This window comes from Bubalus kerabau, chromosome 4, assembly GCF_029407905.1.
Source record: "Bubalus kerabau isolate K-KA32 ecotype Philippines breed swamp buffalo chromosome 4, PCC_UOA_SB_1v2, whole genome shotgun sequence".
Classification (NCBI taxonomy): domain Eukaryota; kingdom Metazoa; phylum Chordata; class Mammalia; order Artiodactyla; family Bovidae; genus Bubalus; species Bubalus kerabau.
In genome coordinates this window covers 32752306-32814253 of record NC_073627.1, presented here as the reverse complement: position 1 = coordinate 32814253, position 61948 = coordinate 32752306, and the positions used below count along the sequence as shown (strand labels likewise).

The 61948-nt window shown below is 41.5% G+C and overlaps 1 long non-coding RNA gene across 1 annotated transcript; it reads left to right on the top strand.

Annotated features, from left to right (window-relative positions):
* Positions 1-2406: 2406 nt before the first annotated feature.
* LOC129649247 (uncharacterized) lies at positions 2407-49702 on the top strand. The gene is made up of 8 exons (XR_008713034.1): positions 2407-3105; positions 23786-23931; positions 24205-24324; positions 25291-25377; positions 40341-40421; positions 41004-41132; positions 48477-48638; positions 49563-49702. It is a non-coding gene; the product is annotated as an uncharacterized LOC129649247 (long non-coding RNA).
* Positions 49703-61948: the final 12246 nt, after the last annotated feature.

Below are 61948 nucleotides of genomic sequence, written 5' to 3'. Positions count from 1 at the left end.
GCCATAAGTGTGGTGTCATCTGCATATCTGAGGTTATTGATATTTCTCCGGGCAATCTTGATTCCAGCTTGTGCTTCATCCAGTCCAGCATTTCTCGTTATGTACTCTGCATATAAGTTAGATAAGCAGGGTGACAATACAGCCTTGACATACACCTTTTCCTATTTGGAATCAGTCTGTTGTTCCATGTCAAGTTCTAACTGTTGGTTCTTGACCTGCATACAAATTTCTCAGGAGGCAGGTCAGGTGGTCTGGTATTCCCATCTCTTTCAGAATTTTCCACAGTTTGTTCTGATCCACACAGTCAAAGGCTTTGGCATAGTCAATAAAGCAGAAATAGATGCTTTTCTGGAATTTTCTTGCTTTTTCTATGATCTAACGGATGTTGGCAATTTGATCTCTGGTTTCTCTACCTTTTCTAAATCCAGCTTGAACACCTGGAAGTTCATGGTTCATGTACTATTGAAGCCTGGCTTGGAGAATTTTGAGCATTACTTTGCTAGTGTGTGAGATGAGTGCAATTGTGTGGTAGTTTGAGCATTCTTTGGCATTACCTTTCTTTGGGATTGGAATGAAAACTGATCTTTTCCAGGCCTGTGGCATGGAATATTACTCAGCCATAAGAAGGAATGCATTTGAGTCAGTTCTAGTGAGGTGGATGAACCTGGAACCTATTATATAGAGTGAAGTCAGTCGGAAAAAGACAAAGATCATATATTAACACATATGAAGACAGTAATGATGATCCCATTCTCTCTTGAATGTAAAGGTCAAAGGGTTTAGCTCCATCTGGGAGGGCCAGCAGGAGGCCTGATTTAATGGCTTTTTCAATTCTCCAAAGGCCCCTTTGCATTCTGAATTCTATTCAAAAAGATCATTATCCTTTCCTTTCAACTTGCCACCTAGAGGCCTAGCTGTTAGGCCATAATTACAGACCCAGATGCTCAGGACCTGGACACTCCCAGGATACCCCTAGGCTGTCTTCCATTTTTAGGAGGAGTGAGGCTGCAAATGGATTGGTTCCATTCTGGAGTGGCTTCTCCAACTTTTGGTGAGGATGAAGCTGAGGTGGGTCACCCAAGTTTGCTACCCACTGCCAGGTCCACCTTCCCATCTCCCAGCCTGTCTGGGGCCCAGGCTATACCACATAGAATGGTAAGATGCTTCTTCCTGATGGACCCTAATGGGTGACCCTTCAGCTCAGTGGATTCTTGGTTCCCCATCCCTTAGATGCTATATGTTAGATTTGTTTCCAAAGGCCAGGGGGGCCAGTTGGAGTGACCTGTTGTCACACAAATGCCATAAGATTCAACCCAAAGATGATTTCTGGCTTGGGAAATTTGGACCCAGCAGCAAACAGTTAATGGATTCTTCAAAAGACCCAAATAGGAGGTATCCAAATGGTGTGAACTCTGATGTAACTGGGGTCCCCCTATTTGTAATGGTTGGAGCTTGAACTAGTTAGTCCTTCCTCAATCAGAACATCCTGGCCAGAGAGGGTTGGCCTCTATAGTTCCTGACCAGCTTGGTCCCTTAGTGGGTGGCACTGCTCTCAGATGGGGGTGAGGGGCGTAGTTCTTCTCTTTCCTCCCTTAGGTTGAAAAGGAGAAGTTTTCAGACCCCTTACCAGGTGAGAGCTAAAGGTATGGGGTGGGGTGGGGGGGTTCCCCATGGTACTCACCTGATCTCCGGGGCAGTTGCAATCCTCCTGTTCTGATCCTGGGAGGAGAGCCCAGGAACCTTGGCCGATGAGTGTTTCCTGTTCTTGCCAGCAGCTCCCTGGGCTTCCCTCCTGAGCATGGGGTTCCTGGCCTTTTGAGGGGCTCCCAGGAAAATCCCATGGACAGAGGAGCCTGGTGGGCTGCAGTCCATGGGGTCGCTAAGAGTCAGACACGACTGAGCGACTTCACCTTCACTTTTCACTTTCATGCATTGGAGAAGGAAATGGAAACCCACTCCAGTGTTCTTGCCTGGAGAATCCCAGGGAAGGGGGAGCCTGGTGGGCTGCCGTCTATGGGGTCGCACAGAGTCGGACACGACTGAAGCGACTTACCAGCACCAGTACCAGCACCAGGGCCCCCAGGTCACTTCTGAGAAACCAGCACTGCCTGAGTGGGGCTACCTCATGGATCTGTACCCACCTTGGGAGCCTTTGCCCTGGGCATCCCCATGTCTTTTCCTGAACTCAGATAGTGAGTCCTTATTCCGTTTTGTCAGGTGTCCCCATTACCTGGGCCTTTTCCCAGTTTTGCCTCTCAGCTCTCAGGCTATCCCATCCTTTACCAAACCAGAAGTGACCCTGGAGGATGCTACCATTGACCCCTGGAGGTGAGCAAAGAGGACACAACGCACTGGTGTAGCATAGAGAGGTAGAGACTACCACACTCCCAGCGATACTGCAGGCAAGGCTGCCCTGTCTCCCTCTTGCCCTTGGTTCCCTCCGTCCCTGGGGTTGACACCATGGGAAAGCCAGCCAGAGGCAGCCAAATGCAGTCATGTCATTTCAGTCTCCAACCCCAAATATGTCACAATGTGGTCCCCTCAAGGGGGACTACTGGGGTCTTAGGCGTGCTTGCGCCACACCCTAGCACTAGGTACCTGGGCAGAGCTGCTCTGGAATTGGCCCCAGGCAGTCGCATTCCACTCAGTCACAGTGTCCTCCGGGATCAGAGGAAGCTCCCAAAGCCTCCGCTATGTTCCCCGCAGGAGTCAGGGTGGGCCTGGAACCTAGGGAGGAGTGCAGGTGAATAAGGCCAGCCTGTCCCACCTAGGGTGTCAGCATTTTGTTACTGACCTTCCTGAGTCGGTACTCCACAAGGGTCTTTCTGCTTTTAGGCTGGGAGAGTCGACTGGGTTCTCGCGAGGTGGGGCGAGATCTCAGTGCCAGGCAGAGCGTCTCTGCACACGGCCCGTGGCCGCCATCTTGGATGGAGCCTTGTGGGCGGAGCTTCTGCACACGCCCCACCCCTGTAGCTAAGGTGCAGGTGTAGCCTGTTTTGCATCAGTAACTCTGGACTGAAGATCCGGATACAAGGCCTCTGCTGCCCGCTGCCCGCTGCCCGCTGTGAGCCAGAGAGACTAGACTCCGCACAGAGGAAAAGAAAGGTAAGACTTCATTTTATTACCCAGGTTCTATGTTTATTTCCCGTGAATTGTTCATGGGCTTGGCCTGTGATGAGGTCGGAGGAGGAGCACTGATGGTAGAACTCCAGGAGCTAGGAGCTGAGCGTTTCCTAGCAGCCAGGGGCCTGCTGCTGGGAGGTCAGAAATGAGGAGGTTTTTGATGTCCTTTCAGAAATCATGGTGGATTTTGTTACCTTTTTTAAAACTTTTTTTTCCTTTTTAAATTGAAGTATAATCGATTTACAACGTTGGGTTAATTTCTGGTGTTAACAAAGTGATTTCCTGGAGAAAAATCTCCTTTTAAGTATGTTAAACAGTGAATGACATGTGAATAAGTGGTAGCCACTGCAGACTGCAGACAGCTCTCACCAAAGGGTTTTTTTTTTTTTTTCCAATTTTTATTGGGGTATTTGTTGTTTAGTCGCAAAGTCATGTCCGACCCTTCGCGACCCCAGGGACTGTAGCCCGCCAGGCTCCTCTGTCCATGGAATTTCCCAGGCAAGAATACTGGAGTGGGTTGCTGTTTCCTTCTCCGTTATTGGAGTATAGTTGATTTACAATGTTGAGTTAGTTTCAGGTGTACAGCAAAGTGAAGCAGTTATGTGTATACATGTATCTACTCTTTTTTTAGTCTTTTCCCATATAGGCCATTACAGAGTACTGAGCAGAGTTCTCTGGGCTATATAGTAGGTCCTTGTTACCTATCTATTTTATATATAGTAGTGTATATGTCAGTCCCAATCTCCCAATTTATCCCTCTCTCCATCCCCAGGTAACCAAAGTTTGTTTTCTACATCTGAGATTCTACCCCCAAAGGTTTTAACGTGCAAGGAAAGAGAGATATGAGAGTGTGGAGTTTGGGATAATTTACCACCCCCCCATGAAGATAGAAAGTAAATTGTGTTTATTTGCTGATTAAAATAATCCAGGAAAGGGTCAATTATTTATGCTGGAGAGAGGAGCTTATTGCTGGGGGAAAATATTTGAGGATGAAGAAGAGAAAACCTTCATAAATGGTTAGAAAACTTATTCTTAGATAACAGGATCTGTAAATATACTTTGTCATCTCCAAGTGAACCTCTGCAATTAAAAAGTAGTTTTTCATTAAAATGTTATCATTTAAAATGTTGAATTTGACCAAATTGAATGCCTCAGAAGAACTGAGATGGTTTTAAAAAAATAACAGTTACGAGGAGGAAGTTGTTCAATCATATAAAGTTTCTGTAATTTTTTATGATGAGGAATACACAAAGTGGCCAGTGGAGCAGAATACAATATCAGGAGTAAGCCTCCCTGGTGGCTCAGACAGTAAAGAATCTGCTCACTATGTGGGAGACCTGGGTTCGATCTCTGGGGTGGGTAGATCCCCTGGAGAAGGGAATCGTGACCCACTCCAGTATTCTTGCCTGGAGAATTCCACCTGTAGAGGAGCCTGGCGGGCTATAGTCCATAGGGTCACAAAGAGTTGGACATGACTGAGCAACTAACTCACTTTCAGGAGTAAGCCTAGAAACATAAATCAGAAGTTAGTATGTGTCAAACTAGTGGAGAAAGCATCCTTCATTAAAAAGTCATCTCACAACTTGCTGACTCATAACTGCTGAGCCATTTGGGGGAGGGAAGATTAGATCATGCTGCCACATCATATATTAAAATAAAATCTGGGTGCATTAACACTCTTAACAGACCAGACACCATAAAATACTAAAAGAAAGCGTTATGGGCTTCTAAGCATATTTTCAAAGGTAAATAGATGTGTAAATAGACCGATGGAGGGATTATGTAAAAATTAAAATCCTCATGGTAAGATTCAAAGATGAAAAACTCTATGTGGTTATGAAAACATGCTTTGGATGAGAATTTAATGAGAAAGGAAAATAATCACAAAATGTCACATTATTAAGCCGTAAACTAAAAGATTGTAGAAGATCTTACAGTCCTTACTTTGCAATAAAAATATTTATACATGCAAAGAGTGGAGGAAAAATTAATTAACTGTGTATTTCAAGGCAAAGAAATCACCTATAGTGTCAGTTTTTATTTTTTTAGAGCTTTTCTGTAGTTCTCAATACACATGTCATAAAAATAGGGGGGAAATAGTAGTACTTTTTTCAAGTTTGAACCACTACTGGCTGTTTTAGGTAGTTTATATTAAAGTCAAAATCTTAAATATCAAATAGCTTTGTAAGATTATACTTACATTCTATTTGCAAAAAAAATGGGAAAAAATCCTTATAATGTACATCAAGCACTGGGTACTTGTACATATATTTCTTTTCATAGCTGGAATTGAATAGCCTTGCCTTTGAACAAAATACAATTCAGTTCAGTTGCTCAGTCATGTCCAGCTCTTTGTGACCCCATGAACCACAGCACGCCAGGCCTCCCTGCCCATCACCAGCTCCCGGAGTCCACCCAAACCCATGTCCATCAAGTCAATGATGCCATCCAACCATCTCATCCTCTGTCGTCCCCTTCTCCTCCTGCCCTCAGTCTTTCCCAGCATCAGGGTCTTTTCCAATGAATCAGCTCTTCACATCAGGTGGCCAAAGTACTGGAGTTTCAGCTTCAACATCAGTCCTTCCAATGAACACCCAGGACTGATCTCCTTTAGGATAGACTGGTTGAATCTCCTTGCAGTCCAAGGGACTCTCAAAGAGTCTTCTCCAACACCACAGTTCAAAAGCATCAATTCTTCGACACTCAGCTTTCTTTATAGTCCAACTCTCACATCCATACATGACCACTGGAAAAACCATAGCCTTGACTAGACAGACTTTGTTGGTAAAGTAATGTCTCTGCTTTTTAATATGCTGTCTAGGTTGGGTCATAACTTTCCATATATTGGATAATGTTGTGTCTGTTCTGCTGGGTGCTTGGGTAAGGGAAGGCATTTTTCTTGAAGTGGTACATCTTGTTTCTGTTTCAATCACTGTTTTACCTGTATTCACTATATTCAATACATTACCTGCAGTAACATATACCACAAACTTAGTATCTTAAAACAACAGACATTTATATTCTCACTGATTTGGAAGCTGGAAGTCTGAAATCAATATCTCTGGGCTGAAATCAAGATGTCAGAAGGGCCACCCTCCCTCAGGGACTTTAAGGAACAATGTGTTTATCATCTCTTCCGGCTGCTGGTGGTTGGTGGTGGTTATTCCGTGGTTTGTGGAAACATCTCTCCCATCTCTGCTTCTGTCGTCCCATGCATTCCCCTCTTCTGTGCTGTTATCTCTTTCTGCTCCCCTTTTATAGTGCATTTAGGGCCCACCCCTAAATTCTCTTAATCCAGGATAATCTGGTCATATCAAGATCTTTAATAGCATCTGCAAAATGTGTTTTCTTCCATGTTGTTGTTGTTCAGTGGCTAAGTCATGTCCGACTCTCTGCAACCCCATGGACTGTGGCGTGCCAGGCTCCACTGTCCTCCACAATCTCCCAGAATTTTCTCAAATTAATGTCCATTGAGTTGGTGATGCTATCTAATCTCATCCTCTGTTGCCCTCTTCCTCCTTTTGCCTTCAGTCGTTTCCTGCATCAGGGTCTCTTTCAGGGAGTCAGCTCTTCACATCAGGTGGCCAAAGTACTGGAACTTCAGCTTCCAGCTTCAGTCCTTCCAATGAATGTTCAGGGTCGATTTCTTTTAGGATTGACTGGTTTCATCTCCTTGCTGTCCAAGGGACACTCAAGAGTCTTTTTTGCCATATGAGGTGACTTTCCCAGGTTCCAGGGATTAGGGTGGGGTTCTCTTTTCAGGATAGAGGGTAGTGTTCATCAACCCACAGTCACTCAGAGATGTACTTAGTCCTAGGACAAGACCTTCAGTCTGGGACCAGGAGCAGCTTCCTACTCTAGGCAAAGGATGGTAACTGAGTGAGACTCCCATCTTTCACTCTCTGCTAGAAGCCAAGGGAGGGGTGTGACAGTCAACAACTCCCAGGAAGCAGTTTCTGGGCAGCTCTCTCCAGGATCATGAACTCTGACTTCCAGCTGCACTGGTGGGCGGTCTTGCAACTGAAACTCAAGTTTGGACTCAAGGAGACAGTGGGGCCTCCTCCACAGTCTCAGATAGAAGGTCATTGGCTCATCAGAGGGTCATTCTCCTGGGGTGGTCATCAGCCTACGATAAGTAGTGAAGTTAGAAGAAAGTCAAAGTGAAGAAACCTAAATGCAGTGTTTTAAAATCCCTGACAGCAAGAGATCAGAAATAGCTAGGGTTCCATTCGAATGAGGTCAGTTTTACCTCATTGGCTGGCAGGAGCCCATGCCTTCTAATATAATCCCATTTGAGAAAGTTGAGGGTGTAGATTTATTGTTTATCTCTCTTTTCTGATGATTTTATGTTTTTTTTTTTACTTTTCATATAAAAGTGTTTTATTACTTTTAATATAAAATTTTAGTGTCTTAGGCTTGAATCCTGGAACACAAACACTGGATTTTAAGTATTTTAGAAATGAGAGACTGAAACACTTTCTATGTCTACACATCAGCTTTACTAAGAATCAAAAATGATAGGAAGCCAGCCTAGAGAAAGACTATGTCTTGGTGAGCAGGAATCTTCAGTTTCTTCCTTCTGTGCTTCATGGGCATGTGTGCACCCAGGGTAGCTGTGACAGTTGGCTGCCCATTTGAAGCTAGTGGATCTGCAGAGAGTTGAACAAAGGGACTCCCAGATTTTTATTATCTACGCTGCTGGAATAGCCACACCAGGACCTAGAAATAGCTTGTTACCATGGTGATTTTGCCGCTCAGAACATGATGTCACCCAAGCCTCATGTCTGGGTCTCAAGTCATTAAATACTTGGTGATTCATATTTATGGGACTACAGTTTTCTGTGCTGTACCACAAGTTATGATATTTCTCTTTGTGCCTGTTTCAGGACCTAGGAATTTCTCAAGTGTATCACTTGGGGGCTTTCCATGTGCAGGTGTGGCCAGGGGTTTACCAGTATCTGATCCCTAGCCTCAAGCTACATCTAACTCCACTCTCATATTTCCCGACTGCTTGTTTGATATTTATGGCTGATGGTTCTGCCATGACTTCAATCTTGATACATTTTTCCCTAACAAGATTATCTATGCATCTCAATATTTCTACATTCATCAAAACTTTCTACTGTTCATTTTGCAACAAGGCTGAATATCTTGGCATCACATCTGATTATTCTATTTGTTGTTCTTTGTTTCCAAGCAGTTGCCCTTTGCAGTTGTTTGTTTAAAATATCTCCTTCCTTTGACTCCCACTATTTCCTAAAGTTTAGTCTAGAATCTCACAGGGCCTCCAAAAGTAGCATTAACATACTTTGTGCCTCTGTTTTTCCTATTCCCCTAAATAGGGCTGTGTACTCAGGTAGACACATTTTTAAGGATACAGAGGAAGATCCCAGACTCCCCAGCTCAGTTGGCTACAAAGGTTATCACTGAGGGTCTATTCCATTGATACTTGTCTGTAAAATCATTTCTGTAATCAACATTAACTTAAAAAGATATGAGGCAACTAGGTATTCGGCAAGCTCAGCATGAAAAAAATACTCAAATACAAAAAAACTGGATGAATTGAGGGACTGAGAACTTCACCTTACATGGTCTGGGAATGTCATGGTCTGAAAATCACTGATTTCATACTTTGTTCCAACTTCAAAGGCCTTAACACATTTATCAGTCATTTACATTTTAGAGTAAATGGATGCCTTAGCTTCTTTGAAGAAGCCAGTCATAATAAGGTGGAGGATAAAAGTAATTAAAAATTACTGTTGGAGAGGAGGAATCATACATCAAAAAAAGAATTCAAAGAAGGAAGGAGTGTAAAAAAACAGGCTTTTCCTTCTTAACTATTTTGAATGCCTATGATAAATTTAAAATACCGTATCCTGTTCATTCAATAAGGATCTGATGAGAACACAGATACTATGTGTCCATCTCTGTAGTAGAAACTGGACACAGAGAAGTAAGCAAAATGGACAAATTTTTACTTGCCTATATCCTAGTAAGAGAGAAAAGCAATAGACATGTAAACAAACAGAATTCACGAACAAGTCAATAAAGTGATGCTTGCTATGATGGAATTAAAACAGGGTGCTCTGATAGTGACTGAAAGTGGCTGCCACTCAGATTGGATGGCCAAGGAAGACCTCTTGGTGGAGTTTATCATCGACCTGAGACCCAAATGATAAGAAGATACCAGCCAACAGAAGATTCGAGAGAAAAGTGTTCCAAAGAGAGAGAAGATAGCCTGTAGAGACCCAACTATAAGAAGCTCATTGTGTTCAAGGAATGGCTAGTGTGACCGGAAGACAGCAAAGAACCATGCAAGATGAAATCTAAGGTGGTCAAGCCTTTCAAAGTTTTGGGGGTGACAGTGGCAGTTTGTACATTATTTTAAAGGAGTTGGGAGCTTCCACTGAAGGGCTTTAAGCACAGGTATAACATGATATGATTTATACCCTATAGAGATCACTCAGGCTGCTGTGCAGAGGATAAATGGGTTGTGAAGGGAAAGAAGGCACCTCCTGAGCGTCTCTCTAAATGAGAGATGATGATGACTTGGCTTGGATTGTGGCAGTGGGATTGGCTTATTATGGTTGAATTTAGGAAAAATTTTGAATTAGGGGTGTCACTGCTTCTGGATTAGATAGATGTTGGTTGAGAGGATGGCTTGGTATCTTTGCTTGAGCAGCTGGATCACTCATGGCACCATATGGAGATGAGAGATGCATAGGACAAGTTCTCTTGAGATGTCTATTTGACATCCCAGTGGAAGTTTTAGATCAGCTCTAGGTGGAGTTCAAGTCTAGACATGTCAGTTAGAGCCCTGCCAACTTATTTAACAACAAGAGACTGAGAGACTACACCTGATTTCCTGGGAAGAGAGTGGAAAGAGAGAGACGGAAAAGCGGAGCTCATTATCACTTTAATCTTCTAAAAATACTCTTTTACTGACTGTTTTCCTGCTTTCTTGCTCAATGATTCTAATTTTTTCCCATTTTTCCATGCTAAATTATTAGCATGTAATTCACTTTAATGTTTAAAGTACTGAATGAAATTTCTATATCCTTTCTAATTACTCCAGTCTACCCTGATCTTTCCATAGTTGAGTTTCTGTACCTTTCTGGTTAAGGAAGAATCAACCTTATCTAAAGGGGTGTCTGGCCTTTGTCCTCAACTATTGCAAAGTGATTAATATCCTGCCTCAGGGAAGTATCTTTGTTTGCCTGGGGGCTCTGGCCACTGGACAGTCTTAATAATGTGATTCATGTTGAGGCCTTATGTGGCATCAGTTCTGGCCCCTGGAGGGGCTGGATACCAAAGGGAGTGACCCCACCTCAGGGAGAAGCTGGGTAGTAAAGGTCAGTCATGTAGGTGGCATGGGATTGAGTCACAGTAGAAACTCTGGACACCAAAGGCTGAGGTGAGCATACTAGGTTGGTTGTACACCTGGCATATTATCACACACAGCAACTGGGAAGATTTGACTCCATCCACAAGTGCACAGGGACAGGATAACCAGAAGCTTTGCATTTGGAAATTTCCTGGACTCTACCCTTGGTGTCCCTTCCCTTGGCTGATTTTAATCTGTGTTCTTTCCCTATAATTAACTATAACTGAGTATAACAGCTTTCTGTGAGTTATCAGACCTAAGCATGATTTTGAAGAACTGATGCTTTCAAATTGTGGTGCTCAATAAGACTTTTGAGAGTCCCTTGGACTGTGAGGAGATCAACCCAGTCAACCCTAAAGGAAATCAACCTTGAATACTCATTGGAAGGACTGATGCTGAAGCTCCAATACTTTGGCCACCCGATGCAAAGAGCTGACTTGTTGAGAAAGATTGAGGGCAGGAGGAGAAGGGGGTGGCAGAAGTTGAGATGGTTAGATAGTGTCATCAACTCAATGGACATGAATCTGAGTAAACTCTGGGAGATGGTGAATGGCAGAGGAGCCTGGCATGCTGCAGTCCATGGGGTTGCAAAGACTCAGACACAACTTAGTGACTGAACAACAACAAAGCATGATTTTGGAACCCCCCTGTTATAGACTGAATGTTTTTAACCCTTCCCAATCCATAAGTTGAGATCCTAATCCCCAAAGTGATGGCATTTGGAGGTTGGGCATTTGGAGATGAAGTCATAAGGGTGGAGTCCTCATGAATGGGATGAGTGTCCTTAGAAAAGGGACCCCAGGGACCACCTCTTCTGCCATATGAGGACATAGTGAGAAGACAGCTGTCTATGAACCAGGAAGTGGGTTCTCACTAAACACTCAATCTGCTGGTGCCTTGACCTTTCAGCCTCCAGAACTGTGAGAAATAAATGTTTGTGGTTTAAATTTACCCAGTCTGTGGCATTTTTATTATAGCAGCCTGAACTATGATATGCTCTGAATTTGAAGTTGGTGTCCAACTGCATGGTCTGTTTGGTCTGTTTGTTCTAACTTGGTCATTGGCTCTACTCTTCCCATCTTCATTTTGGCGGCTAATCACATACTTATTTCCTTGTTATTCAACTTTTTTTCTGTTTCTGTGTCCGCCTCAACCAAGAGTGGATCTCCTAGAGAGCTTTTGTATCCTTAACACTTAGCATAATCTGGGGGCTCTTAAGTTCTCAGGGCTTCCCTGGTGGCTCAGCAATAAAGAATCTACCTGTTAATGCTGAAGACATGAGTTTGATCCCTGAATCAGAACGATTCCCTGGAGATGGGAATGGCAACTCACTCCAGTATTCTTGCCTGGAGAATCCCACGGACAGAGGAGCCTGGCGGGACACAGTCCATGGGGTCACAAAGGGTCATACACAACTTAGTGATTAAACAATGACAACAAGTTCTCAATATATGTGTTCAATTTCATCATTATGTCAAGTCACTAAAAGTTTGGGAATCACAGCAATACCTTAGAATAACCAGCTGAGAACTTACCTTCAACACATCAACTATTCCAATACTTAATAAAGATGGAAACTTCAAAAGTGTTGAATTTTTTCCTTTGTAAATTTTTCTTTCTTTCTTTCTTTTTTTTTTTTTTTTTCAGAGCCAAGCATAGATTGTGTGTGCCAAGATTTGGTGAAAAGAACTTTATTGCAAAGTTACCAGCTTTGAGAATTTGGTCCTCATAAAGAGTCTCTATAACCTTCCATGAAACATCAGGAAGGGGCCAGTTTAATAATGACCCTACCTGTGTTCTAGGGCACAACTAATGAGAATCTCTTTAACGGAGGGGATGAAAATTGAGAATTTAAGCTAGATCTTCAGGTATTAATGTATGAATTGTTTTAATGACTTCTTTACAGTCTGGCTCCTCGTTTTGTCCGAAACTTTAAACGGTTGCCAGTTTCATAAAGGGAAGTAGCTATTTTATTTTCTGAAGGTATTAGAAAATGTAGAGACAGGGCCATGTTTTCTTCGTAACCACGATGACTTTGTGCCAAAGTCTAAAATCCATTACCAGATAACCAGAAGATGGTACACTGGACCCGGGCAGGCTTGGATGCTCTGCACAGATCTCTCGTGCTGTGCAGGTCATTACTTATTTTTGGGTGGTTATCAAGGGTGAGAGGTCCTCACCCTATCAAACACAGCTAGTTTAATAATGTCCCCTTTGAAAAGCAGTTTAGTCTCTCAAAATAGATTTTTAAAGACTTCCAATGAAAGGCATCAAAAGAAAGAAAGATGTATTTTAACCATAATTTAGTAATTCTCCAACCTTGATTTTTGGCTTTCCTTGCTGCCTAAGTGGTCATATATTTTATAAGCCTTGCTAATTTGCTGTTAAATTTGCTATTTATATGATCCTAGATGATTTGCTGGACTTCATTGAACAGAAAAGAATTTTATTAGCAGCCAGTGCTTTAAGAGAGGTTTTTTTTTCTTTTTTTTTTTTTTTAACACCATCAAGGCCACTTTCTCAACTTATTGACAGCTTTATGAGTGTAGCTGGATAAAGAACAGTTTCCTGTGTCCAAAGCGGTCTTGCATTCCATGGGGCAAAAGCTCGGACTTTTAATTAGGATGTAAGAGCCTTCCTTTCTCTCCCCGCATTCTCTGGGGGCATGGAGCAGTTACACTTGCATTTAGATAGTTAATCACTTTTCCAGACTTCAGTCCACCGAAATTAGGGAGGTCTTCAGGGCCCATGTTTACCTGGATCTGGGCCAGCCCAAGATGGTATTTATTTCTGCACATCTGCAGTTTGTATATGTGCACACATGGTTTTGCCTTTCTAATTAATTGAAGGTATTTTGCCTACTGCAAAAATTGTCAAACGAGTTCTGTTTAGAATCTTCTCTGAGCGAGCCCTCTGTTGGATATTTTTCACAAGAGAATGAAATACGCCGTAGACTTTTCCTGGATGTGTTTCGTCTCTGCATCGAGTACCTGGCAAATTCTCCTCATTCCTTTCTCTCTTTTGTCCTGACCTTAGTATCCAGCAGATTTATAGGAGTTTTAAGGTTTTATGTTCCTGTTAAAATTTTCCTTATTGTTATAATTCTATCCAGCAAATTCTCTTTTCAACATGGTGTTAAGGCTTTGATTATGAAAATGGGACACCAAAGAGGGAACGAATATTTGGGGGCTCACAGTGGTAGCCGGGTTGATATATTTTGCTAGTGTTTGATGTCTTTTGAAGAAAGCGTTTGCTTTCAGAGTATTCCAGCTGGCTGTCTTTGGTCCCTTGCTCTGTCTTCACAGACACACACTGTCAGCAGTCACTGTGAATGGACTTCTGCCAAGGGTGTGGAGAAACTTGGTCTCCAGGGTCTTGCTTGATGGTGTGACTCCAATAACAGCAATACCAGGACCACCTGAAACCTATTCACTTATTTAAGTAACCGGCAGGCTGTGGATAGGAAGATGCTCTTCAGGGAATGTTTCTGAATTGCACCCCCCTCCCCCGGCTTTTTTTTTTTTTTTTTTTGTAACCATGTCAAGAAGACCTATTTCTTCTTTTTTTAACCACAGGCTCTTTTTATTCAATTTTGCTTGTTTTTAGTTGTGCAGGGTCTTCGTTGGTGTCCGTGGGCTTTCCTCTAGTTGCGCTGAGCAGGGACTGCTCTCCAGTTGCGCTGTGCAGCCTTCTCATTGCAGTGTCTTTTCTTGTTGTGGAGTGCAGGCTTCAGTAGTTACGCATGTGGGCTCAGTGGTTGTGGGTCCCTGGCTCTAGGGCGCAGTTGCCATAGTTGGCAGCACATGGGCTTAGCTGCTCCGCGTCATATGGGATCTTCCCGGACCAGGGATTGAACCTGTGTCTCCTGCATTGGCAGGAGGATTCTTTACCACTGAGCCCCCAGGGAGGCCCAAGAAGAAAGTTAAGAGTTTTGTTTTATTCAGCAGGAATTCTTAGAACTTCAAGCCCAGGAGGCAGCAACTCAGGTAGCCCTAAGAAATTGCTCTGAGGAGATGGGGGAAGAAGTCGGGTTATATAGAAGTTTGCAGCAAGGGGCAGGTAATGTGAATATCAAAAGACTACTGTTAATTAAAGAAAACCAGATATCTCAAAGCATTTAGCCCTCTTCTGTGTGAGGGAAAATGCAAGCCTCTGGGTTTATTAATCACTTCTTTCTTATGCATCTCAGCTATTTGGGGCCAGCATCCTGTGTTTTTACACCCCCTCCCCACCCCCACCTGTCTGTTAAGAGTGTCTGTAGGGACTGTAGCTTGCCAGTAGGTTCTTCTTGAATTCCCTTAGGACTCACCGGCTTACACGTGGAGGGCCAGAATCTCAGATAGCTGTGACATCCTTGTTTATCGATATGGCAGGAGGTATTCCATTTCACAGTTTCATAAGAAGACCTATTTCTTGACTCAAAAATGAACATAAGCAAACAAACAAAAGTATAGATTTTGATCCATGGCTTAGAAATCTGGCAGCTTAGCAATGCTGTTGGTAAACTTCAACCAAATCTCATTGTTTGGGACTGCAACATCGAGGGCTATTGTAATAATCTCAAATTCAAGGTCTGCCTGCATCCATTGGTAAGTTTCCCCATTCTTTTTCATTTCCATCTTGTCCTTGAGGAACTCATACGCATATCAGCATTTGCAAACATCTACACAATCTACGAACTGTGAAGAACTGACTCATTTGAAAAGCCCCTGATGCTGGGAAAGATTGAAGGTGAGAGGAGAAGGGAACGACAGAGGATGACATGGTTGCATGGCATCACCGACTCAGTGGACATGAGTTTAAGTAAACTCTGGGAGTTGGTGATGGACAGGGAGACCTGGTGTGCTGCAGTCCATGGGGTTGCAAGGAGTCGGATGTGACTGAGCGGCTGAACTGACTGACTGACACAATTTACACCTAGCAACCTAACCCTGATAAATCCTGAATGTGCTGCCCTATGAGCCATTTGCTTAGAACATGCTGACAACTTCCTTGAAGTCATAACCAAGTTACAGAATGCATTAAGCACCCAGGACGCATTCCAGTCTGGGGCTTTGCCGTGTCAATCATTTGCATTGTTTCCAGAATATCAGTACTTGTAGCTGAGGGCAGCTAGTGCTAAAATGTCATCTTTTTTCCTTAACAGATTGCAGTGAAAATCAGTTCTCTTTGAACTTGTGCAAAATGAGCATTTATGTTATGGGCTACTTTCTACTAGTAATTCCATAGCCTGAGCTCTAGCATCTCTGGGCAAACCTATCCTGCTGCTATATTCTTGCTTAAATCAATAGAATAGTAAAATTGAGTTTTAATAACTTCCCTTTCCATCTGGTGATTCTGGCAACTATGTTTCTTTTCCTAGTCTAGACAGTCACTCTGCTTGCTCATTTTTAGCAAGTGGTCTCCTGATGTTCCTTTTGCTGCTCAAGATTTCTTTCTTTTTTTCTTTCTTTTCTTTTTTTTTTTTTAAACAAATCAGTGATCCTGATCTAGAGATTCTGTGCAGAGTAAGTCAGCCTGGGAGCTGGGGAGCCTCTATTTAGCTCTTACCCCTGGGCCTCTCTGGTGGTTCAGACAGTAAAAAATCTGCCTGCAGTACAGGAGACTTGGGTTTGATCCTTGGGTTGGGAAGATCTTTTGGAGAAGGGGAGGGCAACCCACTCCAGTATTCTTGCCTGGAGAATTTTCTAGACGGGGGAGCCAGGTGAGCTACAGGCCCTGGGGTCACAAAGAGTCAGCGACTAACACTCTCTAGCTCTGAGAACTTGGCTATATCATTTCACCTCTCTGAATCTTTGCTCACCCAATGAACAGGACCAAATGCTCCCCTGAGGCACTTCCCAGTTTGATTTTGCTGTCTCCAAAAGGCAGCTTTATCTAAGGGCATTCTCAGTGCAGAAATAGGCTTCAAGGAGCAAAACATGTAGTCTCGTTTCAATGCTTCCCTTTCTACCTTTTAGCTGACAGTGCCTAGGAGATTGCGATACCAATTCAGTGTATGTGATGTATAGAATATTTCAGAAAATATGTCTTAAACTTTCATCTATGCATTTTAGGTCAGATCTTGAGTGCTGTGATCTTCATTATCAAACAGTGTACGGTTTTCTTTCTTCCTTCTCTCCTCCCCGTTTTTTCTCCCTCCCTTATCCTGTGGCAGGACAAACAGGAGACAAAGCTCCTTCAGAAAGATGTCCCTTGACTCATTGTCCACTGCCCACACTCATACACTCAGCCATGTTCTCCAACTGATCTGCATGCCCTATGGATAAACGGACAGGCAAGGCCAATGGATTTTCCTAAAGGCTCCAGAGTGAATGATAGAATCAAACAGGAAACTTGAATGTATTCAATAGATGAGAGTATGCTTCTTATGGGCTTCCCAGTGGTTCTGGTGGTAAAGAACCCTCTTCCTGATGTAAGAGATGGGGGTTCGATCCCTGGGTCAGAAAGATCCCCTGCAGGAGGGAATGGTGACCCACTCCAGTATTCTTGCCTGGAGAATCCCATTGACAGAGAAGTCTGGTGGGTTACAGTCCCTGGGGTCATAAAAGAGTTGGACATGACTGAAGTGACTGAGCATGCAGACATGCATGATGCTTATGTGGATCCATTTGTCCCATATTTTCTTCTCTTTGATGTTTTATATTAACCACACCCATTTTTAGTTAAGAAATAAGTACTTTTTTTGAGAAGCTATTTAAGTTTTCTTATTTTTTATAATGATGTTTAATTCCTTCCATCTTCCCTTCTTTTCACTTTTTCTTTTTCTCACTTCTCTTCCTCCCTCCCTCCCTCCCTGTTTCTTTTCTTTTTCTCCCTTCCTATGCCTAAGCTCTTCTCTCCAGTTTATCACTTGAAGCTTTGGCATTTCTTTTTTTTTTTAATTAATTAATTTATTTTAATTCAGTTCAGTTCAGATCAGTTGCTCAGTCATGTCCGACTCTTTGTGACCCCGTGAATCTCAGCACACCAGGCCTCCCTGTCCATCACCAACTCCCGGAGTTCACCCAAACTCATGTCAGTGATGGCATCCAGCCATCTCATCCTCTGTTGTCCCCTTCTTCTCCTGCCCCCTATCCCTCCCAGCATCAGGGTCTGTTCCAGTAAGTCAACTCTCTGCATGAGGTGGCCAAAGTATTGGAGTTTCAGCCTCAGCATCAGTCCTTCCAATGAACATCCAGGACTGATCTCCTTTAGGATGGGCTGGTTGGATCTCATTGCACTCCAAGGGACTCGCAAGAATCTTCTCCAGCACCACAGTTCAAAAGCATCAATTCTTCAGTGCTCAGCTTTCTTCACAGTCCAACTCTCACATCCACACATGATCATTGGAAAAACCATAGCCTTGACTAGACGGATCTTTGTTGAAGTAATATCTCTGCTTTTTAATATGCTATCTAGGTTGGTCATAACTTTCCTTCCAAGGAGTAAGAGTCTTTTAATTTCATGGCTGCAATCACCATCTGCGTTGATTTTGGAGCCCCAAAAAATAAAGTCTGACACTGTTTCCACTGTTTCCCCATCTATTTGCCATGAAGTGATGGGAACAGATGCCATGATCTTAGTTTTCTGAATGTTGAACTTTAAGCCAACTTTTATCACTCTTCTCTTTCACTTTATTTTAATTGGAGGATAATTATTTTACAATATTGTGGTGGTTTTTTGCCATACATTTACATGACTCAGCCAAGGATATACATGTGTCCCCCTGTCTTGAACCCCCTCTTCCACCTCCCTCCCCATCCCATCCCTCTGAGTTGTCCCAGTGCACCGGCTTTGAGTGCCCTGCTTCATAATCGAACTTGGACTGATCATCTGTTTCACATATGGTAATATACATGTTTCAGTGCTATCCTCTCAATTCATCCCACCCTCGCCTTCTCCCACAGAGTACAAAAGTCTGTTCTTTATATCTGTGTCTCTTTTGCTGTCTTGTGTATAGGGTCATCGTTCTATCGTTCTAAATTCCATATATATGCATTGCTGCTGCTGCTGCTGCTAAGTTGCTTCAGTCGTGTCCGACTCTGTACGACCCCAGAGACGGCAGCCCACCAGGCTCCCCCGTCCCTGGGATTCTCCAGGCAAGAACACTGGAGCGGGTTGCCATTTCCTTCTCCAATGCATGAAAGTGAAAAGTGAAAGAGAAGTCGCTTGTTTTTCTTTCTGACTTACTTCACTCTGTATAATAGGCTCCAGTTTCATCCACCTCATTAGAACGGATTCAAATGTGTTCTTTTTAACAGCTGAGTAATATTCCATTGTGTATATATACCAAAGCTTTCTTATCCATTTGTCTGCTGATGGACATCTAGGTTGCTTCTATTTCTTGGCTATTGTAAACAGTGCTGCGATGAACACTGGGGTACACATGTCTCTTTCAATTCTGGTTTCCTCAGTGTATATGCCCAGCAGTGGGATTGCTGGGTCATAGGGCATTTCTATTTCCAGTTTTTTAAGGAATCTCCACACTATTCTCCATAGTGGCTATACTAGTTTGCATTCCCACCAACTGTGTAAGAGGGTTCCCTTTTCTCCACACCCTCTTCAGCATTTATTGTTTGTAGACTTTTTGATAGCAGCCATTCTGACTGGTGTGAGATGGTACCTCATTGTGGTTTTGATTTGCATTTCTCTGATAATGAGTGATGTTGAACATCTTTTCATGTGTTTGTTAGCCATCTGTATGTCTTCTTTGGAGAAATGTCTCTTTAGTTCTTTGGCCCATTTTTTGATTGGGTCATTTATTTTCATGATATTGAGCTGCTTGTATATTTTTGGGGATTAATTCTTTGTCAGTTGCTTCGTTTGCTATTATTTTCTCCCATTCTGATGGCTGTCTTTTCACCTTGCTTATATTTTCCTTTGTTGTGCAAAAGCTTTTAAGTTTAATTAGGTTCCTTTTTTTTTTTTTTTTTTTGGCTTTTATTTCCATTACTCTGGGAGGTGGGTCATACAGGATCTTGTTGTGATTTATGTCAGAGTGTTTTGCCTATGTTTTCCTCTAGCAGTTTTATAGTTTCTGGTGTTACATTTAGATCTTTAATCCATTTTGAGTTTATTTTTGTGTATGGTGTTAGAAAGTGTTCTAATTTCATTCTTTTACAGGTGGGTGACCAGGTTTCCCAGTACCACTTGTTAAAGAGATTGTCTTTTCCCCATTGTATATTTTTGCCTCCTTTGTCAAAGATAAGGTGTCCATAGGTGTGTAGATTTATCTCTGGGCTTTCTATTTTGTTCCATTGGTCTATATTTCTGTCTTTGTGCCAGTAACATACTGCCTTGATGACTGTAGCTTTGTAGTATAGTCTGAAGTCAGGCAGATTAATTCCTCCAGTTCCATTTTTCTTTCTCAAGGTTGCTGTGGGTATTCAAGGTTTTTTGTATTTCCATACAAATTATGAAATTATCTGTTGCTAGTTCTGTGAAAAATACCGTTGATAGCTTGATAGGGATTGCATTGAATCTATAGATTGCTTTGGGTAGTATACTCATTTTCAATATATTGATTCCTTTGATTCATGAATGTGGTATATTTTTCCATCTACTTGTGTCATCTGATTTCTTTCATCAGTGTTTTCTAGTTTTCTATATATAGGTCTTCTGTTTCTTTAGGCAGATTTATTCCTAAGTATTTTATTCTTTTCATCACAATGGTGAATGGGATTGTTTCCTTAATTTCTCGTTCTGTTTTCTCATAGTGTATAGGAATGTAAGGGATTTCTGTGTATTAATTTTATATCCTGAAACTTTGCTATATTCATTGATTAGCTCTAGTAGCGTTCTGGTTGTGTCTTTAGGGTTTTCTATGTACAGGATCATGTCATCTGCAAACAGTGAGAGTTTTACTTTTTCTTTTCCAATCTGGATTCCTTTTATTTCTTTTTATTTTCTTATTGCTGTAGCTAAAACTTCCAAAAGTATGTTGAATGGTGGGAGTGGGAGTGGGCACCCTTGTCTTGTTCCTGACTTTAGGGGAAATGCTTTCAATTTTTCACCATTGAGGATAATGTTTGCTATGAGTTTATCATATATGGCCTTTATTATGTTGAGGTATGTTCCTTCTATGCCTGCTTTCTGGAGAGTTTTTTAATCATAAATCGGTGTTGAATTTTCTCAAAGGCTTTCTCTGCATTGATTGAGATAATCATATGGCTTTTATCTTTCAATTTGTTAACGTGGTGTATCACATTGATTGATTTGTGAATATTGAAGAATCCTTGCATCCCTGAGATAAAGCCCACTTGGTCATGATGTATGATCTTTTTAATATGTTATTGGATTCTGTTTGCTAGAATTTTGTTGAGAATTTTTGCCTCTATGTTCATCAATGGTATTTGGCATTTCTATTCATTAGTGTGTTATTTCCCCAGGCATTTCTTTAAGAATTTCTTTACAGTGTGGGAGACCTGGGTTCGATCCCTGGGTCGGGAAGATCCCCTGGAGAAGGAAACAGCAACCCACTCCATTATTCTTGTCTGGAGAATCCCATGGACAGCGGAGCCTGGTGGGCTACAGTCAATGAGGTCACAAAGAGTTGGACATGACTGAGTGACTTCACTTTTTCTTTAAGAATAGAACATTGGTGGGGGGTGGTGAGGTGGTGGTGGAGAGTATAGTAAAATCACAACTACTTGGCTCACTAGTTATTCAGGCTATTTATCCTCACGTCCTGCTCAGAAACTCCTCCTGAAATGAACCTTGTTTAGTTCTACTTCATCTTACACTATCTTTTCACACCCGCAGCCCTGTACTTCATTCATCCATAAATATTTATGAAGCACCTGCTGTATGCTAGATACCAACACTGAGACAGTTCTGAGCTCTGCTCCTAGGGAGTTTGGAATCTACTGAGGAAAACATGAAAATCAAAGTAAAAACAAATATAATGTTGATGAATGTGATAAATGATTGACACCTGAGAGAAATGTGTTGTGGGGAAGAACCAGAGGAAGGTAGTGCATATAGATAGGTTAAGTGGGGAAGGTCCTCATAGCTCAGTTGGTAAAGAATCTACCTGCGATGCAGGAGACCCCAGTTTGATTCCTAGGTTGGGAAGATCCACTGGAGAAGGAATAGGCTACCCATTACAGCATTCTTGGGCTTTCCTTGTGGCTCAGCTTGTAAAGAATCTGCCTGCAATGTGGGAGACCTGGGTTGGATCCCTGGGTTGGGAAGATTCCCTGGAGAAGGAAAAGGCTACCCACTCTGGTATTCTGGCCTGGAGAATTCCATGGACTAAGTCCATTGGGTCGCAAAGAGTTGGACACAACTGAGTGTGAGTTGGACACACACTTCACTTCACTGCACTTCCATGAAGATACAAGGGTGAGGGAGGGAAAGCCAAGCTGAGCAGGTCACATGCACAACCAGGTGCCAGGCTCCAAAGATGTGCTTTGATAATGATGTTCAGCTGCTAAGTAGTGTCCAAATCTTTGAGATCCCATGGATTGCAACATGTCAGGGTCCCCTGTCCTTCACTATCTCCTGAAGTTTGCTCAAATTCATGTCCAATGAGTTGGTGATGCCATCCAACCATCTCATCCTCTGTTGCTCCCTTCTCCTCCTGCCCTCAATCTTTCCCAGTATCAGAGTCTTTTCCAATGAGTGGGCTCTTAGCATCAGGTGGCCAAAGTATTGGAGCTTCAGCTTCAGCAACAGTCCTTCCATTGAATATTCAGGACTGATTTCCTTTAGGATGGACTGGTTGGATCTTCTTGCAGTCCAAGGGACTCTTTAGAGTTTTCTTCAGCACCACAGTTCAAAAGCATCAATTCTTTGGTGCTCAGCCTTCTTTATGGACCAACTCTCAAATCCATACATGATTACTAGAAAAAGCATAGCTTGGTATATGGAGTCTATTTAAGATGAAGACATTTCACTTAATAAAAACAAAAATACTGAACACATAACCTTTTTTAAAAACATCTTAATTTTATATTGGAGTAGAGTTGACTAACAATGCTGTGATAGTTTCAGGTGTACAGAAACTGATTCAGTTATATGTATGTCCATTCTTTTACAAATTATTTTCCCATTTTGGTTGTTATTACATAATATTGAGCAATTTCCTGCACTATACTTCCCTTGTGGCTCAGCTGGTAAAGAATCCACCTGCAATGAGGGAGACCTGGGTTCAATCCCTGGGTTGGGAAGCTCCCCTGGAGAAAGGAAAAGTTACCCACTCCAGTATTCTGGTCTAGAGAATTCCATGGACTGTATAGTCCATGGGGTCGCAAAGAGTCAGACACAACTGAGCAACTTTCACTTCACTCCCTGTGCTATACAGTAGGTCGTTGTCAGTTATCGATTTTAAATATAGCAGCGTGTACATGTCAGTTGCAAACTCTCGAACTTTCCACCCCCAGTCTTTCCCCTATCCTTGATAATCAAAAGTTCATTCTGTAATGGGGAAGGTTCTCTTTTAAAGAAAAAAAAAAATTAAAAAATACAAAATTAGATGTAAAAGTGAATATGTGTTTAGAATGAGAAAGAAAGCACAACAAATCATACATTTTAAAATGCTGAGAAAAATAATGAAAACTGGGAAAATAACATATTTTATTAATTTACTGCCAACATACTTCTATAAAAGATTTCCCCTGATGTTAGCAGAATTCAACCTTTGGTTCACCTCTTCACATGACAGTAATTTTGTTATATCACTTCCTATCGACAGAATAGAAAGATAATTTAGTTTATCCTCCAGCGTGGTTAATGGAAATTTTATTTATTATTAAGAGTTTAAAAGTTTCTTTCATCTTTATAATTTACTGGTGGTCTTATATAGGTTTCTAGGTTTGTTTATCAAATCTGAGAAGACCTCTCAAGGTTATGTCATGCATTTTGAGCCATATGATTTTGACACGGCATATCAGATTTTCTTGTGTGGTTACTAATATAAATACTCTTTGAATGGATGACTAATTATTCAGCTTTTCTTTGATGGCTTTATGTCATGATGCTAGAGATGGCACAGAGATGGTAGTAGTATTGATATTTCTGGAAGTCATTCTTATTTGGGAGCCATAAATAATAACTTACCTCTATGTGGAAGTGACTACAAACCATGTACATGTATCTAACTAGACTCCAAGTGTAGTCCCAGCTTAACTTCTCCTTGGCTCAATGCCCAGATCCACCTGAAACAAAAGGAAGTGTGATGGAGGAGAAGCAGGCAGAGTGTCAACAGTCTTAACCAATTGTGGTTACAGCACCTTACTTTTGCAAAATTTTACAAAGCACATGGCCAATGCGCATACTATCAGGGCTCTTTCCAAGTCTTGGCAGAGGCTGGTGCAAATGAGGGACCACAAGACACATCTTATCGGCCTCAGAGGACATCTGCTGCAAGATGGCCAAGGTGAAGACGGGCTGAAGGGATCCTGCCTGGAGACACAGACACCTCAGTGGGGCTCTGACCTAAGGTGGGTCCCTGAGAATGAAAACAAAGGCATATCTGATTTTTATATCTCTTTTTTAATTAAAATATTTTTATTGAATTATAGTAGATATACAATATTCTGTTTCAGGTGTATAGCATAGCAATTCAGATATATATTAATAATATATAGTTAATCATTAATATATTTGTTGATAATATAATTAATTATTAATACAATATGTTAATTGATAATTATTAATTGTTGCTGTTTAGTCACTAAGTCCTGTCACCTTCTTTGCGACCCCATGGACTGTAGCCCTCCAGGTTCCTCTGTCCATGGAATTCTCAAGGGAGGAATACTGGAGAGGATGGCCATTTCCTTCTCCAGGGAATCTTCCTGACCCAGTGATCAAATGCAAATCGCTTGCATTGACAGGTGGGTTCTTTACTACTGAGCTACCAGGGAAGCCCAATAATTGTTAATTAGTATATTAATTATTAATTAATATATCAATTATTATATTAGACACATATATATAATTCTTTTTAAGATTCTTTTCCCTTATAGGTTATTACAAGATGTTGAGTATAGTTCTCTGTGCTATTTATAGTAGGTCCTTGTTGGTTATCTATTTTATGTATTGTACTAAGGAGTTTGGAATTAACATATATACAGTACTTTATAGCTCTCCTTTAAGGGGGAACATAATTGATAGGTTTTGGTGATTTCTATTTAGGGGAGGGGGAAAAGTAGGAAAGATGGATCATTCAACTTTCTGACTTGAGTAACTGGAGGAGATTGTCATTGAGATGGAAATCTATCTCTTGATTAGGAGATAGACTTGTGAATGTGATTGAGTTGAGAAAGGCCCAGTGATAACTGAGTTGGCAACAGTGGTCGGAAGAGAAACCTGGGAGATGGTGGGGGCAGTGATGGGACTGGGAGGTTGGTGGTGCTGACCATCAGTGGAATGTTGGAGCTGGAGCCAGGCAGTGGCCACTGCTGCAGCCAGAACAGCCCTCGAGTAGGGTCGAAAACCAGGTTAACGACCTTGCAGGTTACTGCAAGCTTGGCTTGAACCAAACCCTTCTCTTCCATGTGTACCAGCTTAGGTGCCTCACTCACAGTTTTCACCAAGCCTTCCATTCAGCTTAATTTGGCATGTTTTGTGATAAAAGTTCCTGGGCCAAACTTTATAGGTCTTTAGTAGACTAGCTCTCTCAGTTCACAACCAAGTAACAAATCAGGACTTCTCCCCTGACCCCAACACACTTATGTAAGTTTTAGTCGCTGAGTTGTGTCCAACACTTGTAAGACTCCATAGACTGTAGCCTACCAGACTCCTCTGTCCATGGGATTTCCTGGACAAGAAATGTAGTGGGTTGCCATTTCCTTCTCCAGGGGATCGTCCTGATCCAGGGATTGAACCTGCATCTTCTGCACTGGAAGGCAGATTCTTTACTGCTGAGCCACCAGGGAAGTCCGTATGTAAGTCCTAGCTGTTTCTTCTCATTATCTTTCTTCTGGTCATTGTTGTTAACCTTTTCTTCCTTACTTATACTTTTTTTTTATTCCAATTTTATTTCTATAATCATTTAAAATATTCTTATTTATATCTAATAAAAACAACCTCTGAAGTAATTTTTTAAAATAATTTGCATTAAATAGAATTTATTTTAACCACATCTTGAATTTGAAAATATTTTATAATGCAATCATAATTTTTTATTTATGCTATTTTCTTCCAGTTTTACTGAGGTATATTTGACATACAATGCTGTATATGTTTAAGGTGTACAGCCTAATAACTTGACATACATACATTTTGTAAAATGATCACAATAGGTTTAGCTAATATTGTCATCTCACATAGTTACCATTTTTTTTCTTATGATGAGAGCTTTTAGGATTTACTCTCCTAGCAATTTTCAGATGTACCATGCGGCATGGTCAGCCATAGTCATCATATTGTCCATTACATCCCCTGCTGCTGCTGCTGCTGCTGCTAAGTCGCTTTAATCGTGTCCGACTTTGTGCGACCCCATAGACGGCAGCCCACCAGGCTCCCCCGTCCCTGGGATTCTCCAGGCAAGAACACTGGAGTGGGTTGCCATTTCCTTCTCCAATGCATGAAAGTGAAAAGTGAAAGTGAAGTCGCTCAGTCGTGTCCAATTCCTAGCGACCCCATGGACTGCAGCCTACCAGGCTCCTCTGTCCATGGGATTTTCCAGGCAAGAGTATTGGAGTGGGGTGCCATTGCCTTCTCCGATTACATCCCCAGTAGTTATTTATCTTACAACTGGAAATTTGTCCTTTGTGGCCGCCTTCATCCAACTCTCCTATCTGAAGTCTTTTCAGATATAATTCTATTCTTTATTATATTGATTTATTCTCACTCATGGTGTCTTTTTCTTTGTATGGTTTGTCATTATATATTATTTTGTTTTTTATTCTGGACAATATTGTAAAGTAATTAATCTCCAATTAAAATAAATAAATTTATATTTTAAAAAAAGAAAATTTATCAGTAGGACAGTGAGAATTCTTTGAGGTCTAAGTTAAAGACAATATCTTTGAAAAAAATTGCGCTTAATCCTGCCCACAGGCATTATAAATTCGTGGAATCATTTTAAACTAACTTCTTAGCTTGTTATTTACTTTGCCTGTTTTTATAATAATCCTACAACATAAATGTGGACCTCAAATCCATATAAAAGCCAGGTCATAGTTGCAAATTATGAAGAAAGATTTTTGTTTTCATTTCACCCAGAGATAAGGACATGCTAGGAAATTTTCTTTGGTATCTGCTTTAGCGGGTGTATTTCAGTATTCCTGCTCACCCCCCACACCAGTTCTCTCTCTCACTGAAGGTGTCCTCTAGTCACAGGAATTTTTGTATGTAATTCTTTACTTTGTCTGGCAAGGGACATTTTCTGGGAGGGAACATTCCTAGACGCTGTCTCCTTTCCCTGGGCAGTTGTTAAAAGCAAGTATTTTGGTAACAGAGTAATATGGGTGCCCTTTGGGTAGTCAACAGCTTCAAAGCTCACGTTGCCAGACGTTGCCGGTTTCGTGCATTTGCTCTGTAATTGGCCTCTGAGGATTTTCCTTGTTTTCTTGCCAGCTCAGGCACACATGTTAAATAGTCATTTTTTGATATTTTGTTGCTAGATGGTTGTTCAGGTTATTGTTGGAACTGGAAGCCAACCATGACTTTCTTAAACAGTTCCCAGCCCTGCAACACAGTTTCTAATTTGCCTTTCTTTTCTCTTGTTGACAAGAGAATGGTGTGTCTTTACTATATTCTCAAATTATGCAGCCTATCTATATGGAATCTACTTCCTTCATAGCAATTCCCTAGAGATTCCCCAAACCTCCTGCTTCTCTACAGATCACAGATTCATCAGCTGTCATCCTGAGATCGCCCATCTCTGCTTGCTAGAGTAAACCTACTATTACTCAGATCCAATGGCTTCCAATTTTTTATTTCTGTACTTTGTCCTCTCATGAAAGAACTCCTCAGTTATTGGACATTTCTCAGTTGATTCACATCTAAAAAGGTCTTTATTTAATTCTCAAACTTGACTGACTGTTTGCTTCGGTTCAGTTCAGTTCAGTTGCTCAGTTGTGTTTGGCTCTGCGATCTCATGGAGTACAGCACTCCAGGCTTCCCTGTCCATCACCAACTCCCAGCGCTTGCTCAAACTCATGTCCACTGAGTCGGTGATTCCATCCAACCATCTCATTCTCTGTAGTCCCCTTTTCTTCCTGCCTTTTCCAGCATCAGTATCTTTTCTAATGAGTCAGTTCTTCGTATCAAGTGGCCAAAGAATTGGAGCTTCAGCTTCAGCATAAGACCTTCCAATAAATATTCAGGACTGATTTCTTTTAAGATTGACTGGTTTGATCTCCTTGCAGTCTAAGGGACTCTCAAGAGTCTTCTCCAACACCACAGTTCAAAAGCATTAATTCTTCAGTGTTCAGCTTTCTTTATGGTCCAACTCTCACATCCATACATGACTACTGGAAAAACCATAGCTTTGACTATATGGACCTTTGTTGGCAAAGTGATGTCTTTGCTTTTTATTATGCTGTCTAGGTTTGTCATAGCTTTTCTTCCAAGGAGCAAGCGTCTTTTAATTTCATGGCTCCAGTCACCATTTGGTTTGCTTAGGTATGAATATAGCTTCAGAATAAATGATCCAGACTTCTGGTTTCAGTTCCAAAATTTAAAGAGCTTGGAGGTCATCATTCGTATCCTTATAACAGGAAAAGAGCTGAAACACTGAAAATCATGCTTTTCTCAGACCCATTAGAGAATTGAGGTCTCAGGGCAGATTGCTACTCATGAATCTGGAAGGAATGGTGAATCTAGAGCTAACATCTGTTTCCATAGAGCAGGAGTCACTGGAGCCTTAAATTGGTAGAGACAATGACATGGTAATTTTGATGATTTGCTGGAGACAATGTAGAATAGCATGAAGTGGAAACCTCCTAGAGCCTGCAGTCCGGCATGTCCTCTTCCACAGTCATGGATTTTACTTCTAGGGACCTCACCAGGTGCTCATCATGAAGAGCTAAGAAAGATCCCTTGGTGACGAGAAGAGGAAGGGAAAAGCAAACATTGGAAGATGCCCAAAGCAAACTTTGGAAGATGCTCAAAGCTGTCTCTATAACAAAGACCTACTATCCAAGGGGAAAGATGTCACCAGAACCTTATAAAACCTAGGTTAAAGGCATTTACACACTCCCAACCCCACTAGGAAAGATATAACCATCTGAATGCAGAGTTCCAAAGAATAGCAAGAAGAGATAAGAAAGCCTTTCTCAGCAACCAATGCAAAGAAATAGAGGGAAACAACAGAATGGGAAAGACTAGAGATCTCTTCAAGAAAATTAGAGATACCAAGGGAACATTTCATGCAAAGATGGGCTCGATAAAGGACAGAAATGGTATGGACCTAACAGAAGCAGAAGATATTAAGAAGAGGTGGCAAGAATACACAGAAGAACTGTACAAAAAAGATCTTCACAACCAAGATAATCACGATGGTGTGATCACTGACCTAGAGCCAGACATCCTGGAATGTGAACTCAAGTGGGCCTTAGAAAGCATCACTACAAACAAAGCTAGTGGAGGAGATAGAATTCCAGTTGAGCTGTTTCAAATCCTGGAAGATGATGCTGTGAAAGTGCTGCACTCAATATGCCAGCAAATTTGGAAAACTCAGCAGTGGCCACAGGACTGGAAAAGGTCAGTTTTCCAATCCCAAAGAAAGGCAATGCCAAAGAATGCTCAAACTACTGCACAATTGCCCTCATCTCACATGCTACTAAAGTAATGCTCAACATTCTCCAAGCCAGGCTTCAGCAATACGTGAACTGTGAACTTCCAGATGTTCAAGCTGGTTTTAGAAATGGCAGAGGAACCAGAGATCAAATTGCTAACATCCACTGGATCATAGAAAAAGCAAGAGAGTTCCAGAAAAACATCTATTTCTGCTTTATTGACTATGCCAAAGCCTTTGACTGTGTGGATCACAATAAACTGTGGAAAATTCTGAAAGAGATGGGAATACCAGACCACCTGACTTGCCTCTAGAGAAACCTGTATGCAGGTCAGGAAGCAACAGTTAGAACTGGCCATGGAACAACAGACTGGTTCCAGATAGGAAAAGGAGTACGTCAAGGCTGTATATTGTCACCCTGCTTATTTAACTTATATGCAGAGTATATCATGAGAAACGCTGGGTTGGAAGAAGCACAAGCTGGAATCAAGATTGCCGGGAGAAATATCAATAACTTCAGATATGCAGATGACAGCACCCTTATGGCAGAAAGTGAAGAGGAACTAAAAAGCCTCTTGATGAAAGTGAAGGTGGAGAGTGGAAAAAGTTGGCTTAAAGCTCAACATTCAGAAAATGAAGATCATGGCATCTGGTCCTATCACTTCATGGGAAATAGATGGGGAAACAGTGTCAGACTTTATTTTTTGGGGCTCCAAAATCACTGCAGATGGTGACTGCAGCCATGAAATTAAAAGACGCTTACTCCTTGGAAGGAAAGTTATGACCAGCCTAGACAGCATATTAAAAAGCAGAGTCATTATTTTGCCAACAAAGGTCTGTCTAGTCAAGGCTGTGGTTTTTCCAGTGGTCATGTATGGATGTGAGAGTTGGATGGTGAAGAAAGCTGAGTGCTGAAGAATTAATGCCTTGGAACTGTGGTGTTGGAGAAGACTCTTGAGAGTCCCTTGGACTGCAAGGAGATCCAACCAGTCCATTCTGAAGGAGATCGGCCCTGGGATTTCTTTGGAAGGAATGATGCTAAAGCTGAAACTCCAGTACTTTGGCCACCTCAAGAGTTGACTCGTTGGAAAAGACTCTGATGCTGGGAGAGATTAGGGGTAGGAGGAGAAGGGGACGACAGAGGATGAGATGGCTGGATGGCATCACTGAATCGATGGACGTGAGTCGGAGTGAACTCCGGGAGATGGTAATGGACAGGGAGGCCTGGTGTGCTGCGATTCATGGGGTCACAAAGAGTCGGACACTACTGAGCGACTGAACTGAACTGAACTGACCCCCACAAGTCTTTCTGTTTCACTGAAGAGGGAAAGGAGAATACTAAGAAACATTTGTGAAAGTCACAACCCAGGGACAGGCCACTGAAAGACAGATTTAATTGTAAGAGTAAAGAATGCTTTTGTTCCCCCACATCTGACCACCACATCAGTAGTGGCTGTAGTCTAACAATGTATTAAAACTGAAAGAGCTGCAAGATACAAACTTTATTTAAGGAGGAGTGCTTAAGGAAACCTTAGGACAACAGGGGGGTATTCATCTAATAGAATGACTAAAGTCCAAAGCACTGACAATACTGAATTCTGGAAAGGACACCGAGAAACTGGAAATGTAGAATGATGCAGGCTACTTTGGAAGACAGTTTGGCAGTTTCTTACAAAGTTAGTTTTACCATATAATCCAGCACTGCATGAAAATCTTTATGGTGGTTTTTTTTTTTTTTTAATAATATATAAAAACTAGAAGCAATTAAGATGTTCTTCAGTATGGATAAAGAAACTGTGGGTCATCCATACAGCAAAATGTTATTTAGTGTATTTACTGAATAATTAAACAAATGATCTATCATTTTCTATTTTCCCCATTACATAGAAATGCCTTATTTAGCTGTAAGAACACATCGAGGACTCTTAATGATACATTGCTGTGTGGAAACAAGTCAGTCTGGAAAGATTACATATTGTATGATTTTTAGCTACATGTCACACTAGAAAATGAAAAGCTACAGAGTGTTTGCCAGATGTTTAGGGGGAAGTGAGGAAGGTTGAATAGGTGAATCACAAGAAATATTTTTTTTAGGGTGTGAACTATTTTGAATGATCCTGTAATGGGGAACACAAGACATTATGGATTTGTCAAAACCATAGACTGTTATAGTACAGAATGAATATTCATGTATGCAAATGAAAGAACAATTCAGCCAGAGGAAAAGTGTTGATTTAAGTAACTCTGGAAGTGAGTGGAGTCTGCAAACATCAAGGCAAAAGGAACTCCACGTAAGGACTATGTCCTAACTGTTAAAGTTCTTTCCCATGAAGGTATGATGGAACAATCCTGGTACTGTATACTTATGCATATACTGGAATTGAACAATTAAGTGGATGAATGGAAGGTAGGAGGAGTGAAGTTTCTTACTGTGAGAGTCATATTTTACAGATAAACAAGGGAAGGGGGCTAGAATAATCCATATGGTAATGGGTTATGTTTGGAGACATCGGTATGAACTCATGTTCAGTCTAACCTAGACCCAGATATTTACATATAGAAATATTTATAAATATATGTATACATATGTGTTAGTAAAGACACTCATATTTACTTGAGTGAAAGTCGCTCAGTCATGTCTGACTCTTTGTGACCCCATGGACTATACTGTCCATGGAATTCTCTATGCCAGAATACTGGCATGGGTAGCCTTTCCCTTCTCCAGGGGATCTTCCCAATCCAGGGATTGAACTGGGGTCTCCTGCATTGCAGGCACATTTTTTTTTTTACTAACTGAGTTATCAGGGAAGCCCTGTTTATAAATATGTGTATACATATGTGTTAGTAAACACACTCATATTTCCTTGACTTGTCAGCTCAAAGAGCCAAGAAGCAGTGACATCTCAGTTGTATGAATACACTTCTCACTCAGATTTTGGTTTCTAATACCATTTCCAAAAAAGGGGGCGTTGGAGAAATAGTGGATTCTAGGGCTTGGGTAGAAGATATACAAAGATGGGCCTGGAGCATCTTATAGTGACACAAAGTTAGGAAGAACTCAAGAAATACAAAAATAAAACCACAGCCCATCCACATTATGTTAAAGGACACAGTAGTTAAGTGAAAGAGCTGCTGTGCCCCAAACTGGAACAATGCAAGCCACAAAATAAAGTGAATCATAACCCAAAGTACAAAATAAGTATCCATCTTGACAGGTACACACTGTTATATTTAAACTGGATAAGCAACCAGGACCTACTATATAGCACAGGGAACTCTGCTCAGTGTCATGTGGCAGCCTGAATGGGAGAGGAGTTTGGGGTAGAGTGGATACATGTGTATGTATGACAGTCTCTTTGCTGTATACCTGAAACTATCACAATGTTGTTAATTGGCTATATTCCAGTATAAAACAAAAGGTTAAAAAAAAGCAGCCACAAATCCATAGTGATGTAAAGAAATGATTGATTGATGGAGAGGAAGAGACAAACCCCAACGCAGAGATATTCCAAAAAATAGTACAGATATTCTGCTTTCATAAGCCCCCAGGCCTGAAATATGGGTTGTGCACAGGCAGTATGGAAAGCAGGGAGACCAACTTTATGCTAGAAAAGTGTGGCAAGCATGACCTCAGCACACGATGAAAGCCAGCATCAGTGGTGATAGGTCATGCTGATGGCATTTACCCTTGCTGTGATGAGACTGGCCCTTCATTCTGTGATCTTCCTCCCTGGAACACCTAACTGCAGTCTAGTAGAGTAACAGCTCTGATAAAGGGACATTCTACAAAATACCAATCAGATCAGATTAGTCACTCAGTCGTGTCCGACTCTTTGCGACCCCATGAATCGCAGCACGCCAGGCCTCCCTGTCCATCACCAACTCCCGGAGTTCACTCAGACTCACGTCCATCGAGTCAGTGATCCCATCCAGCCATCTCATCCTCTGTCGTCCCCTTCTCCTCTTGCCCCCAATCCCTCCCAGCATCAGAGTCTTTTCCAATGAGTCAACTCTTCGCATGAGGTGGCCAAAGTACTGGAGTTTCAGCTTTAGCATCATTCCTTCCAAAGAAATCCCAGGGCTGATCTCCTTCAGAATGGACTGGTTGGATCTCCTTGCAGTCCAAGGGAAATACCAATCAGAGCTCCTCAAAACTGTTCCCATCATCAGAAACAAGAGAAGCCTGAGAAACCATCACAGTCAAAAATTACCTAAAGAGGAACTTCCCTGGTGGTCCAGTGGTTAAGACTTTGCCTTCCAATGCAAGGGGTGCAGGTTCGATCCCTAGTTGGGGAACTGAGATACCACATGCCTCCAGTCCAAAAAGCCAAAAACATAAAACAGAGGCAATATTGTAACAAATTCAATAAAGACTTTAAAAAGGGTCCACATCAAAAAAAAAAAAAAAAAAAAGTTGTCTAAAGAGACAGGACAGCTACAGGTGATGTCATACCCTGAGTGGAATCCCAGAAAAGGACATTAGATAGAGACTGCTGCTGCTGCTAAGTCACTTCAGTCGTGTCTGACTCTGTGCAACCCCATAGACGGCAGCCCAACAGGCTCCACCGTCCCTGGGATCCCCCAGGCAAGAACACTGGAGTGGGTTGCCATTTCCTTCTCCAATGCATGAAAGTGAAAAGTGAAAGTGAAGTTGCTCAGTCGTGTCCGACTCTTAGGGACCCCATGGACTGCAGCCTACCAGGCTCCTCCGTCTATGGGATTTTCCAGGCAAGAGTATTGGAGTGGGTTGCCATTGCCTTCTCCGTAGCTAGAGACTAAGCCAATCTAAATAAGAATGCATAAAGACTGGTTGATTAATTCTAACAATGTACCATATTGATGTAAGATGATTTATGGGAACTGCCTATACTATTTTCTCAGTTCTGTATATCTACAAGAACTCTGAAATATACAGTGTATTTTTTTTTTTAATTACTCCCAGAAGCTGGAAGGCAGTATCTTATAACCAGTCATCTTCATGAAAAAATCAGATTGTTGCTCCTTTGAGGAGATAAGATTTTTTTCCCCTCCTCTGGAAGCTTTCAGGCTTTATTTATTTTGTTAAATCCAGACTGTTCTTAAGTTTCGTGACAATCTTTTAGATGTGGTCTTCTGTCATTTATCTTGATTATCACACTATAGCCTTTTTATTCTGAAGAATGTTGTGTTTTTTCGTGTCTGAGTTTTTTTCACTTTGTATTTGTTACTTTTCTCCACATTCTCTGATTTCCTTTTTAGTGACTTCCATCAGTAAGATGCTGGACCGCACGGAACCTACTTGTGACTGTTTTCTTCATTCTGTCTACCTTTATCAGGTGGCTCAGATGGTAAAGGGTCTGCCTACAATGTGGGAGCCTGGGGTTCAATCCCTGGGTCGGGAGGATCTCCTGGAGAAGGAAATGGCAACCCACTCCAGTATTCTTGCCTGGAAAATCCCGTGGACAGAGGAGCCTGGTAGACTACAGTCCATGGGGTCTGAAAGAGTCAGACACGACTGAGTGACTTCACTTTCACTTTGACTTTATCCTGCTCTATCTTCCAGTCCTGCTATTAACGCTTTTTATTTTGGCGTTGTTATGTTAATAACATATAATGTTATTCTTAATTTCTAAGAACTCATATTTTCTGATTACTTTACTTCTCAACATCCTATTTCCTAATAGATAATTTTCCTCTCAAATTTGAGGTTAAAATAATGTCTATCTTATTTGTTATCTTTTTACTCATCTGATTCACTGGTTGCTATTTTTTCTTGCTGATTTTTTTTTTATCATATCTCTTGTACTTCTTGGTTGTCTCTTTATATTTAAGAACATGTTGATGATTGTTAGAGTTGATGTGAGATTCTTGTGTACTTTTGCAGGCTCTGAGAAGAAGCAGGCTGGCTTCCCTTCAAGGTGCCTTAGAAGGGCGATGACTACCTATGAGATTAAGGTCATTCAAACACAGCATCAGAAGGGTTATACTCTGTACCAGGAACACCCAGTAATGCAAACTCTTTCTTGGTAATTTGCTTTATTTATTTGCAGGAGAGACTTGTGTATTTTTTACTGCAGGAGGAAAGGAGGTTTCCTAGGTTCAGGGTGAGGGTAGAGCAAGTGGCACTGCCAATCTTGCTTAAACCTCCCAGTCATCCCCGTCTTTCCTTGTGTCCGACTCCAGCATCCGTACCTGCCCCCTCCACACTGGGAGCCTGCTATGCATCTCTCTATCGATTGGACTCTCCCTTACCTCAAAGCTTTCTCCTTAGCACAGTCTCATCTGTTTCCGACATCTGAAACCATCCTGGACATCGCTTGATAACTGCCATTTCCCTTCTCTCTCTGGTTGAGAATTTATTGTCTTGGAGTATAATTCTACCCAGATTTCCCTGAGCTTTGAGAGAGAACAGGAAGAAGAGGCATGTAACAGATCTGCTCCTCTGAAATGAAAGCATCAAGTCACTTTTTAAATAGGAAGACTTTTTAAATAACATCACATCACGTTTATAAATAACGCTCACATCACAAAATAGTACATCTGCTAGTTTACGTCATCTTCATTATTTGATTCATAAATAGATGGGAAATCATTTGAGGACTGCATTTGTAATTCTTAGTCACCTCATTGTAGAAATCACTTCGTGTAATTGTTCTTCTCTATAAATACACAAGAAGACCAGGGCCCTGAGCGGAGAGCCCTTAACTGACTCAGGTCTTTGGATTTTGGAATGAGCTGGGTCCCGTTTGGGTTCTGGAATTCTCACAGGCTGGGAGGTTCTGAGCAGGTACTGAATTTCTCTAAGACCCCGTTCTCTCATCTATGAAATGAGAAAACAGAACGTGCGTCGTGGAGTTGATGTGAGGATAGAATCAGATTATACAGCACTCAGCACAGGGCTATAAGTGATCTAGCTTAATAAATATTGCTGTTTTCACTGATTATGATTATCGTCTAGGTTGACACTACTTGCATACCCAGTAAACATTTGTTTTTGTGGTTAATAATGATCGTGTAATTTAACATCCTTTCTTTTTTGCCAAAATTGATTATTTTATTAACAATATCTTTTTTTAAATTGGACTATTGTTGCCTTACAATGTTGTGTTAGTTTCTGCTATACAGCAAAGTGAACCAGCCATACCTATGCATATTAATTTGATATCCTTTCACTTTGTCACATGATAAGTGATGCAAATTGTAAAAGGGAAGGGAGAAAGGAGTTTAACTTTGTTAGGAAGAAAGCTCAAGAGGGAAAATAAGTGCAGCAATGAGAAAAAAAAATATATATATATATAAAAACCCAAAATATGAGAAATAGAGGGCCCATCAGCAGCACTTGTGATCCACATATGTTTTACCTCAGAAGTTGGTTTGTAAATGACTTTTGTCAATGACGGTTATAAAGAATAACATTGAAATGTTTGACTCCAGCAGAATCTGGGATTAGACCTAGAAGGGACCAGACTGAAGCGGATACACTGGTTTTTGAAGTTGTTGGATAGGAGGGAGAGAAATATCAGGAGGCATTGTACTTTTCATTATGGGTTTCAATAATAGCGCAATTATACACACAGTCTTCTGAGCACAGAAAACAAAACACACACAACTTCCGTGTGGGAAACAAAAGGAGCTTTTGAAAGCGTCCAAGGGGATGGGAGCTGAAGCCATCAGAGTCGGGGTAGAGAATGGGGTCTTGGGAAAGGTTGTATTTAACTCCAGTATCCAAACCCAAAGATTAATTCCATGGTTCTGATTCAGGGGAGTGGGAGTGGTGTGGGAAAGAGACAGCAGGTTCCCCTTCCTCAGCGCGGTATCAATTTTAGAGGCTGTCTCCGTTGAGTGCGCACTTTTCTCATTTGTTTGACCAGCGCTGTCAGGGAGCAAGGAGACTCCTCCTGGCATATATTTTCCCATTTACCGGGGTCCCTGTTTACCCTGATCACACACTGTCCTGCATGAGCTGCTCTGTCTGTTAACCCCACATGGCTGCTAATTAGCAGGTCACTTGCAGGTTAGAGGTGTGCTTGTGTTGTGCTTCTCGGCTTGCTGTTGTGTTATTATAACAACTGCAAATGCCATATGCAGCTGCCATACGGGGTGTGCTCAGCAGGCTGCTTGTATAATTACAGGCATTAGCCAGAGATGGAGCCTGCCAGCTGACATTCAAGAGGCAATAATAACTTAATTTCCCTCACAACAAATTGGCTCTCTAATAGGGAATTTAGTTACACTCCGAACTCAGGGATGGCTTTAGAATTCCAGCAAGCACATTTCTGTCCAGTTATTAGCACCAGGGGTGGGGTAGGTGCAGATATACCAAACTCCGTCTCCTTGGCTGCCTAAAGATAAACCAAAGGTTGTTATTATTCCACACTTTTAATATTTCCGAAGAAAGGATGTATTATCAGAGAAGCCAACTGGCCTCAATGAAGGATTTGTCAGTACATACAGTCTTAAGTGCGTCGTGAAAGGCTTTTGCACTTTTTGCCCACCTGGTGTCTCTTACTGAGCACTGTTCAGGAACCACTTTGCTTTGTTGTGGTGTTTGAAACTAAATCGACTAAAGATTTCATCTGGGGATAAATTACCTGCAACTCAACTGGGTCTTTGCTCATGTTTTCCTTTAGCCCAAATATTTCTCCTCTCATTCTCTACCCATCGAACATCTGTGCAAAGCCATTCCCTCTGTGATAACTTTCTTGATCCTTCTCTCTACCTCCAGAGGGTATGGCTGCTTTCTTCTTGTTGCTTTTCTAGCATTTGGTATAATAATTAAAACTCTTTATCTCTCAGAAGTCTTTGTGCCCACACCTGTCTCAGAGTTGACTGAGAGCCCCTGGCAGCATCTGTTTTTGATCCATCTTGGTAACACCTAAAATGCTTTTCCCCAGCAGGTGCCAGAAGCAGTTGTTAGACGGATTTAAAATATGTTGAAAAAGCTATAGTCATTTCTGTATTTTAAAATATGTATAGAACTTTAATCACAAGGACAAACAGATATTATAAAAGATTAATGGCTTGATTATTTAAAATAAAGCCTAGCTTTACACAGTATATGTAAACAGATTTGTCTCTATATACATATGTTAAATAATATTTATATTTTGTATACATTTTGTACCTATATTTATACATGTATGTCTTCATATACACATACATGATGATCTTTGCACCTATATCTGCATCTATTATTTTGCTGTTCTGTGCCATTTAACTGAGATTGCATCAAGCATTTACAGATAGTAGTTCTGGCAACAAGTGTATATGATAAGGTTAAATGGTAATGGATCTGATTATAATTGTAGAAATAACAATTATAACTCTAAGATTATGGAAGAAGGTTTACCTACTTGTAAGTTTGGATTAAACATTCTATGAAACATATATTTAAATAAATTAAAAATCTTGCCTTTTGAGTCTTTTACTAAAAAAAAAAAAAAAAAGAGATTGCAAACTTTTCATGACCTGAAAAGACTTGATATCCTCTGAAATGATAAAAGAAAATTAAAAATTGTTATATACATTAGGAATGTAGATTTGTATGAGATAATCTGGTGATAAATATTTATGTACCTAAAGTCCAGGAAGATATGCATACACAATAATATTAAATACATAGCAGGATTTGGATTACTTTTGATTTATTTGCTAATCTGTATTTCCTAAAATGTTTATAAGTTCAGGAAAAAATGGTTATTAATGTGTAATTTTATTAATATATTTTCAAAGGTTTATAAGAGGAAGGATTTTGGCACCTCTGAATTCTCTTTAAATAATGTCCACAAGTGAGGTCTGGAAGTGCTGGGGCTTTTTTATGCTTAAGAAGTAGGCGTAATTTATTTTGTATGAATTAAGTGTTTAAGATAGATAATGTGCTTCTGGGTTCACAGGTGCAATGCAGGTGAGGCAGGAAATTAAGACATTTTGAGGTGAAAAACACCAGTCAGTGCTAGGGCTGAAACAATATTAAATTCAACATGCACTTAATTTAGTTATTTGTTTATTTTGTGTTTATTTTGTAAGAAGTTCAAAGTAGTTGGATTGGGCAGTGACAAAGGAACAATTCGTTAAAACTTGCTGTTGTTGTTCAGTCGCTAAGTCGCGTCTGACTCTTGGCGACCCCATAGACTGTAGTCCATCAGGCTCCTCTGTCCATGGGATTTCCCTGGCAAGAATACTGGAGTGGGTTGTTCCTGACCCAGGGATCTAACCTGTGCTTCTCCCACATTGTCAGGCAGGTTCTTTACCACTGAGCCACCAGGGAAGCCCCAAAGCTGGCTGATCTTGAACCAAATTCAACTAATATGCTATTTATATTGATAACACAATCTCTCTCTCTCTCTCTAACTTTTTATATTGGAGTAGAGTTGATTAACAATGTTGTTTTCTATATCTATGACTCTGTTTTGTAAATAAGTTCATTGGTACCATTTTTCTAGATTCTACATATAAGCGATATCATACGACATTTTGTCTTTGAGAGATTGCATTTTCTGAAGTTTATTTCTATGTGTTTTATTTAGTTTCTGTAAATGAGTATTTTATTCTAGAGGGACGACGGTTGCATCAACCTCTGGGTGCCAGGAAGGTGAAAGACAGAAGGAATACAGCCAGACTGCTGGCTCACGCTATCTATGTCCTACCCTGTGCATTAAGCCAAACTGTACTTTTCAGGGAAATTGTATTTGATAATTTAAATGACTTGAAAACTGATATATGAGAGATGCAGTCTGATTCCTTTATGTGTTCATTCATTTGACAACCACTTATTGAGTGCCAACTCTATCCCCCAAAGTCAAAAGGGTTATGTATCACAGAGAGGGTCCAAGTTCGTGGAGACTGTTCTCAGACCCTCATGCATCTTGAGTTTTTGTTCTGGAGGTGAATCATGGGTCCACACAGCATTCTCTGTGGCAGGCTGTTAGGCTGGGAACAGCAACCATCTCAGTGCAGACAGACAGTAAGGTGTGCTGGGCTGGGCCTTAGGGGCCGGATGAATTCTTGAGAAAGGAGCCTGGAGAAGCTGGGTAGGGGTCAGGCTGTAAATACGGTCTGATTTAGACAGTGTCCACCTTGTGTCTGGCACATTGCTTTACAAATGTTATTTTATTTAATCAGCATAACAGATAGGTATTATTCTAACCCGACATTAGCACATCAAGGGTCTACTTTTAATTCCAGCCAGGGCCAAGAAGCTTGGAAAACAGAAGCGATCGCAGCAGGCAGCCACGCCGGGCATGAGAAGACCTCACAAAGGAAAATGTAGGTCCGAAGTCTGAAGTGTCAGTTATGTTTCTAACAATTGCATATGGACTTCATTAACCAGCTAGCTAAATGGTCCTTATTTTAGCATCCCACCAGCTGGAGGGGTTTCCAGGAGGAAACGTGAGAAGGGAAAAAGTCTAGGAATCTCAGGTTCCCCAGGGCCTTCTGGAATTCTAACAGATTAAGCAAGATAAGGTCCACTCTGAACTCCCCTCTCTTCTTCCTGCACCCCTCTGTGCAGTCACCTCATGGATGAATAAGACCAGAGCACCTGTATCTGTCCAGGAGGGGCCGGAGCTGTTTTATTTGCATCCCTTTGGGCTTCCGAGGCTGCATTCCCCTCGGGAATGCAAGGCAGAAGCAGAAAGACTTCATTCAGCACCAGCTCTCTGTGGGAAACGTGTGTCTCTCTGCCATGAGGGCTCTTCATTATATGTTTTCTTTTTTTTTTTTTTTTTTTTAATTTTATTTTATTTTTAAACTTTACATAACTGTATTAGATTTGCCAAATATCAAAATGAATCCGCCACAGGTATACATGTGTTCCTTAGCACAGCTTTGTGTTGCTTTTTCCCATAGGTTAAATATAATGACAGGTAACCTAATCCTGAAGGTAACAGAATCATCTTCGAAGACACAAGGCTCTATTTAATTCTTGCCAAATGACAGAACATACCCAGACTTTGAACAGACCTCCGCAGAACCCCAGTAAGTTTTTGTATCTTGCCGCGCTTGGAGCCAGATCGTCCGTTTCTTTTCTTTCTCCCACTCCCAGGCTGGATCCGATTTCACACTCATCGATCCGTAAGAGGATAATGGTATCACCGTTCAAGACAGGCAGCCATGGAGAATTGTTTTATGTGCTTCTGATACTCAAGAAGTTTCGGTGGCCTGGGCTACGTCTCACTTTTCAAGGAGAGTCAATTCCAGGGCAGAAGACAGTGTGGCAAAGAAAAAACAAATGGGCTTTGGAATCAGGTGGACATGGTGGGAAGCACAGCTCTGCCTCTTATTAGCAATGATCTTAGTCAGTGCTGGGGCCTCAGTTTCCTAACTAGTAAAATGATGATAAAGCCATACCCGGCTTGTAGAAATTTTGCAGGGACAGAATTAAGGAAATACGTGAATCTATATTTCAAGGACAAGTCATTGTGTGTGTGTGTGGGAGTGTTATCTCACTTGGCCTCATTCGTGTGTGTGTGTGTGTGTATGTGTGTTTAAATGTTTATATTTATTTATTTATTTATGTTTGGCTGTGCTGGGTTGTCGTTGCTGTGTGGGCTTTTCTGTAATTGTGCAGAGCAGGGGCTACTGTCTAGCTGCGGGCTTCTCATTGTGGTGGCCTCCCTTGTAACTCCTGGGCTCTAGAGCACAGGCTCATGGGTTGTGGCTCGTGGGCTTAGTTGTTCCACAGCATGTGAAATCTTTCTGGACCAAGGATTGAGCCTGTTTCCTGCATTGGCAGGTGGATTCTTTAACACTGAGCCACCAGGTAAGCCATATTTTGTGTATGTGTGTTTTAATATTTATTTATTTGGCCGTGTCGAGTCTTAGTTATGGTACTTGGGATCTTTGTTCCATTACAGAACACAGACTCTCCAATGGTGATGTGAGGGCTCAGTAATGGCAGTTTGCAGGCTTAGTTTCTCCATGGCAAGTGGGATCTTAATTCCCAGACCAGAGATCAAACCCACATCCCCTGCATTGCGAGGCAAATTCTTAACCACTGGACCACCAGGGGAGTCCCTCACTTGGTCCCACTTTGAAGATCATTTGAAAATACTGCAGAGTGTTGTCCCTACCCGAGAGTGTGTGCCATGCTGTCCTCTGCACGGCCCGTAGTTACAGAGTTTAATGTTGGGACAGTAACTGGTGTTACTGTTGGGGGACGCCCAGATTCTGTGCCTGGACTCTGGGTGTATTTGTGGAAAGCACTACCAAGGCCTGTGATAGAGTGAGATGGGTATTGTTTTAGGTGCTGAGAACAAAAACACATGCTCCCTGCTCCTTGGACCAGCAGGAGAGCCTGGGACCACTGCAGGGCCTGAAGGATGCTCGAGTTTCAGGGAGTTCACAAAGAAGGTTAGCATCGATTCTGTCAGGGATAAGAAAGAATGAGGACAGGTATCCGAGAGTGATCCTTGAGCTGAGATCTGAGGCTGAGTAGGTGTTTTTTGAGGCCTTCCCAGGTGGCTCAGTGGTAAAGAATCTGCCTGCCAATACAGGAGACATAAGAGACATGGGTTCGATCCCTGGGTTGGGAAGATCCCCTGGAGTATATACTTCTAATTGAAGTATAGTTGCTTTACAATATTATATAAGTGACAAGTGTACAATATAGTGATTCATCCTTTTCAAAGGTTATACTCCATTTACAGTTATTATAAAATATTAAGTATATTCTCCATGTTGTCCAGTATATATCCTTGTAGCTTATTTTATAGCTAATAGTTTGTACCTCTTAATCCCTGACCCTTATACTGCCCTCCCTCCCCACTCTCCACACTGGTAGCCACGAGTTTGTTCTCTATGTCTGTGAGTCTGCTTCTTTTTCGTTATATTCACTAGTCTGTTATATTTTTCAGATTCCACATATAAATGACATCACACGGTATTTGTCTTTCTCTGTCTCCCCTCCAAGTCCATCCCTCCTTTAGAAAACACCTGTGTGTGTGCGTACTCAGTCGTGTCTGACTCTCTGCAACCTCATGGATTGCATCCCACCAGGCTCCTCTGTCCATGGGATTCTCCAGGCAAGAATGCTGGAGTGTGTTTCCATGTCCTCCTCCAAAGGATCTTCCCTCCCCAGGTATCAAACCCACATCTCCTGCACTCTTGCATTGGCAGGCAGATTCTTTACCACTGAGTCAGCAGGGAAAAGGTAGATTAAGAAATGGTTAAAAGTTCAGTGGCTGGAGCATAGAACTGGGAGAGTTGACAGAGAGGGATAAAGAGATGACTGGGCCCAGGTTCTGCACAATAAAGCCATAATGAGATTCCACTGCATACATATCAGAATGGCTAACACAGAACATGGACAACATCACAGCCTGGTTAGTGTGTAGAGGAACTCTCTCTCATGCATCATGGGTGAGAATGTAAAACGGTATTGCCAATCTGGCAAACAGTTGAGCTGTTTCTTATAAAACTAAACAGAATGATCATCCAACCCAGCGATTACACTCATGAGCATTTATCCCAGAAAAATGACAACTGATGTTTATGTACAAAATGATGCGCATTGAAAGATTGTAGCAGTTTTATTTGTAGTATTCCCAAAATGGAAATGACCCAGATGTCCTTCAGCAGGTGAATGATTAAATTGTGGTCCATCCATACCATGAAATATAACACTACTTGGCAGGAAAAAGGAGAGACTATTGACCCGCAAATCATGAGTGTCTGGGGTTTGATGCTTAGCGAGAAGAGCCAGTACCAAAAAGATTACCGGCTGTGTGGTTTTTAGCATCCTGGTCATGATGTTGTACTGTAGTTTTGCAAACGCTATCTTTAGGGGAAACTGGGCGAAGAGTAGAAGAGATCCCTCTTTATTATTTCTTATAGCTTCATGTGAATCTTTAATAATATGAAATTAAAATTTAGTGAAAACCAACAAAACAACAACAAAATCATACCACTCAGAATTCTACAAGTTTTTAAAACATTTTATTATTCTTTTTAATTTCGCTGTGCTGAGTCTGATTTGCAACATACGGGATCATCACTGTGGCATGCTGGATTTGTAGCTGTGGCATGTGAGCTCTTAGGTGTGGCCTGTGGGATCTATTCCCTGACCAGGGATTGAAGCCAGTCCCCCCTGCATTGGGACTGTGGGGTCTTAACCACTGGACCCAAGGGAAGCGCCCCCCCAATACCATTTTTTGTGTATTTTGTTACACATATATACATTTTTTTTTGAAAATCAAAAAGCACATTTTTAAGCAACTATTGTACATTCTGCTATGCAAGAATAATAATATATACAACTTGAGGCTTTTATTTGTAGATGAAATAATCCTCTATGCTTTCTTTAAGCAGAAGCACTTATTAAAGGATTTTAAGTAGTTTTGAGACTCTCCAGGAGAGCCAGAGTCCGTCTTATGAAAGGTATGAAAATGCATAATTTCAGGCTGAATACCAAGAGTCCTAGGACTGCTGTCTGGAGGAGCTGGACATTCTGCATCATGCCTGCTAGGATGCGACTGCATGGGCATCACTTTTGACTTTTCTTGAAATTGCTTCTGGCTTCCGAGGTCTTCTTAATGATTTCATTAAGAAGACCTTAAAACCTAGACACCTCCCCCTCATCTGCCATCTGTATCCTTGCTACAAATTTAGGTGAAGATGCAAATATTCTGGATTCTACCTTAGGCATATCGCTTTTAAGCCAAAACTAGGAGGCATGTTCAAAGATGCTAGATGGACATAAATTACAAATTACACTTATCCCCACCCTTTGGTTTACATTTCCAAGAAAGAACAACGCTTCTATAGACCTATAATGCAGACAAATCCGATTTTCCTTCCTGAACAGTAGATTTTAAAATATTTTCACTGGTGCACTGTCCTCCTCCCAGGCCACCATTATCCCCTTTGTCTTAATTGTAGTTGTTTAGTCACTAAGTTTTTTCCAACTCTTTGCCACCCCATGGACTGTAGCCTGTCAGGCTCCTCCGTCCATGGGACTCTTCAGGCAAGAATACTGGAGTGGGTTGCCACTTCCTCCTCCAGGGCATCTTCCTGGACCAGGGATCGAACCCACGTCTGCTGTGTCTCCTGCATTGGCAAATGGGTTCTTTACCACTGAGCCACCTGTGAAGCCCTTTCTCCTGACTAAATTCTTTAAATCCGTAAGACAGATCTTAGGGAAAAAAATTGCCCTTTAGTAATTGTGTTAATGTTAATGCCTATGAAAATATCTAGTGTAGAATTTTGCACATACTCAGTAAAATTTAGTTGCTTTGGCTCTTCCATTCCTTAATTATTTCATGAAGATTTCTTGATCCTTCCTTTTGAAATCAATTGCTGTTTCTTCTCTTCTACCTTCATAACAACTACCACTTATCTGAAGGTGTCTGGTTCATTTTACTGAATATGTACACCTTAGTGATATGTAATTTTTTACTGTTTTGAAAATGAAACCTAAATCCTCTCACCTAGTCTTTTATTTCCAGTTTTACTCAAATATATGTGTTTGAAATCTGATTTGATTTTTAGTTTTCTGCTACATGTGCTGCTGCTGCTACTGCTAAGTCACTTCAGTCATGTCTGACTCTGTGCGACCCCATAGACAGCAGCCCATCAGGCTCCGTATATATATATATTTTTTTCTGCCTTCAAGGACATTTCTTCCTTTTTCTTCCCTTCCTTCTTTCTTCCTTCCCTCCCCAAAATATTTGGGTTTTCCTGCTTAAGACTTCTTAAGTGTATTGTGTGGTGTGTCTGTCTGTGTGCAGGGGAGGTTGGGATGGGAAGAGATGAGGGATTTCATCACCACCTAATGAGCCAGGCATGGCTGTCACATTCTTTGTAACCAACACACACGTCCAGAGAGCCGTCACTAACTAGTGTCAAGGGCTACCTGAACTTCTAGCTTGAGCATGATAAAAATTTCCAAATAACGATTTAAGAAAATAATTGTTCACTTGGCAACTATAAACTTATGTTAAGTTTTCTTGTGTTTAAGAAAAAGATATAGCTCTCGAGAAACACAAAACTCAGAAGTCAAATAAAGATAGAACTGGAGGTCCAGAACTGATTTCCACTGGGAATTATTAAACTGGAAAATATCAAGAGTACCTATGCATGCATACTCAGTCATGTCCAACTCTTTACAAGCCCGTTGATTGTAGCCCCCAGGCCCCTCTGTCCATGGGAATTTCCAGGCAAAAATACTGGAGTGTGTTGCCATTTCCCCTCTTCCTCACTCAGGGATCGAACCCATGTCTGCTGTGTCACCTGCATTGGCGAGCAGGTTCTTTACCACTGAGCCACCGGCAAAGCCCATGTTTACCTCAGCCCCACACAAAAGAGAATTCCCCCGTTCCCTTCAGAGACCTCATAAAATTGTGTGCTTTCTTCCTCTATGGCAGAAATTATTCTCTTTGTCTTCCTGGCTCCTGAAGGCAATCATGGGTTTTCTTTAAACTGAAAAGAAATCTAGTGTAACATTATAGCACAGTACCCTTTCTACTTTGCCTAAGCTTTCTTTCTTTCTTTTTTTTTTTTTTCAATGCTGTCTCCAACTTTGGGTCAGAATCAGCTACTGTAACCCCCAACATGGGCCTGGTAGGTAGTTGCATGAACTCCATTTTTCATGACAGCAGTATCCAAATGCCGAATTTAAAGTATTTGGGAGCTTCCCTGGTGGTGCTATAGATAATACTCTGCCTGCCAATGCAGGGGACACGGGTTCAGTCCCTGGTCTTGGAATATTGCACATATTCCAAGGAGCCACTAAGCCCAATGATGGCACAGCTGCTGAAGCTGGCGTGCCTAGAGTCTGTGCTCTGCACCAACAGAAGCCTGTGCATTACAACTCGAGAGTAGCCCCCACTCTCTGCACCTAGAGAAAGCCCGTGTGCAGCAGCGAAAACCTGGCACAACCAAGCATGAAGGAAAGAAGGAAAGGATTAAAAAGGTATTCATATTTAGTAACAGCATGAAATTCTTGATGTATCTTCCATTTCCACCAAGGTGCATTTGTGAATGGCACCTTGGAGATCTCCATAGGGAACTACTGACTGATCTCCAAGGTAAATGTAAAAATGCAGCTCTCTAAACAATGATTTGTGGCATGTGTTTGGAAAACGAAGTGTTTAGGCACTGGCCCAAATATTAAGTGGAAATCGGTACTGCAAGGCAGATGTTTACCATCCCTAAACAAATGGACCGCAGGACTCCATGAGTCTCCCAGCTGTTGATATGCTCTAGTTTCAAGCAAGAAGAGAGTCATTTAAAATGAAATCCCTTTGCCTTTGTAGAAACACAGTTGTGGGTGAAAATGTCATTTTATTTCAGAAACACAATCTGCTGATGACTTGTTTAGAAATACATGGAGTCCATGCAGGATGAATGCAGGCAGTGGCCCAGGATAAACATGGCGACCAATGGTGGAAAAGTCTCAAAAAGTAAAACCCACTTCATAACGGGATGGCCATCTGGTCTTCTGATCAGTATGGCCCTGAATTTCCAATATGTTTGCAGGAGGACTGTGCTTCATGTGGAAAAGCCAGGACTTGTCTTTCTCAATTCAGTTCTTCATAGTTAAGGAATAATCCTTCAAGTTTCAGGCATTGTGTTGCTTATAGATTTCAGACATCCTGTTTCTTGTCATTTTTAGTATGATTGCAAATTTTTTTTATTTCTGAATTTTCAGCTATTTTGGTGGGTTCTCTTGAAATATTATTTCAAATTGAAAATCTCAAGAAATGCTTATTGAACTGATTCTAAAAGTAACACATCATTAACCTCTTTTATCTAAAATGTAAATCAGAAAAGAGGGAGAAGAAAGAGAGGCACAAAGTTGGTTTTATACTAGAGTATTATTTTGGATAATATGGTAACTTTTCCACTTGTCATGGAGTTATTACCAAAGATGGGGGTGGGGGAGGGTAGAATTAATTTCCTCTAAAATATCTCTTACTTTGATTTTTTTAAGTACCAGTGAACTGAGCTACAAATTCATTCCACCAACATTCAGAGCTCTTTGCTCTCACAACTGTCCTGCTGGAATCAATAAGCTGTTGATTAAAAACCTTGTTACTTAATACATTTAGTAAGCTTAATCTGTTTTTTAGAAACCTAAGCACTTTCATGTCACTAGCTGCAGGGGTAGAGACAAAAGCTGTGGCTAATTATTAACAACTTCACAAAGCTGATATTGAATTTCTAATGTATCCCAAATGCCCCTTCCTCCCACCCCCACCCCCATTAGTTCCTGTGTCCCACCAGCTCACACATTGTAAGCTTGGTGAATGACTTTCAGTTTAAGATCCTAAAGTTTCAGAAAAACTTGAAACAATAACAAATTCTCTGGTCATTTTGAAACAGTCCTGTACGCAGCAACATCTGGATACAAAGGGGAGTAATTGCTGGCTGGAAGAGGACCAATGGCATCCTTCCGCTCCACCTGCTTCAAGATGGTTGACTCCCAGCTGCTGAGTAAAGAGGAGGAATGGGTTCAGGATGGCCTTGTAAAACAGGCCAACCTGGGTTAGACGTGTTTCAGTTCTCAGATCTCTATTCCTTCCCCTGCAACCTCTCCTGAGCTTCAGAATTGCATTTCCAACTGCCAAATATACAAACATTTCCTGACTTGCAGAAGACAATAGCTAAGGACTATACTGAGAGCTGGGGACCAGAGACAGATTTCAAACCGAAAACTAGTCCTCGGTCTGTCCCTGGGGATGTGTCCTGGTAGGGAAGGTGACATAATTAAGGCATCCAGTGAAGCTGGGGCTTAGTCTGTGGGGTCACTGTGAGTTGGACACGACTGAAATGCCTTAGCAATGAAGCTGGCATTTATTGGTGAGGGCTCTGACTTCTGCATAGCAAGCCCTGTACGCCATATAACGTTATACTTAGAACATGCTGGAATCATTATGTATCATACACGAGTCTCACTGGTAGAACAAGGTCTAAGACCAGGACAATAAGATCATTTTCCCCTGAAATCTGCCTATCTCATTAAGCTTTTCATGGGTGATATAACTTCTCCTTTCCTCCAAACATGCAGGGGTCCCCTGACTATCGCTGCTAAGCATGCCATTTCCATTATGGTTATAAATTATGTGCCTGGCCCTCAGAGGTTCTTATCCCACATTACAGATACTTATTGAAGATGAACTATTATATGACAGCACAAGGAAAAATGAACTTTGGGAAGTAAAACTAACAGGTTTTTTTTAGAAACCATTAATCCATCTAGCAAGTTGTGATATAGATAATTTCCATAGAGTGTATAGTTCACATGGATTATTCCTGAAATTATAACACACACGTGTGCAGTCTTTACAAATAACACCATCAGTTTAATATTTTATTAATGATTTAGCTTGATTCTACTTTTTCCAATTGAATTTCTGAGTTATATTCACTTTTATAAATATTATTAATTGTTGGTTTTCTTTTGTTTAGGTTCTGAAATGCAAGAAAGAGCTAAGCGTGGACACTGTAGGTTATATAACAAAAATGTTGTGAAATTATATTCTCATACATTTCTCTAAACATACAATGTCTCTGAGGGACCTGGTTGAAAATATATGCCTGAAGCCAAACCTATCTTTGAGCATTTTATTCCCATGAGTAAATATATACCCTTTGTCATTTAAGTGCATTTTCTATTATTTGCTGTCATAAGTACTCTGTCTGATAAAATTAAGTGAAGGGAAATGGTTGCTCAGTCGTGTCTGACTCTTTGTGACCCCGTGGACTGTAGCCTACCAGGTTCCTCCGTCCATGGGATTCTCCAGGCAAGAGTACTGGAGCTGGTTGCCATTTCCTTCTCCAGGGGATCTTCCCGACCCAGGGATTGAACCCGGGTCTCCCACATCATGAGCAGACGCTTTAACCTCTGAGCCACCAGGGAAGCCCATCTGATAAAACGACTATACCTTAATATCTAAGCTCTAGGTCATAAAATCTTAGATCAGAAAGGGTGAGAAGGGGAACTTGTTTTTCCAGACAGTGTTACTGGGTTTATCTCTCTTAAGTGTGACTGCAAAATTGTGGGCTGAGTGAATTTACTCAAAGCTAAAACCAGGTATTTTGGACATATTTTTAGGTGGTAGACTTGGGAAATGGTAAGGATTATACACCTATTTATTACCTTATGGGTGATGAATAGTTTTTAGACCTTGTGTATTTGGCATCTGACTGGCTGATGCCTGGTTCTCTGGAATATTAATAAATATTTGTTTAATCAGTGAATGAATGGATGAAAGGAGATAGCACAAGAGAAAAGGGGAATGGGAGAGAGTATTTCAGTATCACTGCTGTATCAATGTGGTTTAATCCAATCTTCCACCTTGGGTTCAACAGCAACCCTTAGCGTGATTTATTCAAGAGCTGGAGATCTGTTTATTGAGTCTGATCCTTTCCTCTTATAAACAAAGGCCCATTTGCCTCAGAAATTTCCCATTTGGTTCTCTAGCCGTATGCCCTACGCGAGCTCACACACTCAAAACAAAACTTTTAGATCATATTTAAAAAAGAAGACCACACAGGTGCCACTGGATATGAAGATAAAGTTACAGTTGTAAAGCACATGGTGATGGTTTCCCAAAACACCAAGCCCTAAATTTAAATTCTCAGGAGGAGGAGAAGGATATATTGAATTATACACACTGACTGAAAACTTTGGTATCAGTAAAACAAAACTGAAAAACATTTTAGAGCATTTGATCCTTTTTCTTCACAGAAGCAATGTCCCGATATCTTACCTATCATTTTCATTTTGTCATCCAGAAAGAGAAACACAGGGCTCCACTATCCACTCTTGCCAAGGGTTCAAATTAAGTGTTTTTGAATTTTTTTTTTTAAAGTGAGTTCAATATAAACTTGGTATGAATACAAATACTTTCTTTCCTTAGAATGACCCCTTTAACTTACATGATCTCATCTCACTTTACAGCATCGCATGATAGGATATCATGTAATGAGGTTATAAAACTCAGAAGAATCACATTTCAGCTAAAAGTGGAAGTTGGTAATAAACAAAGATGGCCACTTTCACTGGGAATGGAGCGATATACTAAAATGTAAACACTTTATAAACTGACCCTGGGGAGAAGACTTGGAAATGTTCTTAACACAAAGACAGTGACTCTCCCACCCTTCCACTGGAAAGAGGGTGAAGCCCCCGATTTGCTGATGATATGTGATACCCCCAGAATGAACATCTCTGACACCACAATTGCCCCCCACCTTGGAATGACCAGACTTGGCCAACTGGCTTCTATAGAATGAGCCAAACACCATTTTGGAGTTTTATTTTGCAGCTGCTAGAAACTCAGGGGAAGATGCCAATCCCAACTGAAATCCAAGAAGAAGGAAGAGAAGAAATGAGATCTCGGCTATAAACGGTTCATCATCCGTTCCAGAGGGGAGATGCTGGCAGGGGTCACGCAGGTTGACAGAGAGTGAATCCTTCATCCTTAAAGAAATCTGTTGGCTGCCTCATGTTAGGGTGCTGCAAACACAAAACCCTAAACCTTCCATCAGTAGCACCTGGTCTGCTCCTGATGGGCGAGCAGGAATAATTAAAGGTGTCAGAACTTTCTGGAAGAAATCCAGGTGACAAAATTCTCTGGGGTGAGTACAAAGGGGAAAAAGCCTAGGAACTTGGTTTCACTTTGTGTCTGTCTCCTCATCTCATGGGGAATATGCAACCCTTTGAGAATTGCTCATCATGGGAAGGATGAGGGTGGGCTGGAAGCTTAGGGAGAAGAAGTGCCTGGATAGGGCCTCTTACCCACAGCCCACCATCTTTCCACATCTCCAAGGCTTGCAACCCCTCAGACAAGACATGGTGTATACAGGCTGTGAGAGGGGAAGGGTGAGGCTAGGTAGGTCATCTTTAAACCAAAACAAATCACTTTATTTCCTGAGAAATATCAACAGCCTTAGATAGGCAGATGATACCACCCCAATGGCAGAAAGCCAGGAGGCACTAAAGAGCCTCTTGATGAGGGTGAAAGAAGAGAGTGAAAAAGCTGGCTTGAAACTCAACTTTCAAAAAATGAAGATCATGGCATCTGGTCTCATCACGTCATGGCCAATCAGTTCAGTTGAGTTCAGTCGCTCAGTTGTGTCTGACTATTTGCACCCCCATGGACTGCAGCACGCCAGGCCTCCCTGTCCATCACCAACTCCCGGAGTTTATCCAAACTCATGTCTATTGAGTCGGTGATGCCATCCAGCCATCTCATCCTCTGTCGTCCCTTTCTCTTCCTGCCTTCAATCTTCCCCAGGATCAGGGTCTTTTCAAATGAGTCAGTTCTTTGCATCAGGTGGCCAAAGTATGGGAGTTTCAGCTTCAACATCAGTCCTTCCAGTGAACACTCAGGACCAATCTCCTTTAGGATGGACTGGTTGGATCTCCTTCTAGTCCAAGGGACTCTCAAGAGTCTTCTCCAACACCACAGTTCAAAAGCATCAATTCTTCAACGCTCAGCTTTCTTCACCATCCAACTCTCACATCCATACATGACCCCTGGAAAAACCATAGCCTTGACTAGACAGACCTTTGTTGGCAAAATAATGTCTCTGCTTTTTAATATGATGTCTAGGTTGGTCGTAACTTTCCTTCCAAGGAGTAAGCGTCTTTTAATTTCATGGCTGCAGTCACCATCTGCAGTGATTTTGGAGCACCCCAAAAATAAAGTCTGCCACTGTTTACACTGTTTCCCCATCTATTTCCCATGAAGTGATGGGACTGGATGCCTTGATCTTAGTTTTATGAATGTTGAGCTTTAAGCCAACTTTTTCACTCTCCTCTTTCACTTTCATCAAGAGGCTCTTTAGTTCTTCACTTTCTGCCATAAGGATGGTCATCTGTGTATCTGAGATTATTGATATTTCTCCTGGCAATCTTGATTCCAGCTTGTGCTTCTTCCAGCCCAGCGTTTCTCATGATATATATACTCTGCATAGAAGTTAAATAAGCAGGGTGACAGTATACAGCCTTGACATACTCCTTTTTCTATTTGGAACCAGTCTGTTGTTCCATGTCCAGTTCTAACTGTTGCTTTCTGACCTGCATACAGATTTCTCAAGAGGCAGGTCAGGTGGTCTGGTACTCCCATCTCTTGAAGAATTTTCCAGTTTGTTGTGATCCACACAGTCAAAGGGTTTGGCATAGTCAATAAAGAAGAAATAGATGTTTTTCTGGAACTCTCTTGTTTTTTTGATGATCCAGCAGATGTTGGCAATTTGATGTCTGGTTCCTCTGCCTTTTCTAAATCCAACTTGAACATCTGGAAGTTCACGGTTCATGTGTTGTTGAAGCCTGGCTTGGAGAATTTTGAGCATTTCTTTACTAGCGTGTGAGATGAGTGCAATTGTGCGGTAGTTTGAACATTCTTTGGCATTGCCTTTCTCTGGGATTGGAATGAAAACTGACCTTTTCCAGTCCTGTGGGCACTGCTGAGTTTTGCAAATTTGCATGGCTAACAGATGGGGGAAAGTGAAAACTGCGACAGATTTTATTTTCTTGGGCTCCAAAATCACTGCGGATGGTTACTGCAGCCATGAAATAAAAAACTGCTTGTTTCTTGGAAGGAAAACTATGACTGATCTTGATAGAAGGTTTTAAGAAGCAGAGACATCACTTTGCCAACAAAGGTGTGTATAGTCAAAGCTATGGTTTATCCAGTAACCATGTATGGATGTGAGAGTTGGATGATAAAGAAGTCTGAGTGCTGAAGAACTGATGCTTTTGAACTGTGGTATTGGAGCAGACTCTTGAGAATCCCTTGAACAGCCAGGAGATCAAACCAGTCAATCCTAAAGGAAATCAACTGTGAATATTCATTGGAAGGGCTGATGCTCAAGCTGAAACTCCAGTACTTTGGCCACCTGATGCAAAGAGCTGACTCACTGAAAAAGACCCTGATGCTGGGAAAGATTGAGGCAGGAGATAGGAACAACAGAGGACGAGATGGTTGGATAGCATCACTGACTCAATGGACATGAGTTGAGTAAACTCCAGGAGATAGTGAAGGACAGGGAAGCCCAGTGTGCTGCAGTCCATGGGGTTTGCAAAGAGTCGGACATGACTTAGTGACTGAACAATAACTTTATGTCTGAAGTTGAAAGCAGCCGGCATCACCAAGCACAGCATGGTTTAGACCTGCCAATTCTTAAACTCTGCAACTATCAGGAGATGAGAGACTCTACTCTCTTGACCTTTAAAGAGACTACTTTCTGTGGATGAGGGAACATTTGATAAGTGGTGAGGGTGACATGCCTGAAGGCATGTTCAAGCTGCCTTTCAAGAGGGCGTGCTCCATGAACTGCAGAATTTTGTCTTCCTGCAGAAAGATTGTATCTACTAAGCAGAAGACACTTCTCAGCAGGTAGGTCCTTCTAGTCCTTCCCCCTCACACTGCTCAGGCTCTTCTCTAAACAGACATTGAACGAAGATTAAATGATATTGGCTTGAAACGGTGCCACATTGGTGGTCCTAAATACCCACCTCTTTCTCTGTCACTCTCCCTCCACCCAGATGGAAAGGTGTGCATCCCTTATCACAGAAGGACACAGCATGAAAACAAAGAAGCAAGCAAATAAACACATTTAACAACCAGAAATGGTGGGGGGCTATACAGGATAAGGCCGTGAGGACATTCTAACCCCAGAGAGTCTCTCTCCACATGAAGGCACCAGAAGGAAGAGGAAGTCCTACTTCAGCAACGCTTGGAAGCCTAGCCTCATCTGATGGTAAATGAGGAAGAGGCTGGAAAGTCTTCAGTCTGGTGTTTTGGAAACATTTCTTAATAGAGCCTCTCCTACTCTGTGCTTTCACTGCCAACGGCTGGGTTCAGTCAGTAGTCAGGGAACTTACATCCTGAAAGTTGCAAGGTTTAGCCAAAAAAATGAGTAAAACCAGTAACTGAAGGCAAAGAGGCCAGCCAACTTCTTAAGTATTTTCACCATTATCAGTCAAGCAACTGACGCAACATTGAACAGGAGAGTATATGGAGCACACAGAATAACATCAGTACACAAATCCCAAACCAACACTTGGAACATGCCACACGTGTACACAGAGTGATAAAGATGCAGTATTTTTTCTTTTTTAAATTTGAGGTGTAGTTGATGTACAACTGAGAGTTGGACTGTGAAGAAAGCTGAGCACCAAAGAATTAATGCTTTTGAACTGTGGTGTTGGAGAAGACTCTTGAGAGTCCCTTGGACTGCAAGGAGATCCAACCAGTCCATTCTAAAGGAGATCAGCCCTGGGATTTCTTTGGAAGGAATGATGCTAAAGCTGAAACTCCAGTACTTTGGCCACCTCATGCGAAGAGTTGACTCATTGGAAAAGACTCTGATGCTTTGGAGGGATTGGGGGCAGGAGGAGAAGGGGATGACAGAGGATGAGATGGCTGGATGGCATCACCGACTTGATGGACATGAGTTTGAACTCCGGGAGTTTGTGATGGACAGGGAGACCTGGCGTGCTGCAATTCATGGGGTGGCAAAGAGTCAGACACGACTGAGTGACTGAACTGACTGACTGATGTACAATATGAAACGTTTCAGGTGTACAACATAATGATTCACAATTTTTTAAAGTTATATTCCATTTGTAATTATTATAAAATTTTAGCTGTAAAAAATAGAGCCCCTTTTGTTTCATTTTTGAGACTAATCATGAACCATAGGAGTTGGAAATTAAGGAGATTTGGGGTCTTGCCAGGTGAGTCCTCCTGGATGACACTTGGTAGTGGAACTTGTTTGTAACACATTATTAATAACTTTAAACTGTAAGCTATTTTCAACTGTTTTTCTTAAAGTTCTCAAAGTTATCTAGAAAGTTTTTCTCAAGAAGAAACTATATTTAGTAAAAATTTTTAAAAGAAAGTATTTTCAAATTTTATTAAAATGTTTCATATATTGCAGATATCAAAGTAGAAAAACATATTAAAAAAAAAAAAGGTGGAATTCCAGAAGCCCTATAGCTCAGTTGGTAAAGAATCTGCCTGCAGTTCAGGAGACCCCAGTTCGATTCCTGGGTTGGAAAGGTCTGCTGGAGAAGGGATAGGCTACCCACTCCAGTATTCTTGGGCTTCCCTGGTGGCTCAGCTGGTAAAGAATCCGCCTGCAATGTGGGAGACCTGAGTTCTGGTCCCTGGGTTGGGAAGATGCCCTGGAGAAGGGAAAGGCTACCCACTCCAGTATTCTGGCCTGGAGAAGTCCATGGACTGTATAGTCCATGGGGTCGCAAAGAGTCGGACACAACTAAGCAACTTTCACTTCACTTCCAGAAAACTTGAGCTTTGGAAGAGCACAATTTGAGCACATATCTAGATGAGGAAAAAGTGTCTCAGGGACCTTATTCATAAAAGGTCATCGATTTATTAAATAAAAGTAAAACAAGCAGGAAAAATCAAATCCTATCGTGTATTGGGATTTTTTTTTCCAAGAGATATCGTATGTGGATCCTGGCCTCAGGAAGCTCTTTAGGGAGGGAAAGATGTGTATGGAGACATAATACAAGCTACATAGTGATATCAACCATGAGAGAAGCAAATAAGATGCTCTGAAGACTTGTACTGGAGAGGATTTTCATTCTACCCTGGAGATTCTCAAGGTGACCCTTAAATAGGGTCTGATATCTTGAGACTTTTGAGGGTATAGGGAAGTTTGGAAGCCAGGTGGAGGAGGATCCAGCAGAAGAATCAAGGAACAGAAACTCAGACTGTACAGCCTTCAGGAAGCAGTTGGAACTTACATAACATACACAGGAATTCTCAGGAGGTGAGAAGTTGGGTCTAAGTAATAGTCAAATCTGCTGTGTGTGCTCAGTTGTGTCCAACTCTTTGTGATCCCATAACCTGCCAGGCTCCTCTGTCCATGGGATTTTCCAGGCAAGAATACTGGAGTGGGCTGCCATTCTCTTCTCCAGGGGACCTTCCCAACCCAGGGATTTAACCTGCATCTTTTGAGTCTCCTGCATTGGCAGGCAGGTTCTTTATCACTAGTGCCATTGAGGAATATATTAGACTTACTAAGAATGGCAGCGCAGCCACCAGAGAGCTTGAAATAGCAGGCGAGCCCTTCTGAGCACCAGAGGCTAGGGCTGCCTAGTGGCTGTTGGCCTGAAGTCCTTTCAGGGAGAGCAAAGGAGGTGGCTCCTTCTTGGGTCATCAGCCAGTCTGGCTTGGAACTGAACAGAGTTACAAGGATGAAGATGACAGTGAGAGAACCAAGTCAGCTGCAGCAGAGAAAAGATTTCTTTCTCAGAGGGTTGACCAGATGCTCCAGGAAAAGGGATGGGGTCCCTAATGTATGATGATACGAGCAGCCCAGCCTCTTCCAAGGCTGGGAAGAAGTGAACTGGCAAGCCAACCGATGCGGCATCACCCGACCCTGGACCTCAGTGTCACCTCCAGGTTCGGTGCCATGGACATCTGCTCTCACCTGTGAGATCCACTTCATTCCTCATAGCACGTGAGCACACCAAACACTTCCCTCCATGGCCAGGTCAAGTCTTTTGTGCTCCTGCCCTTTCTTTCCCAGTAGCATCTCTGTGGTCTCTCAAGTATTTGCCCTGTGATTATTGAAGAATTACTTTACATTCAGTCTCCTGGGAACACAGAGAAAAAAATCATGCTTGAAATTCTGTTGTCTGAACTTAAGTTAGAATCATTGAAAACCTAAATGTCTTAAAACGCAACCAGCATCACCTCTATTTGGTCCTTGTGATGTGGAGCAAATAGCTTTATCTAAACCCCATATCTGACATCCTTACACACCGTTATTTGTTTCTATTTATTATTAAAATATTTCCCTGCTGTGTCATATGGAACAGCTTTCGAAGATTCCTGTGAGCCACAGCTGGGAAATTCCTTCTTTGAAGTGCCCCATTTATTCATCTTTTGTCAGTGGCAGGCTCTTTATGCTCAGACATTTTATACTTTTCACAGTTATTTCAGAATCTATTTCATTTGACGGAGAGTCCATTTATCATTCTGCACACACTCCCATTTCTCATTTTCCTCATTTCTCTCACTTTGGCATTCTGTTAAGTTCATCAGAGCATTTTTTTTTTCTTTTTTCCTTTCCTTTCAAGCTGAACTGTGAAGTCTAGAAAGACACTGAAAGCCCACTGCCTTGGAAGAATCATACCTCCAGTTTTTACTTGGACTCCCAGCTTCACCTAGAGATTACAAAAGTTGGAGACTGTAACTCATGAATCTGCCTAATAAGATCAACAGCTCTCAGACATAAATCTGAAAGTGGGTGGTTTCATTGGAGAATATCAGCTTGACTCCACTTAGAATCAAAAAGAGCTTTTGTCCATCTGGTTGCTAAATCTCGTTCTCCCAAGGTTTCTCAGTGGATCAGTTCTGCACATGGGCAGAATTTATATCAATTTGCCTAGGTGCAAAAGGAAACAAGGAGATGATCCTGTGGTTCTGAGATCGTTTCAATTTCAGCAGCGTGTTCCCTTGAAGCTGATATACAAAAGGGCTTTTCCCCTACCTAGACTCATTTTAGCTGAGTGTTATTATTTTCATTTGACTTAATCAGGAAAAAAGGCAGTTTGTCATGATGGAAATCCAGATAGTTGATATCTTGGATCCTTCTCTTGGTATGATAATGTAATGTAACTCAGCAAAAATTGCTTGCCTGTTCACTGACTTACAGCTACTAGCAATGCAAATGACACCAAAGTTGTATAAATCTTAGGAAGTAATGTATGGATGTGAGAGTTGGACTGTGAAGAAGGCTGAGCGCCGAAGAATTGATGCTTTTAACTGTGGTGTTGGAGAAGACTCTTGAGAGACCCTTGTACTGCAAGGAGATCCAACCAGTCCATTCTGAAGGAGATCAGCCCTGGGATTTCTTTGGAAGGAATGATGCTAAAGCTGAAACTCCAGTACTTTGGCCACCTCATATGAAGAGTTGACTCATTGGAAAAGACTCTGATACTTTGGAGGGATTGGGGGCAGGAGGAGAAGGGGACGACAGAGGATGAGATGGCTGGATGGCATCACTGACTTGATGCACGTGAGTCTGAGTGAACTCTGGGAGTTGGTGATGGACAGGGAGGCCTGGTGTGCTGTGATTCATGGGGTTGCAAAGAGTTAGACACAAATGAGTGAACTGAACTGAATGTCCTCATTGTGGTGTGTGCATATCAGAACTCTTTTGGGCCTTTTCATTTTGGAAATCTTGTAAGAGACTCATTGGCAAGAAAGGAAAAAGGGAAGAAAGGAAGGAGGGGAGGAAGGAAGAGGGAGAGGAAGCAAGGAAGGAAGGAAAAAAGGAAGGAAGAGAGGGGAAAAGCACACCCAGAAAAGGAGACTTTATACAATGACTTGAAATATAGAACCTGAAAACTGAGTGATTTCTGTGGATTGCTGCCTTCACAAATTTTATCTTTTAAATATAAAAATTCATTCTCCAAAGTGTTTTTCTGATTGTTGACATTATACTCTTATTTATAAGTTAACTCAGAAAAGAACATAAAGGAAAAATAGCAATCGATCTTAATCCCTTTACAGTATTTTTGTAAAAATGGAATTACATTGCATATACAGGTCTTTTGACTAATCCCAACTATTTTTACCTTGTACAAATAAAGTACATGGTTACTATCCAATGAAAATATTGTAGCCACATAGACTACAGGAATCGAAATTTCCCCATATTCTGGCATCCCTAACATAAGCACTGCTCGAAAATTTTGGGATCACTTCCTGAAGTCTTATGATATATTGATTTGTCAATTCCTTTGATGTTCATTTCCCTACACTGGAAGCTCTGTGAAGGTAGGGTTTTATTTGGTTTTCCTCTTCAAACCTCAGTGTGTATCTGTTAGTCCCAAGCTCCTAATTCCTCCCCCAACTCTTTTTCCCCTTTAGTAACCATAAGTTTGTTTTCTGTGAGTTTATTTCTGTTTTGTAAATAAGTTCATTTGTACTTTTTTTTTTTTTTAGATTCCACATACAAGTGATATGCGTCCTGCAGTCCATGAGGCCCCAGAGAGTTGGACATAATTTAGTGACTGAACAACAATATAAGTGATATCATATGATATTTCTCTTTCTCTGTCTCAGTATGATAATCGTCAGGTCCCTCCATGTTGCTGCAAATGGCATTGTTTTATTCTCGCTTATGGCTAAGTAATATTCCATTGTGTATATGTAGCACATCTTTATCCATTCATCTGCCAGTGGATGTTTAGTTTGCTTCCAGGTCTTTCTGTTGTAAATACTGCTGCTGTGAACACTGGGGTGCATGTATCTTCTTGAATAAGAGTTTGATCGGGATACATGCCCAGGAGTGGCACTGCTGGATCAGATGGTAGCTCTACTTTTAGTTTTTTAAGGAACCTCCCTATGTTCTCCACAGTGGCTGCACCAACTTACATCCCCGCCAACGGTGTAGGAGGGTTCTCTTTTTTCCACACCCTCTCCAGCATGTGTTATTTGTAGACTTTCTGATGATGGCCATTCTGACTGGTGTGAGATGGTACCTTATTGTAGTTTTAATTTGCATTGCTTCATCGGTCTTAAATATGCTCCACTGCATATTAAAAAGCAAAGATATCACTTTTCCAACAAAAGTCCATCTAGTTAAAGCTATGGTTTTTTCCAGTAGTCATGTACCAATGTGAGAGTTGGACCATAAAGAAGACTGAGTGCTGAAGAATTGATGCTTTTGAGTTGTGGTGCTGGAGAAGACTCTTGAGAGTCCCTTGAATTGCAAGGAGATCAAACCAGTCAATCCTAAAAAAAAAAATCAACCCTGAATATTCATTAGAAGGACTGATGCTGAAGCTGAAGCTCTAATACTTTAGCCACCTGATGTGAAGAGCCAACTCGTTGGAAAAGACCCTAATTCTGGGGAAACTGAAGGCAAAAAGAGAAGGGGGTGGCAGAGGATGAGATGGCTGTATGGAATCACTGACTCAATGGATATGAGTTTGAGCAAATTCTGGGAGATAGTGAAAGACAGGGAAGTGCTGCAGTCCGTGGGGTGACAAAGAGTCGGACACAACTTAGTGACTGAATATCTATTGATCTTAAATTTAGTAGAAGCTTCCCTAGAAATGCTTTCCCTAGAGATACTTTCCAAATTTTCTTGATTTGTTAGAAAATAGATATATATTTGAATAGGATAGAGCATGCCTATAGGATCCAAGAATGAGAGTATTTATATCAGGTGGCAGGATGTTATGGAAGCAGCAACTAGACCTAAATGCAGGCATTAAAATCCTCTTAGAACTCAGTGGAAAATTACCTTTTTATCTTTAGAGTGGGGAAAGTAATCCATTTAGTCTGTACATGGAACGAGTTAGAATTTGAAAGCTTGGTATGCTGGCTAAGCTTCCCTCAGCAGTACTCTGTAATTATGGAAGTCTGAATTTCTAGTTGGTGTGAAGGTGAAACCCTGACTCCCAACCATCACTAAAAAGAGTTTTGCTCTTATGATCTGGGTCAGTATTTGGAAAGAAAATCAAATGGTCAGGCTGTGTTCCCTGGAGTTAGCATCAGAGTTGTAGATAACCCTTGAGTTATGTGAGTTACGTGAGCATTTTAATCAGCTGCTAAAGGACTTAAAAAATTCTGACCTCCACCAAATACTTTTCCTTAGACCAAAAGCCTTAACAATTCCCTTACTCCTATCAATACTGTAAGCCTATTGCCATTCCTCTCTAGAAATACTCTAATTTCTCTTTTCTAACCCAGAACTTCCCAAAATGACAGGTCGATCAAAAGCACATCTGAATAGAAAGCCAATCATCTATCAAAGGAGACTCAACCGAAACCAAGAAGAAATGAAGCACG